At 37.3% G+C, this 72,089-nt stretch overlaps 1 protein-coding gene and 1 non-coding gene across 4 annotated transcripts; both read left to right on the forward strand.

Moving 5' to 3' along the window:
• The first annotated feature begins 200 nt into the window (after window positions 1–200).
• Window positions 201–311, forward strand: LOC140837527 (small nucleolar RNA R71). Its single transcript, XR_012119358.1, has one exon. It is a non-coding gene; the product is annotated as a small nucleolar RNA R71 (small nucleolar RNA).
• Window positions 312–20,669: 20,358 nt separating this feature from the next.
• On the forward strand, window positions 20,670–36,541 carry LOC140837253 (SEC12-like protein 2). 3 transcript variants are annotated; one of them, XM_073203345.1, is made up of 11 exons: window positions 20,670–20,956; window positions 21,596–21,690; window positions 22,328–22,478; window positions 23,180–23,271; window positions 23,382–23,478; window positions 35,130–35,205; window positions 35,287–35,407; window positions 35,662–35,778; window positions 35,876–35,943; window positions 36,193–36,315; window positions 36,399–36,541. In XM_073203345.1, the coding sequence occupies exons 1-10, from the start codon at window positions 20,723–20,725 to the stop codon at window positions 36,276–36,278; spliced, it is 1,137 nt and encodes a 378-aa protein (XP_073059446.1). In that variant the 5' UTR covers window positions 20,670–20,722; the 3' UTR covers window positions 36,279–36,315; window positions 36,399–36,541. The 3 variants fall into 3 exon arrangements, with proteins under 3 accessions (XP_073059446.1, XP_073059447.1, XP_073059445.1); XM_073203346.1 differs by having other exon boundaries at window positions 36,193–36,298; XM_073203344.1 differs by having other exon boundaries at window positions 36,193–36,541.
• Window positions 36,542–72,089: the final 35,548 nt, after the last annotated feature.

Here is a 72,089-nt window from a genome sequence, read left to right on the forward strand (position 1 = left end):
AATTATTGATTTTAGTTGTTGGTGGTTCTATTGTGCCTATATTATCCCAATTTTGAGCATTTTCTGCTAATGAATCCAAATATTCCATAGCTTCATTTGGGTTTTTATCTTCAAAAGTTCCATTACACATGAATTCTATCATTTTCCTATCTTCAGGTATTAGACCTTCATAAAAGTGAGAAACTATTCTCCATGTTTCAAAACCATGATGTGGGCATGTGTTAAGTAATTCTTTATATCTATCCCAACATTGATAAAATGTTTCTCCTTGTTTTTGAGAAAAAGTAGTAATTTGTCTTTTAAAAGAGTTTGTTCTATGGTAAGTGAAAAACCTTTTCAGAAATTGTTGTTGCATTTCTTCCCATGACCTTATTGAACTCGATCTCAAATTTTGTAGCCATGTTTTAGCTTTATATTTTAAAGAAAAGGAAAAAGCTTTAATCGAACTATATCCATGCTACAATTTTGATCCTTATAAGTGTTATAAACTTCCTCAAATTCTCTTAGATGTAAATATGGATTTTCATAACCTAAGCCATGAAAATTTGGTAAAAGTTGAATAATTTGAGGTTTAAAGTTGAAATTAGATGCATCAGGAGGAAAAACTAAACAAGACGGGGCACTAGTTCTAATATGGTTCATATGGTGCCTAAGTATTCTTAATTGATCATGTTCTTGATTATTATTATTATTATTATTATTATTATTATTATTATTATTATTATTATTATTATTATTATTATCTCGATTATTTGAATTATCATCAATGTTTAAATTATTTTCAGATACCCGAATAAGTATACCACTTTTTTTACAACTCCAAATAATCATACAAGTAAAAACAACACAATATTTATAAATAAAACATAAATAACAAATATAAACTTAATTTATACTTCCCTGGCAACGACGCCAAAAACTTGCTACTATTTAAATTATAATTCACCCAAGTATAGGTTGTCTGCAAGTAATATATTTCGTAAGTACGGAGATCGATCTACAGATAGGTTATTTTAAGTTTAAATTTATTAATTTATAAATTACCAAATGTAAGAATAAAGTTTACAAATTATTAATTTTTTCAAGGATCAAGGATTTATTCTTGGTTTATGTAATATTGTTTAACTAAAAGTAAAACAAAGGAAACCATGAAAAATAATGGTTCCAAGAAAATTATATATTTAAACACATACCTAATTTAATATAGTTCTCACCATAGAAAATACTGAATTCACCGATATTTTATATATGGTACCTATGATTATATATATAACTATATTAAATCATTATATTTCATTTATAACAACCGGCAGAGCCATGATATTGCCTAAATGAAATATATGATTTAATAAGTTATTTGCGGAAAATAAAAGCTAGTTTCAGTAAAGTAAAAGTTAGATGCGGAAAGTAAAAGTTAGTTACGATAAAGTAAATGTTAGATTATTAAATGTTATATTAAATCATAATATTTCATTTAGAACAACCGGCAGAGCCACACTATCGTCTAAATGAAATATATGATATAATTATATATATATATAATATAACAATAATAATTGATGAAATATTTATTGTATCAAAATTAAACAACAAATCAAGATAACCACTTCAATGGTATCAAGCATTTGATGTAAATTGATAACAACAAATAATTCATTTTTATACCAACAATAAAAAGAAGTTAGAAAATGAAAAGAAATAAAGAAAAAATATATAAAATATAAACAATCTTACTTCACCAAGAATTCATCCTCTTCACCTTGACATAATAGATTTAGCTTTCCACGAGCTTACTTTTGATCAACACTCATATTTGGGAAAATGAAAGATATATTGGAACTTGGAACTTTTATACAAACACACACTATATTTTACAATGAATAGAATGATTCTCAAGCTAGCACACAGCCTCTATTTAAAAGCCAAATGAGAGAAGAGTCAAAAATTTTATTAATGTCATATAGTTGTAATAGTAGTTTTTGTCTCCTCCAACTTCGATTTTATGGCCCTTCTTTCAATGCATTGTTCCACGACTTTAATCTCCGAATATGACTTTGCTCAAAACAGCAAACATGTAGGGAATTGTCTGTAGATAAATTTGGCCACTTGGTTCACCTCATTTGGTTAAATATTGAATTATTTATGATTTTTTTTATAAACTGGTCATAGTAAAAGTAAATCTGTCCTCCTTTTGATATTTGCACAATTTGATAATCTTAATGAACTTTTTTGGCAATCATGTCTTCTGCAAAGTTGTAGATAATTTCTCAAGGATTTCAAACATGTGTATTTATTAAATTGTTAAATCATTTATTTAATTTTAAAATGATTTTTTTAACGATGCATGATTTAAGATTTTTGCAATATTTCAAAATATTACATGTTTAATTGATGCACATTAAATCGTTTTCTTGAGTTTTATATTTCAGACGAATATTCGATACGAGATCCTTAAAGAGACCAGTGACGATTTAGATGATTTATGAAAATTGTGGTATTTTATTTCAAATCAAGAAATTGATATTTTAAATGATTTATGAATTTTTAAGCATTTTAAATCATAATTTAATTTATTAGGTGATTTTAAGATTTAAACTTTTCAATAAACTTACTAATATGAATAGTTGGGGATTTTAAATCTTGAAAATTTTGTCACTTGTGTATTTTATTTAAATTAGAGGTTCTAGTAAGTTAGTGGGGGATTAGTATTTTATTTATCATGTTAATTGGTTATTAGTATTTTTATTAATCTAATTAACCACCCTTAATTAACTCCCTAATCTCACACACACACACACACACACCCACTGCACGCTACACACACACACACACCCACTCAGCGGACACACTCACACGCACACCTTGCATTCTTTTTTTTTTTTTGAAGAACTAGGATTCTTAGAGTCTCCAGCAGCCACCCTTCCCCTTCGATTTTTATCAGCAGCCTCACGTTTATTTAGCAACAAGAATCGTGCCACAAGTCGTTCCGGATCGGTTCTAGCATCTCCTCGCTTCGTTATTCGTCGTTTTGTAAGTTTAAATCATCAAATCATGTATAATCTTTCATTTTTCTGCATCGATCTTGTCATAGTAAATATTTTGATGCATATTGTGTGTAAAAATCCATTTATGTTATGCAAAGTTTGAGCAATGATGTTTGAAATGATTTTTGAACAGTTTTAGATCTCAAAAACCGAATCTGATGTCATTTTGAATCCTGTGAATTCTTGGTCGGTTTTCTATAAAAACTTTCAGCATATAAAATGTAGTACTTTTTGACACCTTCGTTTAACAGTAAACTCATAATTTTCGGACAAGAGCCGAGTGGGATATGATCATTCTTGTGTGACTGCTCAAACTGTGTTGTTATCAAAATGTGTTCTTCACATTTTCTTGAGGTTTATTGGTTGCAGGCTTCGTTGGAAACCACCTGGTGATCACTGCTGCATTTAGGTTTGTCGCGTGTCGTGATCAGATGCTTTTTGGTGTTTCGTTCGGGTCATTAAGGGTTTGGTTACAATAGAAGTTGTAGGGAAGCGAATGGGTAGAAGATGACTTATTGGGGTTTGGTTCGCGCAGGATTAGCGCAACAACGCTGTATTTGGAGCACTGCAGCGCCGGGACTTCACGTCTGGTAGCGCCGCGGCGCGGCGTGTAGCGCCTATGCACTTAACCATCACTGCAGTGCTACACTTCGGGCACCTAGGCGCTGGTTCGGGGATTGAAGGGCTATAGGTTTAGGTGCTATTGCCTCGTTTGGGTATTAATACGTCGTTATGGTCAAGCTTGATGAGGGTTAGACTAGCTGTTACGAATCTCGAATGGGAATCATTGAATTATGGTTTAAAAGAGGTTTTTGTCTTCCATTTCTTAGGAAATTTTCATACTCCATATCAGGATTGTTTGGGGTTTGATGTCATGGTCTACTATGATTATTAAACATGGTCCAGTTCCGAGTGTTCTAGAAAGTCATAAGTTATTTAATTACTTCAATAGTGAGGACGATTGGTACAGTTAAGTTGTGAAATTTAAGTTGCATGATTATTATGTTAGTATGTGCAGCAGGGCCCAAGCGAGATCCAATGAAGCCCTCAACACTGTGTAAGTATGTTCAACGTGCAAAAAGAAAATGTTTTATATTTTGGAGGTATGCGAATTGTCTTGTGACCAATTATGTTACGGGTTTGGAAGCCGGAGAACGTGTCTGGGGATCTCTCCACCCCGGTAAAGTATGAACGAGTTTTGATCAGGATTGGGAAGCGGTAAAGCATGACCAGGGACCAATCCACCCGGTAAAGCATGACCGAAAATCTTATGTATGTGGGAGTGGACGTTCGGTCGAAAGGTTGTGATGATCATTGCCAGCCCAGTACTGTGATTTAGTTTGATCAGACGCATTATGTTATGTGTCACTTGTTTTGAAACATATTTCTACGCAAAATGATGATGACTATGCATGTTTAAGTATGTATGATACAGCACGTTTATGAAATGATGGCACGTCTATGTTTATGTAAGTATTACTTGATATTCTAAGTTTATACATTTGAGTCTTTATGAAACGTCCTGCTCTTTTTATTGCTTTAAAAGTACTAGAATTTTTTTTTTTTTAAACCTCACATAGCATCGGCCGAACCATATACATTGCATAAAAATATTTTAGAGCCCTTTTAAAATTAAAACCACCAACTACACATTTGAGAAATACAGCCCATACTATAATCTCTCAAAAATCTCTCAAAACATAAATAAAAAGTCGTACAATCTTTTAACATAAATCATAAACATATATGCGGAAACTAGCGTCGGTCCTCGGGTCATGTGCACCTTCAGTCCAGTCGGATCAACCATCAAGACCTCCATTAGCATTATCATGATAACCTGCATCCATCACACCTAGTGAGTCTAAAGACTCAACACACCATAATCTTTATAACGAGTAATACGTAATACAGTCAACATATAACGGTGAAAAATATTTGTACTTAAAATATCATTTTCATGAAGATGCATAAACGTAAACATTTTCGTAAATATTTCATGATGCATAAAACTTTAAACATAAACATTTTCATAAATATTTTTATGATGCATTTCATAAACCTTAACTTTTTTTTTCCTTTTTCCTCAACATGACATGACATAAAACATTTTTCATGATCATAAACATTTTTCCTTTTCCTTTTCCTTTGTTGAATTCAGATCGTTAATTGTGACTTTCCTCACATGACATGACATGACGATGGATCCATCTACGTGAAACCTCAGTACTGGGCGGCGGGGGACACCAGCAACACTCTCACCGGTCAACTGGGCCCTGGCCTAACATGATCGAATAGAAATACGATCATCGGGGCTCCCTCTGGGGCCTTCTCCCCTCACGACATTCTCATTCTTACCTCAAACCTCATAACCTCATATTCGCAACAATGGAAACACGATCGTCGGGCTCCCACTGGGACCATAACCCTCACGACGTCGCCATCATTAACGAATTAGTCACAATCACTTCACTTCCTTCAACGTTTTCATTCGCATCACTTTATAAAAATCATGCATAACATAACATTTTTCATTTTCGAAACCAAGCATGCAACATGTATTTTAAATGTCTACTTAAATCATGAAAATTCCTTAGACATTTAAAAATCATAATTAAATCATGAAAAATTCATAAACATATAAAAATGATCATTTTTTTCATAAAAACAGCATTTCGGGCACTGCCATGACCTTTACTAATTTCTCGGTGCAAAAAGACCGTTTTACCCCTGGACTCGACATTTTTTGTTTTCGACTTTTTTCTTGATTTCATGACTCTAACATGTCCCAAATAATTATTTAAGCCTACAAGAATTTTCTCGTATTTTTATTTAGCTTAATTCGATGACTTTTACATTTATCTTTAAATATAACGTTTTAATACGTTTTAATCCCGAATTAAACCAAACTTTCATATAAAATTCCCAAATTAAAAACTTAGACTTACAATAATTATTTAAGCTTAACCCTAATTTTTCATAATTTTATAAGGCTAAAAACTAGGATTTTCAATTAACTCGTTAATTAGCGTTTCGTGCGGCGATTAAATCCCGAAAAATACCAAAACTCATTATTTTGACCCCAAATTTTAAACATAACCTTTTATGATTTATTCTACCCTTCCAAGTCGTGAGCCACCCCCGTGGACCCTTGGATCATTTTTTTGTTCTTTAATTTCGAAATATGACACCCTACCGAACGCACCGAGCCATCTTCTAATTTACTCGAGCCACGCCCGAGCCACCTTGAACCAAAGCCTAGCCAACTCACCTAGGGACCCTACTGTGCAAGCCTAGCCCCAAAACATGACCCTAACCCGCTCAAAAAGCTCCTGGAACTCGACCCATATTTCTGCACATGTGTGTGTGTAGTGTCCTTGAACAAAAGAGACTCCTATCTAGTCTAGGACTCCTCCCAACCCTTAACCACCGACCACCCATGACCCTAACCTTCCCTGGACCACGCCCAAACCATACCCAGACCAGCCCATGCCCTCGAGCCCACCTGCAGCGAGCCACTTAAACAATACAGCCGCTGCGCACAGCCCTTGCTTCCATGCGTCTACCTCACGTTTCTCGCACCAGCAGCCAGCCCAGCCGTCCCAGACCCTGGCCGGACCCTTGTGCACCCTCCTAGGACGCTAAGGAACTATCCTAGCCCAGCCCAAAGCCCCTGACCGAGCCAACAAGCCATGCACAAGCTGCTGCAGCCTGCACCACTTCTTGATAACTCTCGTGGGTGGAGTCCTAGATTGCTAGGACTCCTCCCCAGCCTATTGTCTCGAGTCCTAGCGTGGCTAGGACTACCCCTTGACCCCTCACGGACCCTGGCCAAGCCTTGGTCCCAACCCTGAGCAAGCCAAGTCCCATAACCCATGAAATCGAGCCCTTGACACCCACACAAACCACTTTCTGTTCCAGCTTCACGTTTCTGTGTTTTGTGCAGCGTTTTGTTGCTTTTATGTGTGATTCTAGACCTTTAAAATTGTGGAAATACATGCCTATTCATATCCTAATTCATGGCAGCCCCTTGAACATCATATAAACATGATTTTGGATGAAAAATCAAGAGTTCAAACCATGGGGATGCATAGTTCCGAAAATATTCAAGTTGTGTGCCTTGTTTTCTTTCAAAACATGTTCAAATAAATATTATGGTGTGATGATGAGTAAAAGGAGAATATGGCGTGCCTTTGCGTTTTTAACGCACGAATATCCGTTGACGAAACGAAGAACGGCGACGAGAAACGACGGCTTGAAAAATCTATCAAACTTGATGCTTTTTCCTTCCACTTTTGATGTGTGTGCCGTGTGTATAGGTAAGAATTTCAGAAGTGGGGCGTGAGCTTTTTTGGAAGAATTGTAGGGTTAAAGGAGTTTATCACATAATATATACTACTTAATTACTAACAAGGCTTTTAGGCCTATTAAGCCATCAATTAAGCCCATTAGTCTTAATTAAGAAATTAAAAATAATTTTTTTTTAAATAAAATTTGTGAATTTACTAGCCGGGTTCTCAAAACGTTTATATTTTTGTTGAAAATCCAACACCGATAAAATTTACGTCTCGGCGTATAAAATCACCCCAAAACCCCATAATTTCAAAAATAAGGAAAAATCATCACCCTTATTTAAAATAATTAAAAACAATTATTTATTAAAAATATTTTCTATTTTTCAGCCCTCGGTCTCCGTTCCTCGATTGCAACTCGAATAACCCTTAAAAATACATTTTAGTGCAATCATGTAGAAAAATATATTTTAAACATGCAAATATGGACAACATAATTAAATAATGCAATTAAAACATTTAATTAAAATACAAAGGAATTTAATAATTACATGCATGTTGTTTGCGTGGACCTTTAAATTTTCGGGGCGTTACACTTTAGACTCACTAGCCATGATCGATGCAGGTGAGGACGAGTACGAGGAGGCGAGAGGCGGGGACCAGTGGGTTGGCTCGGACTGTACGGAGGCCTAACCCGAGGACCGCTAAAGTTTCAAGAATTTTATGCGTGTTAAATTCATTTACTCTGATTTTAATGAAATTACTTTATGTGGTTTTAAACAAATACTTGTTTCAAGCTCGTTTACATTTCAAATGTTTAGTCAAGCATTTTATTTACTACTGCTTTTGAGAGATTATTACTTATTTAAGAAAATTTTTATTTTTATGCAAATTTTAAGTAATTTTAAAGTACGGAATGTAACATAAGTGGTTCTATTTAATTCGGGAATTGTATGTGTCCGAATGCACTTTAGGAGCTATTTTGGGTATGAATTTTATTATGTTAGGGAGCATGTCCAAAGAAGATCCAACGAGGTTCACGATATCCGTAAGTATTTATGACGTGTAAAATAATAATTTTTGAGGTATGTGATTTGTCATGTGACCAAATTATGTTACGGGTTTAGAAGCCAAAGAACGTGTCCCGGAACTTCTCCAACCTCTTCGGAGGAATTATGTTATGTTAGGGAGTGGACATCTAGTACAAGGGCTGTGGTGATCCTTGTCAGCCCGATACTATTGTTTAGTTTCATCAAAAGATTTATGTTTTGGGCCACTTGCATTAAACAGAACTTTACACAAAATGATTTAAGATTACGATTATTATGAAAAGCATAAAAATAAGATTTTATGAATTTGTTTATGCAAGAAAGTCGTCTTACATATTTATTCTTATATTATGCTATGTATGAGTTATGTTAAAATTGCATGAATTTTATTACGTATTATTTGTTCACGGTTTATGCATGACGAGTCATCAGACTCACTAGACTTGATCGATGCAGATGATGTAATTGAGGAGGCTGGAGGTGGTGACCAGTGTGCATGCTTGGGCTAGTGACAGTACAAACCCGAGTACCTTGTAGTTCACTTGCCTTTTAATTATGCACGTTTAAAATTATTTTCTTAAATTTTACATCTTAGCATTGGTGACTACTAAGTTGAGATTTTTATATTATGTTGTATTTTCAAATTATGGTGGACGTTTTAACTTAAATTTTATGGTTGTGGTATTTAAAATGATGGAGTTTTAATATTAGTTTTTATTTTAGTATGCATAGTGATCGTTGAATTGTTTTACAAGTTGTATTTATAATAAATTATTTAATAAGAAAATTTAAATTTTTCAGCAAATATTAAAGTACTAATATTTTAAGTGAAACGACCTCGACTTTTTTTTTTACTAATCATAAATCATAAATTACTAAATAAAATAATTTAACAAAATCATGAATCATAATAATTTACCAATTTAAAACTCAAGTGCATAAATAAATCCTAACTCATCGACTAACCAAAACTCCTAAATCGACCTTTAAAAAGATCAACTAACTATAAAATAAAGCATAAAAATACCTTTAATAAAATCATTAACATAAATCTTTAAATCATAAATCAATCTAGCTAGTGCGGAAACATAAAGGCCCTTGGGTGTGTACTGTTATACTCAATCTACTCAATCGTCAGCGTCTCCATAAAATCATCAAATCCTGCATCATACAAACCTAGTGAGTCTAAAGACTAAGCGCATTCTATACATTGATAGCAAATAATATATATACATTCACATGCATTTAAAAAATCATATTTTTATTTAAAATAATCTTTTGAACATAAATAAACCATTTAAAATCATTTAAACATAATTAAACCGTAAAACTTAAAATCATTTTAAAAATAACTTTAAGCATATATAAATCCTTTAAAAATCATTTAAAATAAGTTTTAAGCATAAATAAATCATTTTAAAAATAAATTTATTCATCAACATGAATCGTATATCATAAAATCATTTTTATTATAAGCTTTCAATCATATATCATTTTGGGTGAAGTTTGATCCTTGAAAGTTACTAGATTTTATCATTATGTCGACTGATCAGTCTTCAGCTCCACATGGCCCATGGGGGTGGGCACTAAGCACCACCATGGAAATACGATCGTCGGGGCTCCCTTGGGGGCCTTCTCCCATAGACGGGCTTCCTCTGTGGCCTTTTACCAAACATGGGCTCTCTTTGGGGCCTTCTCCCGTAAATGAGCTCCCTCTAGAGTCTTTTCCCCTCACGACATCCCCAGAAAATCGTAAGTTCAGATTCCTCACATAAACGGATCCCCAGAAAAATCATATATCATATGTCACAATCAATTCACATCCCTCAAAATATTTTTCTTTTCTTTAAAAGTCAAAAAATAACACAGCTTTCCAAAAATAGCATTTTTAAACAGTAGAAATTACACAACTTTACCATAAATCATCAAATACATATTATCATCAAAATCATCATTTTAAATCACAAAATATCATTTTACAAGCATTATGATCCTTCGGGACACTACCAAGAGTTTACGTATTTTCTTAAGTGTAAAATTATCGTTTTACCCCTAGACGTAAAAATTTTCGAATCTATCTTTTTCTCACTTTTAATGATATGGGCTTACCTTCAATAATTATTTAAGCTTAAATATAATTTTTCATAATTTTATAAATCTTAAAACTAGGCTTTTCAATTAATTCTTTAATTAACGGTTCGTACGACGATTAACTCTTGGATAAATAAAAAACTCCATATTTTGATCCCAAATTTTAAACATTACATTTTTAATATTTATTCTACCCTTGTGAGCCATGAACCACACCCGTGGACCTATGGTTCTAATTTTAGTCTTTAAAATCTCGAAATTGACACAAAATCGAACACGCCAAGCCATCTCCCAAAAGACTCGAGCCTTGGTCGAGCCAAACCCGAGTCAACCCACCTAAGCACCCTCCTGACCAAGCCTAGCCCAAAGAAATAGACCCTAGCTCGCTCAAACTCTCCTGGAACCAAGCTACAAATTCTGCATGTGTGTGGCTTGAGTCTCCTTGAGTAATAGGACTCCTATCTAGTCTATGACTCTTCCAGCTCTTAACCACTTGACCCCTCATGACCCTTACTGACCCGAGAACAGTCCCAGACCCAAGCCAACCTCAGCCCGAGCCCCTGCGCCACGCACAAGCCGCCTGAAGAGTTCAACAGCCTGCGCGCATGGCTCCCTTCTTTGCCCAAGACTCCTAGCTAGCAAGGACTCTTCCAGCCGAGCCACCACTGAACCCACCTGACCATAACCATCCCTGGACCATGCCTAGAGCCAACCCAGACCCTGGAACCCACGCGCGAGCCACCTGGATCAGAAAACAGCATGCGCGTCACCTTGGAGCTTCCCTTGTGTTTCTCTCGTTTGGCTCGAGCCACAACACGCTCAGCCACTCCAGCCCTGGCCCAACCCCTTCCAATCACCCTTGGACCCTGATGGACCTACCCTGAGCCACCCAGCCCCAATAGCAAGCCCCACGTGCGAGGGCTAGGACCCTTCCTGACCTTGACCCACGTCCAGCACAATCCATCCTCGAGACCTTGTCAAACCCCTAAGCCCCATGCATAGTGATCGAGCCCCATGAATGCTCATGCACGAGAATTGCACATAGAATCCCTTTGCTTCTCTCATCCTCTTTTCCTACGGTTCCAGCCATATTCCCTTTAAAATTTATCATTTTTTTTTCATACATTCAATCATATTTTATCATGCTTTCGCAGCGTACTCGTTGGATTAAAAAATGTTAGAACTTTTCAAGTTCGCAATCTTGATTTTGATGGTAACAAAACTTGTTAATTGTGTTACTAATGATCTACCTTAGTTGTGCAGCATCTAGGATCATCTACGAGTTGTTTACATCGCAAAACTAAAGACCCAACTGATCGCTCAAAATGAATCAGTTCAACTGGCTACATCATTTGAGCAGTACAGCTGATTGACCAGTTGATAGGTAATTCAGCAGGAAAACCTCAGAAGCATGGCCAGCCGAAAGAGTGTTCAACTGATGAAGAAACCCAGCTGATCAGTCCAACTAAACGAGTGTGAAATCAGTCCCACTGACGAGTCAATTGATTTCACCAGCCCAGCTGAAAGATCAGTTCAAACTTACCAGTTCGAAGCATCAGTTAGAATCCTTCAGTTATGGATGATGGTAGATTCCTTCGGGTGGATTCCTGCTGTGCGAAAAGGTACAAAGCCATTGTCCATTCAAAGGACAATAATGGACGTTGCATCAGAGCATTAAAGACAAAAACGCTTCAGAAGGACAGTCAAAAGACGAGACACATAGTCCAAGAAGCCGATTCAAATGCACGGATACAATAAATGAGTCTCACTGTACGATCAGCTTCCTTTCGCCTATATAAAAGAGAAGATCAGTGAAGAATCAAAAAAAGGGAGAGAGAGCACATATACAATACTAGAGAGAAAAGGGCACACTCAGTTGCATATCAGCTTTCAGAAGCACTTAAGCCCAAAGGGAATTATTCATCGTGATATCTGCTTAGATTAGAAGCATGTTATCCCTCAGTGTGTGAGAACATTTCTGTCCAGTTCTCACACACATTCACTCTCAAAAACCACCCAAAACAGTCTTGCACAAAGACGTAAAACTTGTGTATGTAGTCTTTCTCACATAGACGTTAAATAAGTGTTGACTGAAAGTGTTGTTTTCAGTTGTAGCTAGGAGTTCAGTTTAGGCAGTAGATAAGTCCAAGCTGAGTGGGCTTATACACGTAGTTGTATAAATCAAAGTCTTCTAGTGTATCCTATCTGTGGAGATAGAAGGGGTGACATAGGAGCAGTTGAAGTCTCCGAACATCCATAAACTTATCTTGTGTATTTAACTGATTATCTATCGCTTTAAACTTGTTTTGATTAGTTAGAGTGTTCGTGTGTTCAGTTGTTACCATAACTGAAATACAAGAATGCAAAAACTAATATGTGTTCTTTCAGTTAGTCAGTTTACACAAGTTAAAATATTGTTCTTACATTTCAGTTTTCTTTTCGAAGGATTACTTTGAGTTTCCGCTTGGTTTAAAACCAAAATCGATTTAATTCATCGGTGTTAATATTCTTAGAACACGAGATATTGAAGCTCATTGAAGGTTGTTGTGTGCAAAATGCCTTCGAAGGCATTAACACACACGATCCATCAGTTGGTATCAGAGCAGGTTGTTCTAAGAAGAACATTTGAAGAAAACTGTGTTTTAAAAGGTATTACCCTAAAATAGTTTTAAAAGCTATTTGAAAATGTTTTATACGATTTTAAAAACTATTTGAAAATATTTATATGTCGCTCTTTGGTAAAGAGTTGAGAGGATTGGTCCTGCAATTTTCGTTATGGCCACTTCTCCAATTTCCTAACCTTGGAGATCTTAATCAGCTTGCAGGGACTGTGGAACATCTGCAAAGATGAACAGCTGAATTGCTCACTGAACAAGAAATCAGTTGCAAACCTACCAAGTCAGTTGTTCTTCAGACGAAACTCATCTATGTTGGGATGTTGGTCGATTCTATCACCAGCTGAACTCCACGTGAGCCTAGTCAGAGTCTGCTCGACCAGTTGGTTAAGCACAGAGGACAAGTTCAAAGCAGTTTTACTCGTTTCTCTAACAAATTGAACTCACAACTGACGCAGCAGTTCAAGCAGTCAAGACAACCAGCTGATGGTATATCCAGTTCTGTCACAGAAACCAACTGATATCTGATGATGTTTAAAATATGCTATTGTTGTAGCAATTTTTTTTCTTCTCTCAACTGATGTATGTACTCATATACTTGGAAGTTTATTCAAATAAAACATCATGATTATTCAGTTATGCCTCTTGTGATTGAATAGACATTCTCAGTTTTCTTGTCTATAATGCTTGAATGATTAAATGACTATTTAAATAATTCTCAAATACGGGCTTTCATTCAGTTCCTGAGGGAGAGCGTTCTTTTAACTGAAAACATGTATTAAAATCCAGTTAATCTCTCAGTCAACTAATAAATACTGTTTAAAATTTTTTTTTTCTTTCTACTCAGTTTTGAAAAGATTTTTTTGATTCAGTTGTTAAGGGGGAGCTTTCGACAAATTTGAACGTACTAACTCTTAAACTGAATATATTGCGCTTAACTGCTCAAGTCTTGTAACCATCAAAAAGGGGGAGATTGTTGGAACTTTTCAAGTTCGCAATCTTGATTTTGATGGTAACAAAACTTTTAAATTGTGTTACTAATGATCTATCTTAGTTGTGTAGCATCTAGGATCATCTACGAGTTGTTTACATCAAAAAACTAAAGACCCAACTGATCGCTCAAAATGAATCAGTTCAACTTGCTACATCATTTGAGAAGTACAGCTGATTGACCAGTTGATAGATAATTCAGCAAAAAAACCTCAGAAGCCTGGTCAGCCGAAAAAGTGTTCAACTGATGAAGAAACCCAGCTGATCAATCCAACTGAACGAGTGTGAAATTAGTTCAACTGACGACTCAACCGATTTCACCAACCCAACTGAAAGATGAGTTCAAACTGACCAGCTCAAAGCATCAGTTAGAATCCTTCAGTTATGGACGATGATAGATTCCTTCGAGTGGATTCCAGCTGTGCGAAAAGGTACAAAGCCATTGTCCAGTCAAAGGATAATAATGGACGTTGCATCAGAGCATTAAAGACAAAAACGCTTCAGAAGGACAGTCAAAAGACGAGACACATAGTCCAAGAAGCCGATTCAAATGCAACGGATACAATAAATGAGTCTCACTGTACGATCAGCTTCCTTCGCCTATATAAAAGAGAAGATCGGTGAAGAATCAAAAAAAGAGAGAGAAAGCACATATACAATACTAGAGAGAAAAAGGCACACTCAGTTGCATATCAGCTTTCAGAAGCACTTAAGCCCAAAGGGAATTATTCATCGTGATATCTGCTTAGATTAGAAGCCTGTTATCCCTCAGTGTGTGAGAACATTTCTGTTCAGTTCTCACACACATTCACTCTCAAAAACCACCCAAAACAGTCTTGCACAAAGACGTAAAACTTGTGTATGTAGTCTTTCTCACATAGACGTTAAATAAGTGTTGACTGAAAGTGTTGTTTTCAGTTGTAGCTAGGAGTTTAGTTTAGGCAGTAGATAAGTCCTAGCTGAGTGGGCTTGTACACGTAGTTGTATAAATCAAAGTCTTCTAGTGTATCCTATCCGTGGAGATATAAATGGTGACGTAGGAGCAGTTGAAGTTTCCGAACATCCATAAACATATCTTGTGTATTTAACTGATTATCTATCGCTTTAAACTTGTTTTGATTAGTTAGAATATTTATGTGTTCAGTTGTTACCATAACTGAAATACAAGAATGCAAAAACTAATATGTGTTCTTTCAGTTAGTCAGTTTACACAAGTTAAAATATTGTTCTTAACATTTCAGTTATCTTTTCGAAGGATTACTTTGAGTTTCTTCCGCTTGGTTTAAAACCAAACTCGATTTAATTCATCGGTGTTAATATTCTTAGAACACGAGGTATTGAAGCTCATTGAAGGTTGTTGTGTGCGAAATGCCTTCTAAAGCACTAACACACACGATCCATCAAAAAACATTTTTCAAAACAAGCGTAAACCGTAAAAATATTCAAACACCTATTTTTTCATACATAAATAATTAAATCATACATAATATGATTTGTATGATGTTTAAAAGAGTTTATGAACGTGTCCTTGCGTTTATAACGCTCGAATATACGATATTCGGCTAGGGTGCGACGTTGGACGACCGGAAGACGAAGAATTCCTAGCCTTCTTTCTTTCCCAATATTTCTAATTTTATGAAGTGTGTGTGTGGTGTGTTACAGCTGCTGATGGTTATGATATTGTGGTGATAAAAGACCTAGGTTTAATTATTTATTGATTTAATTGTATACTAATGAGCTTTGGTTTTGGGCTTGCAAGTTTAAGGGTAATTGAGCTTTCTTAAACTAATTAAATTGTGCTCAATAACACTTATTTAATTAAAACATAAAAGTTTGTAAAATTAGTTTCCCAAAAATAATATTTTTGAGCTTTAAATTTCCTTGTCTGCCCAAAACCAACTTCTCGGGAAAAATCGAGCTCGACTCGTAAAATAATTCGAACTCCAACATTTTTTGGTAAATTAAATCATTTTTAAATCATATTAGGAATGCTTACCATTATTTAATGAACATACATATTCTTGTTTTGGTCGTCCCCAGTCTCCTTTCCTCTGCCTATTATCGAATATTCGAGTAAAATTCTTAATCTCATGCAATCATGTCATATTATCATTTAATCATGCAATAATTCCTTTAATCATATAGTAAATGTCATGCTATCATTTAAATTCAATTAAATAAAATAAATAAACAATTAAAACAATTTGCATGCATGTGGTGTACGTAGGTTGGTTTTTCGGACGTTGCATTAAGACACGGTTCATCACACATAATTGTCGTTATTTTATGAGCTAGATCTCATAGTATATCTACCTACCACTGTTGATCGACAATTGAATATATTGTCGGCAATTAATGGGGAATGGGGTGGTTGATTGTTGGGGTTTTTTTGGTTGTCATAATAAATGACAAAGCATTGAGATGTTGAAGGAGATCTATCTATAGATCTCCTCTTCCTCATTCTTATCATCCCAAAATCATTCAACTCTTCTCTTGAGCATCTTTCTTCTTTGAGTATGTAAGTCTATAATTGTAACGTACCGTACTATTAACTACTTAAAAATTTGCGGAAAAATTAAAAATTTTCTTTAATAAAAGACGAACCTTCAATATTCGATAAAATAAACTGCTCATCCCCAAGTATTTTTGCAACAAAGATCCCAAAGTAAAATTTGTCAAAGATATTTGCTTAAAATCTCATAACCAATAACATAAATCAGAGTACTTTTAAACATTTCATAAAACTAAAACTTGGTGGTCCTCGGGTTTAGCCTCCCGCTCAGTCTAAGCCAGCTCCTTGGTCCCCACCTCTAGTCTCCTCAAATGCATCCTCACCTGCATCGATCAAGTCTAGTGAGTCTAAAGACTCAACACGTATAAACTGGAACTAACGAGTAATACGTAACAAAATCACATGCAGCTTTAAAATAGAACATACATACGGGAACTTGAACTTGCATATATAAACTTGAACATACGTACATACATATATGGACGTGCCATAACATGAAACTTTTCTAAAACGTGCTTGCATACTTGTACATACTTGAACATACATAAACTTCATCATTTTGCGTAGAGGCATGTTTCAAAGCAAGTGACCCATAACATAAATCGCATTATCAGACTAAAGCACAGTACTGGGCTGACAGGGACAAATCCACTGCCACATACATGAGATCCCGTTCATGCTTTAAAGGTGGATTGGACCCCTTTCATGCTTTAACGCTTTCCAATCCTGATCTAAACCCTTTCATGATTTAATGGGGTGGATTGGTCCCTGGTCATGCTTTACCGCTTTTCAATCCCATACATAAATTGGTCACAAGACATTTAGCAAACCTCAAAAAATTAAAATATTTTCTTTGCACGTCAAACATACTTACTTGATGTTGAGGGATTCGTCGGATCTCTCGTGAGGTCACTGCTGCACATATACTAACATGATTACGTGCACTTAAATTTCATAGCTTAGACGTAGGTACTCGTGCTCACCACCGAAGTAATTAAATATCTTATGACATTCTAGATTGCTTGGGACTTGACCTCGTTTAATCATACTAACCATGACATCAAACCCCGAAACAAACTCTAAGATGACGTGTGAACATTTCCCAACCATAAAAGACATGAACTGACTATTTGAATTTGAAAAGAAGGGGAAACCGAATTTTTGGACAGAAGGAGTGGTGCTCGGGCGGTAAAACATTACCGCTCGGGCGCCGAGCTTAAAAATAAAACTCTCGACAGAATGTGTGGCACTCGGGCGGTAAGAAATTACCGCTCGGGCGCCGAGGGTACTGAACTTCGCGACTCTGAAACTTATACTCTCCAATTTCGATTACACAGACAGTGACAACGCCTCGAGACTCATACTAAGAAACTATGGCACTGACTCGACTCCACAAAACATCCCAAACGACGACGTACGCCGAACAAGCAACATATTCGTAAACTCAAATTTTTGACACCAATTGATTGCTACGATTTCTAATGCAACCAACGGCTATCGACACGAAACGAAGCATCAAAACTCGTCCCAAACTCATACTCCATATACCTAAACACAGCACGATCACCCGACGTTTTCCAACGAAGCCTGCAACAAATAACTTCAAGAACACATCAATAACATATTTTCAGAAAATGCAGTTTGAGCAGTCCTACGAAAATCACCATAATTCGCTCAATTTCTATCCAAATACTTCAAATTTAATATCAAATCGAAGGTATCGAAAATTTCTACGATTTTCATGTTGAAATTTTTCCCAAAATCGCGACCGAAAAATCGCAGTTTTTAAAAGAACAGCAAAAACAAGTTTTGAATCTAAAAACTCCTTCAAAACACATCCAATAAATTTTCTGCTCAAACTACTATATAACATACTCATGTTTTCACACAAAACACCTTAAATTAATACTATGACAAGATCGACGCAGGAAAAACAGAATATACGTGCTTTTTTGAAGATTTGAAATACCGAAACGTCGATACCGAAGCGGAGACGGTGCGAGGATTGATCCGGGACGAAGGTGGCACTAAAATCTTGCAATAAAATTCACGAAAAATTGCTGGAATGATGAAGGGGATGGGGCGGCTGGTGTTTTTCTCTCAAGAACCCTAAGGTTTGCTCTCTCAAGAACCCTAAGATTTGCTCTCTCAAAATAAAAAATAAATCTGAATTGGAATAAGAGTGTGTGTGTGTTGAACGGTTTCAGTGTGTGTTAAACGTGTGATTAGTTAATTAAGGAGAGTAAAATTTGCTTAATCAATAATTAGCAAGGTAATTAAAATATTACTTACTCCCCCACTAACCTCTAATAAAATTCTCTAATTTAAATAAAATGCAAAAGTTCTAAATCTTTAAAAGTTTTCAATTCATAAAATCACTAAATAAATAATTTAGGTTTTAAAATACTAACACTTCATAAATTAATTGAAAATGCCCCATCCTTAACTTAAAATAAAATACCGCATTAAATTTTTCCAAAAATCGTCGACAGTCTTTTGCTTGATTCTACCTCGAATAATCGCCCGAAATACGAAACTCGCAAAACATGTAACGTGCATCACAAAAATTCAATAAATTTAAATAATGCATTTAAATAAATCATGAATCGCTAAAATCCATTTAACTTTAAATAAATTATATAACAATTCAAATAAATGCATGGGTTTTACGTGTACTGATTTTGGGCTCTACAATAATATTTCTGAGGTGTTTTTTTCTCCTGTATTTAGATAGTGCGCATATGCAAAAGATTCATACAAAAGATACCATAGTTGATGTTCTGACCAAGCCAGTGAATATTAACAAGTTTGATTCGTGTAGATCCTCAAGTGGTCCAGCAGAAACGTAAGCAGCAGGTAATGACAATATTAAAAGGATGTATGAAGATGAGTTTGATTATCAATCAAATCTCCAAGTGAGAGAAATGTCGGTAACTAATGATGAATGAGGTGGTTGATTGTTAGGGTTTTTCTGGTTGTCATAATGTATGACAACCAAGCGTTGAGGCGTTGAGGGTTATAGAGCTCCCTTCCCCCATTCTTATCATACCAAATTTTATTCAACTCTTCTCTTGAGGATCTCTTCTTCTTTGAGTCTGTAGTTCTATAATATTTGTGAGGTTTTTTGTTCTCTTGTATTAAGAGAGTGTGTGTTCTCTTTGGAAACATAGTGAATGATTGTACATCATAAATATTATAGTGACATTCTTTTCATATTGCCTCTAGTTTTTACCCAAATAATTTTTGGGTGTTTCCATGTAAATCTCGATGTCCAATTTTATTCATTATTTTCTTATTATTATCTCAAGTTGCCGCACTTGAGACCAACATATAAAACGAATGATACACCATACTGAATTTTGTTTACCGGAGAATCTCTCTTTATAATACAATACAAAATATCAATATTAATATACAAATAAAGCTGATTATAGAGAAACACGAAGAGCATTATCTAAATTCGATTTAATCCGATAGTGACACAATCTGCTTGTATTAGAGAAATCACGAAGAAAATAATAATACGATGATATATGTACTCAAATTTATATTACTCGTATTCTATGAACTATGAATACATGATTTTTATTTCAAGTTATGTTATATTCTAGACAATTCAAATTATTATTTTTCCATAAAACAACCTCCAATAACATTTGCCTTACATACTTTATAATTTTAATAAAGCAAAATTGCATCCGATCTTAGTTTGTATATTTATCTATTTTCAATTTTAGTAACTTATATTTAATTTTTTTTAGTTTTAGTTTATTATATTTGTTTAACTGATTAATTTTTTTAATTTTTTTCAATGCCACGATGTTATATTTTGATGTGACACAGACTAATATTTTTATAAAAAAAATTTAAAATTGTCAAAAAATAAATATACAACATTAAAACTGAAATTCAGAACAAAATTTTAAAATCAAATATATTGAACGAAAATCACAATTCTATCTAGGAATAGCAACGACTCGGGTCCAACTAAACCGATACTCGTTCGGGATCCGCTTGAACGGTCCCATGACTATCCCTCATCAGGTCGGTTAATAATATTGCAATTTTTGTTTTTCATTTAATTTTTTTCTATCGCGCCGAGTCGAAAGCCCTCTCCCTCCACGCTCGGACAATGGGAAACAGCAATTATAAGGACGACGAATCGAGTTGCAAGAAGTACGGCGTCCCACTTTACGGAGCCGCGTGGGCTCCACTCGCCGCCGGGGTTTCGGACTCGACCGCTTCTTCCTCCGTGAATGGTCATGTCGTCCTCGCCGGAGGCGGCGGGGAAGGACGCAGCGGCATTCCTAACGCGCTCCTTGTGGCCGCCTTGGACCTCGGTTCAAATTCTCTCTCTGATCAGCCCGTAAGCCTGTCTATTAATGAAGGCGCAAGATTAATTATGTTAATATTTTTTTTTAGATGCCTATTTCGTTAATTGAATTTGTGAGATGATTTAAAGTTCAACTTTATGATCGAATCTTAATTATAACTTTTAGCTTGTCAGAGAATTGGAGTTGGAGTGGTTGGATCAATTTCATTCTTTTGATCTGATCGAAGTAAATGAATCGACGGGACAATTTTTTTGTTGTTCTGGGGGGTGTTCGTAGGGATTTATTAGAATGTTGCTTGATTTTGGAATCCAGTTATTCTATTTTTTTTTTGGGTGATAATATAGACAAATTAGAAGGATGTTTATAGCTGCCGCTGATATTTTTTTTTTCTGTGGGAGGGGGGTGGGGGGTGGGTTGTTAAATAGGTGTGATTGTGATACAGAATAATGTGATGAAGCCTGTGCTCCTTTTATCTTCAAACCATCTTATTATATGGCACGATCGAAGACATTGGAAACTGTTATTACGGATTGTTTGAATGGTATCTGCTGTTGTCTTTCATTTACACTTTCTTTTAGGTTTAAATGTAAATATTTGCTTGGTATCTGTACTTTTCTTTTGTTTACTTTTTGGTTGGCTCAATTATAAATGTATGCCTTGTATACTACAAGGTGGCAAAGCTTGGAACTGGTAGTGATTTGCCATACAGAATTGCTGTTCATCCTGGAGGTGAAGGTGTTATTTGTTCATTGCCTAAAAGTTGCAGGTATATTGTGTCATATAATATTCGTGAAAAGACATTCATTTAGTGGCTTCTAGTTTTGTCTTTACTAGTTCTGGATTAATTGTGTTCAAAAAATCGAGTCAGGAATTTCTGATTTATATCCTACATGAGCGAGGGTGGAGAATATGATAGAATTTCTCCTATGATCGACCAAATCCATAGTCGTACTTGTCTGCATTGCTCTTCTATTGATATTTGTGTTCCTTAAACATGTAAGGAACAACGTTTCAGAGAATATTTCATGGAGAACTTTTCATTATCATATTTTACTATTGTTTCTTTAGAATGGCATATAAGCTCCTTGTCGAGGAACCAATTAGAAGTTAATGATACACTATAAGATCTGCCAGTTATTCTATCTTCTGAATAAGCACAGGAGTCTCCTGCTGTGCTTGCTTTTTCTGTATATAAGATTATGGAGTTAATAGTAGGAGTTGACTGTTGGGCTTAAACTCAAATTTAAAAATGTTATATAAATTTCCAGTATTGCTTAGCTGCCACACTGGTGAAATAAGTAAATGTAACGCTATTCTGACAAGCCCTTTGCATTCAGTTTTTGGCAGATGTTTGTTGCTGAAGTGTGTGTTATATTTGGATAATCATATGGTCTTTCTTGTAGGTGGTTTGAATGGGAAGCGAACACGAGTGAGGACAAGCATAGTTTGAGTCTAAAGTCATCTGAGAAAGTCCTTCAGCAATTAGAAGATGTTGGACAACAATTGGGAATTACCTTTAACCCTGAGGGAAATTTACTAGCTGTTGGTGGTGAGGTATAGTCGTATAGAACTTGGATATTTTTTGATCTTTCAAAAGCATAATGTTGAAGACCATATACACTGCATCTTTTGGCTTGAGACATAAAAAAACTTTGTTGATACATACCAGCAATCCATGGAGCATGAATGGGACCTTTCTTTTTTATGGGAAGAATTAATAAATCAATAACAAGATATAATGATTTTTGAAATAGTATTGATTAAAAATCTATTTTTAAAAATCTGAGCAAGTGTTCTACTTGGCTGAGGCAGTTTGGTCCTCCCTTCCCCAGCATCAAAATTATTAAGTTTTATAGTGCTACATCCATTGTATATTCATCTTTGTGTTGATTTATTATAATAATGTTATCATCATATTTTTTTGCTTTCGTGGTCTCAGAATGAGAGAGAATCGGCTTCTCGATACAGTTGGTGACTTTTTTTTTTTACCAGGACTTGGCTTTACTTATGCCTTGTTTTTCTTAATAGCCAGTGATAATGGACTTCATTAGGTGGATTCTCTTCTTATAACATGAGACATACTGGTTTCATTTTACATAATAGCCGGTTTTATTATATAAGTTATTTAGTTGCAAATCTTTTATGCTTATATTTCAAAAATAAAAACAGGGTCGTCACAGTTTCCTATTTTTACAAGAAAAGTGTTGTTTTGTCGCTATTGTGGTTAACATTTAACTTATATTGGTGCTGCACAGGATGGCAGGTTAAGGATTTGTAAATGGCCAAGCATGGAAACTACCCTGGATGAGCATAGTGGCCATTCTTCTGTGAAGGATTTAGATTTCAGGTTCTATATACTTGATTTTTTGCTTGAGTTGGACACTGCATTTGAATTATTGGAAGGAAATGGTATCATAACATGAGCTCTAATACAATGCTCTTGAATGACTCATGCAGCCCCGACGGGAAGTTTCTTGTCTCTGTGGGAAGTGGCCCTGGAAGGATCTGGAATGTCGCATCGTCAACATCAATAGCTTCTCTTCCAAAGGAAAATGTATTACTACTTTTATGCAGTTATGATAGTAGACAATATTCATTTTATTTATAATCCATTCTCAACATGCTAACTTTTTTGGGGGGTTGTGGGGTGTGAGAGCAAAATGTGTGAAGATATCATAGGACAGATCATTACACCTGCTTGCTCTCTTTGTTCCTTCAGTTTCTGCTATATATACTCAGGATGCTAAAGCATGTTGTGCTTCAGATGGACATCTGTTAGGATTGGTGAAAGTGTTTGGAGGGGGTGAATAAACACCTCAACAATTTTTCTTCTTCTTTGAGCTAAGGAGATCTCAACTGGTGTTAACAGTCAAAATCAGATATCGATCTTCTAAGTTCAGTGGACAACTAGAAAATCAATGCGTAAAGTACAACCAAACTTAGTGAACTAAATAATATTAGTAGACCACAATCAGTAAATAGCTAAGGAGTACTGCGAGTGAAAATAAATAACAAATAGATTGTTTATGGATGTTCGAAGAACAAATCTCTTCTACATCTCTCATTCTCCTGTTTCCAAAAGTATTTAACTAAAAGACTTTGATAGTTACAAAAATTGCTATTACTCATTTTAGGAGGACCTACCAGTGCCTAACTGAAACTCTTATTAACTTTTCACAACTAAAATCAATATGTTTAAAAAGAATCTTTCTGTCATTTACATAACTCACACAAGATACAATATAAATTTGATACACTAGTGAATAAAAAGTTAGGCACAGATGATCCTTAAAATAAATCGGATATGACTTTATGTGTGTGCTTGTTAATTTCAGCAGAGCTTCTCAGATAGTAGATGTAAGAGATCGTAGAGTGTGTAGAGAATTTGATAAATCTTGAGATGACCTTATAAAGAGAATTTGCAGCAATCGGATTTGAACTACTATAATCCAGTCGTACCAGGGCCATAACAGAAATGGTACTGGATGCCACATGTCATTCGTATTTTACTAAAAATAGTATGAAGCAACAAATGCCTGGAGTACTGACATCAAACGACCATAAAGTTTGTCTTTTATTCCAGGAACATTCTATGGTGATCGTGTTTATTGATTATCTGTTTTCACCATGTAAGGAAACATATATGATATTGGCCAATATAACGATTTAGTAGACAACAGAGATATTTGGATCAGTCAGCAGAGACTTCCTTTTCTTTAATTTGGTAGACAACAAAAGTTGAGAAAAAATCTTCTGAAATATGCGCGAGAGGTCTTCTTAAATATGGTCTGCTGGATTTTGTGTTTGATGGATTTATTACTTATATACTTTTATGATTTGTAGCACATCACCAAAACTTTTAAATACCCAACAATTTTTCTCTTTTGGTGACGTCAGAATTTAGCACATTATAATAGTCATATATGATTTATATAAATAATCATAGAATCAGATACGTACAAGTCAAGATTCAAGATAAAAAATAATTAAAGGGTTATGATGTGGGATGAATATCCCTTGTTACAGTAGGCACCCTATTTTCTTCTTTGGCATTTGTACTCTCCGGCCTTTCCTCTTTTTTGGTATCGGCCTCCTTTATATACTGCACATTATCTAGCTTCTCAGAGAGCTCTTGACGACTCTTTTGCCTACTGTCTGCAAGTTTATTTTGATTTACAACCACAGTAGCATGAGAATCCATCAAGTTGGCCTTGAATTGCAGAAAGGATCAGTGAGTCGTGAAATCATGTTGGAGAGTCTCCACATGTGCAAGAATTTTTGTTCTGAAATTTTCAAAGTTGTGAAGCCATCAGAGATACCATGCTTAGTTTCCTTAACCAATATTTGTTGTCTGACCCATATGTTCAAGATCGGCCAACTTTGCTTCAACTGGAGGAACAAACTCGGATTTAGGGGATGAGGGCTTTGACCTTGCCATCTGTTCTGAACAGTTTGATGCCTAGCAGCCATGGCTTTTGGAGTTGAACAGGGGAAGTTCTCTGGACATCTTCTTCCATCGTAGCAAATTCAGCGACAACCATATCTTGAGATACAATAGGAGGAGAGATTAGATGATCTAGCCTTGCATGCATCTCTCGTGGATGAGCCTCAAAGAATATTGAGAGCTTAGGAAGAGAAGAAGTTTTGAGTTGAGTTTCTGAAGGAGGTGGAATAGCAGAATTCTGATCTTCTGGAGCTGGAGCTTGCCGAGGACCAGCCATGGTGTTTTCAACAGAAAGTGCCATTTGGGCAATGGAATTAACAGTATTCCAATTGACAATGCTAAGTTCCTGGTAGATAAAAGAGGAAGATTGCTGAGGTTGTGCAGTTGTGAACTTGACCGTTGGATGAGGTGCAGGAGTACTGGATGCAGTCTAGATTTCGCAACTTTCTCTACTGACTTGTCATAAACGTGCAGAGAAGCATGTGCCTTAGAAGCCATTATGACAACAAATTCAACTTCCATCATAGCAAGAGTGGATAGAATTGCTGAGTTGTAGAATAACTGCAGCATCATGATAGGCGGTTGGTCTCTGGTGATCATAGTTTACCTTCAGAGCAGTCAAGGCTTCACTTGGCTTTGAGATCTTGAACTTTGCCAAAATGTCGTCTCTTCTGGACATTGCTGAGGCAACATTGTTTGTTCTTGCCTGAGCGAAGACCATCGTTTACAGCTTCACTGCTTTGGCCAACTTTTTCCTATTCTTCTCAAAAACAGCAAACCTAGTGACGGTTCGCATCTTGACCCATTCATCAAAATACTTAATTTCTTGATCAGTGAAGGCTTCAACCTCTTCCATATGGAGATCGATTTGAGTCTGCATAGGGGATTTAGGAGCCTCTTCGTCTTCTTCAGCGATGGGCTCTACAATCATCTTTCCTTTGCCCTTATCAGACATAACAGGGCGATGCAATCCAGATTGGGTGTCCTCAAGCTGAGGTTCACGATGACAACTCCTGATGGTCTAGGAGCAAAAAGAATATTGGAGGAGGAACTCAACTTGGATGTAGTGGCAGAAGGTGGTGACTTAGGGTTTGCTGATTGGGGTTTAGAGGGCGTGAACTGATGGGGATATTATTAGTGGGATTTGTTGGAGAGACGGTTTTGATGAAAGTTCGGCAATGGTGACAATTTTATTCGAGCTTTGATTTTGATGGTTCTTGGTTTCTTTTTGGCGGCAAGAGGTATGGGCATAGCAGCAGAGCCTTCAGAGGTAGTGATATTTTAATCACTTTGAAGAGCAAGTTTTCTCTTTTGACTTCTTCTTGGTCGCAATTGCTTGGGTTTCACTAGTATTTTCTTTATTGAGGCAAGAGAGATAGAAGAAACCTTGGGAAGAAGAGCCACGACATTTGCAGGATCCGACTTTTTTGTTTTACTCTTAAGTCTTGAGCATAGTTGTCAATAGCCCCCGTAGCCCTCGCTATAGCGAATAGCGTAGCGAAGCGACACCACATCGCTGCGTATCGCTACGCGCCATGAACTTTGCAATAGCGCTCGCTATCCTCGCTATTGGCACTATAGCGACAATCGCGATAGCTGAAATAGCGGCGCTATTGCAAAGCGAAGATACATGTTTATTTTCTGTCTTTTTTTTCTTTTCTAATTTTGGTTTTTTGGCGTGTACTTAGTTAGGTTTTTGCTGGAAATTATATTTTTTTGCATTTCTTGCTTTATTTTTGTGTCTTCTATGATACTTCAATGAAAAACTCGAAATAATTTCAGGTTTTAGTATTTTACAATTTAAATTGATGGAATATTATGCTGGAAATTAAGGTTTTTGAATTGATGTTACTATATGCTTTATATTATATATTTATATACTTGTGGCGCTTTACTTTCAAATAACCCTCGCTACGCTATGCGCGATAGCCATGGGAAACCTTTGCACTCCGGGGCGCTATGCGCGATTGACAACTATGGTCTTGAGCAACAAATGTAAAGAAACCCATAACTTCAAACAACTTATTGAGTTGAATAACAAACCCAGTGGATCTCTTTCCGTTCATATCCACCAGTATATTGAAAATAACGGAGGACCAGATCACTAGCACTCCTGCAGTGAGAGCAACACTCACAAAAACTTCTCTTTCGTGCTGACATCAAAAGATCCAGTTTTAATCGGAAGTGCTTTTGAAATGAGATCCATGAGCACTTGAAATGCCATCATCATCTCTTTCTTCTTACATGAGATCGTGATGGTGTTTCCGACGGCAGAGAATTTTAGTTTCATCTCAGAAACAGTAGACTGAGACAATGAGGAGATATTAGAAAGACCTTGGTTGGGGAGATTGAAGGTGGAGACAAACAAAGCTTCATCAATGAAAATAGTCTTGTGGCTTTGGGGAAACTTCCCACTTTTGACTCAGTGCAAAGAAGGTGGCCTGTCTATGTCTTATGCCCGCAATGGTGTAGCTTATGTCGGTAGCAAGAGGAGAACCAAGACCATCTATTGGTGCATTGTTCTTTTTCGAGCAGTATATGGATAAAAATGTTTCAAGAGTTGGGCTTTGAATGGACTTTTCCGAGTAAGGCACAAGACATGTTCATTATGGAGCCGGGCCTTCCCACTGGGGGAAGATTTACGAGATTCTGATATTTGGTAATCCTTTGCATTTTTTGGTCATTATAGCTAGAGAGGAACAACATAATATTCACAAATTTTTCGGAGTCCGTGGATGACGTCTGGGAGAAGATCAAATTCAGAGTTGTAAATTGGACGATTAAGTTGACGGAGTTTAATCACTTATCTATTTCATATTTATTTAGGGATTGAAAATTTATATGGACATGACGATAGTGTGGTAGTGTTTTTTTGACTCGTTTTGTGGTTTACTCATCCGCTACTATTGTAATACGTCTATTATAATAATAAAGTTTAGTTTCCTATCACACAAAATAGAAATAGTCTTGCCAACTAGACTACATGAGACTTGGCTCGCATCAGTAATGGTAGCTTTGTACTGGAATTCCAATAAGGTATCCTCATGTATGATAATAAGGAGGCTGAGAAATATGCGAAGTCTAGAAGACTCCAAAAATTTGAACATGGATGCTATAGCAGCATCCTCAATAGCGTAAACAAACTCAAAGTTAACTTGGCTGACATTCATCTTGTGGCGGCCATTTCTGCAAAAGTATGAATAAAGCTCAGTAAAGAATTTCAAGAATGCAAGAACGTTGCCAAGAGAGTTTTGAGAGCAAGAATGCAAGGAGTTTGCTGAGAAAATCAGTAAAAGATAAATGAGGCGGTGAAATAGTACAACAAGAGGAGCAAACACGGAGACAAATGTCAACATGTTTGTGGTTACTTTCAAAAAATCTAAAATAATTTACCCATTGAGTAACCAATAAGAAAAATGAAGGGATTTAAATTTTTAAAAGAAACAACTGTCAGCTGTCCTTAGAGATTAATGATTAGAAAACGATCAAGCTGATTACATTATATCATAACGACTACTGAATAAAGAGTTGGTCAAAGTCAACATATATATAAATCATTAAACCCTTCCGTTTTATCTGTGTAATAAGTAAAACAATGTTTAGCAAAGCTGTGCTAAACACGAAAATGTGATTCTCCCATAAAATTATACATAATCTTTAAGAAATAATTAAGATTAATCGATTAGTTCTAAAATATTTCGAAAATATGAAAACTTAGTCTCCGGTAGACACATATTCAGTCTGATATCTTTCTTCATAACATAATCTCTGATAAAGTGATGCATGATATCAATATGCTTGATATCCTCCTTCACCACCTTTGTCCAAGTTTTCAATGACCTACCATTCTTTCTACTCCATCTATTAACCTGCCAATCTAACATATGTCGGATTGGGGTGGTGTTTGGTCTCCTCTTCACATGACCAAACCATGTTAGACATATTTCTCTAGTCTTATCTTCTATGGGAAATTTATCCTCTTCACATGACCAAATCATGTTAGACATCTCTCCATAATCTTATATAATCTGGGAGCTACAACTAAATAGCTCATAAACCATGAAATCAGTCTATCACCTAGAAATTATAAGAACCACTTGCACTTTTCCTATCTAGCGTGCACCCTCTATTGAAATTTCCCCTTCATCTTTGTCAAGTTTAGTTTAGCTCAAGGGATTGGTTTGCAGCAGAGCATATTTGCATGCCAAACTTTTTTACCGTTTCTTTGGCATATTTCCATGCCAAACTTTTTTACCGTTTCTTTGGTATACTTCACCTGAATTATGAAAATTCTAGATTCGATCTAATTAATTTGCAGTCCTAGGAAGAATGTTAATTCTCAATTATTCTCATATGAAATTTGTCCTACATGAAAATTGACAAATTTCTCAGACAACCGAGAGTTAATAGATTCAAAAATAATATCATCGACATAGATTTGCACAAGTAATGTATGTCCATTTTTCACAAATTTGAATAGAGTCTTATCCACAAGGCCTATAGTAAATTCATGATCAATTAAGAACTGAGATAAAATATCATACTAGGTGCTTGTTTCAATCCATATAAGGCTTTATGTAACTTAAATACATGATTTGGCAAAGTATGATCAAGGAATCAAGATGTTGTTCAACATAAACTTCTTTTATCAGTATGATATGCTTTAAAGTTCTTAAAAGTTTTATGATTAACGAGTATTCTAATGACTTCAAGTCTCAAAGTCTATTAACACTGCTAATCTTGTCTTATTTCTTATCACTAGTTTATCTTCATTCAGTTTATTTTGTAGATCCTTCCGGTTTCTATAACTGATTAGTGATTAGGTCTAGGTACTAAATTCCATAATTTATTTCTATCAAACTAATTCAGTTTTTCCTGCATAGCTTTTATCCAACTAAGATTATAAAGAGCTTCATCTATCTTTTTAGTTTCAAGTTGAGATATAAAAGCAACATAGATAGATATATTCATTTATTATTTGCCTTCCTGTTTTAAAAGGATTTGAAGGATTATCTAATTAAGGATACCCACCAGAAACACTAACCCAATCCATAAGGATGTATCGGAAAATAAAGCACTTTTATACTTGACCAACCACTAGGAGAAGAAAATACGACGGGTACGTATATATCCTCTGCTTGTTGTAGGCTAACATCAGTACGTACAAGAACTTCAGTGAGTGATTCTTGATCAAGGACATTCTCTTCTGCATTGTTCCATTTTCTGTTGATCTGATGTTCTGGTTCTAACTCAAGTACTTCTGGTTCAGGACATTGAATAGATCATCTTGTCACAATAACTTCATCATCACTTTCCTGTAGATCTAAATGAACGCTTGCCATTCTATCTCTAAAATCATGTAGATTAGATTGTACTAGAGTATCCATTAGTTAATCAAAGACCACATGAATTGTTGTTTCCACATTTAATGTTATGTTATTAAACACTTTAAAAGCTTTTCTGATAGGAGAATATGCCAGAAATAGACCATTTGACTTAGTATCAAAAGCTGATAAATGAGTTTTACCATTATTATTATGAATAAAACATTTGCATCCAAATACATGAAAGTAAGAAATGTCAGGTTTCATATTATTCCAAATTTCATACGGAGTTTTACCAGCTGTCTTTGTTTACTATTTTTTCTGTTTTGAGTATAACATGCAGTGTTTACTGCTTCTATCCTAAAGCGTTGAGAGATGTTTGAATCAACTAGCATTGTTCGTGCAACTTCTTTCAGAGTCATGTTTCTTCTTTTAGCAACACTATTTTGTTGATGAGTTCTTGTTGCAGAGTACTCATGTCTGATTCCACACTAATCTATACAAGTCTTAAGAGTTTTGTTAATAAATTCAGTACCGCGATCACTCCTAATTTTGTTAATCATACAAGATTTTTCATTTTGAACACGTTTCATATACTTGATCAGTTGAGCACTTGTTTGATCTTTGCTGCTGAGGAAGATTACCAAGTAAATATAGAGAAATCATCTACAATCACAAGCGTATATTTCATTATCTCCAAACTTAATATAGAGATAGGACCATACAAATCCATGTGTAACAAATCCAAGCGTCTAGAAAAAGATCTACTTTCATTTTTTCTTCTGAAACTAGATCTTACTAGTTTTTTAATTGACATGCTACACAAGTTCTACTCTTTACATATTCCAGTTTTGGTAGACCAATAACCTAGTCTAATTTACTCAAATTGATAGTAGATTTAAATTTTAAATGATTTAATCTTGTTTGCCATAGCCATTGTTTATCTTCAGCAGCAATGAAACAAATAGCTTTTTTGGTTGACCATGTTTCCAATCGATTTTATATGTATTGCCATTTTTTGTTCCAATCAGTAGAGTTTCATTATCAACATTATTTACCGTGCATGTGTGAAATTTTCTAAATATCCACTATCACGTAACTAACTGATATCGATCAAATTATAGAACAAATTTCCAACTAATAAGAGATTAATAACAATGTTGCCATGAATAATTTAACCGTTACCCACACTCTTACCCTTTGAGTCGTCTCCAGATATGATTCTTGGTCCAATATATTAAGAGACTTCTGAAAGTAATTTGGCTTGTCCTGTCATGTGCCTAGAACATCTACTGTTAGATACCAAATAGAGCTATTTACATCAGCAAAATCCTTGTTTTCATGTATACACAAATATTATTAACTGGTACCCAATATATTCGGGTGAAAATCGGATTAGTCCCTTATGAGCTCACATTTGTACTTGCCTAACCGGCCGTGTAAATCGTGTCTGTTGGGGTGTGCGCAACAGAGGGTCTGAAATAATTTCTTTTAAAATGTACTCTATCATGTTGTTCCCACCTGTTTTTTTTACCTTCTGGTCTATATCTCTTTTAAATAGGTCTGTTATGGAATCGGTGATGTCTGACCTTCAGTGAGATATGCTTTCCTGAGACTCATCCTCTGCTGGATCCAGTCTATTGATGAACTCTTCTCTCAGGCTGGACATAACCAAGTCCCAAGTGCCTTCTTTTGTTCATCTGATTTAGAAACTTTTCAACTTGAATTTCAGTTTCCTTATGTTCATATATCGTGCGGGATCTTGCAAAGTGAATATATTTCCCTTCGCATATATCTAGATGCGATTGAATACTGGTTTCAGAAGATGTGCTTTCATTGTTACTAAAACCAAGATCAGTCCTGTCTCCATATTGCTTTTGCAACTTTTGCATCTTTTCCAGAGAAACAGAAGATTTATTCCATGCATTTACCAGTAGAGCCGACTTCTTGTTTTCATTCAGTAGCATATGTTACTCTGCATTCACTCTGTCATTCTCTTACTCACTCCAGCCTTAAGATCCTCTCAATTGTCTTTTTGTATACAATTGGACTTGTTGATTTGGTCAGTCAGACTTCAGTTTTCAATTTTGATTTTCTCGAATGATTGAGAAAGTTTTGAGTACTCTTCTACCATATCATGCAATGCTTTTAACAAGATCATTACATGTAAATTATTCAGAGTCAAAGTTAAACACCTCATCGTTTGTTGTTTCCAGATCAGCATCGGCCATCAGGCATTGAACTCTCTCATCGTCTCTGGCATTGAATTGATTTTCTGAATCTGAAGACTCAAAATCTGAATATGCCTATTTGCTCCCATTTTTCTTAGCAACCATAGTTTTTTATGTCTTTTTTGAACTTTTTTCATCCTTCTAGAATTCTTTATGCTTCTTTGAATCATTTTTCTTTGGCTTGGTACACTCAGCAATGTCATTTCTCCCCACAATTGAAATAGGTCATGTCATTATCAGATGAATCTTTCTTGTTGTTCTTGTTTTGATTCGATTTTTCTTAATGAATCTTCCGAATTTATTTACAAATAGTGACTTTGCATCATTGCTGGTTTGTTCAATAGTATTTTCAGTATATGGTTCAGCAGTGGCAGATAAATCTTTTGTTGGCAGACTGGATGAAGATTCTCCTTCAATTCTTGCTTTTAATTCAAACTCATATGTCTTCAAGTCTGCAAAAGATCATGCAGTTTCACCTTGTTCAAATCTTTTGATTCTTTCGTTGCAATGGTTTGACATCCCATTCTCTAAGCATTGCTCTCATGACTTTTAGAGCAATTTTCCGGTTGGTTTATTCCTTTCCAAGAGTAGCTATTTCAACATACGCTGCCGAATCTCTCAATCGAAGTCAATTAGAGATACTCCAAGCTTCATCTTCATGCTTTCAAGCTTTTGCATAGCCACAATGAGTTTATTTTCATTGCCTTCACAAAGTGTCAACTTCTCTCAATTTTCTTTTGCAGTTGAACATGTCTTGATTTTGCAGAAAATATTTTTGTTGAGGGTTTTATACATGGTGACTTTGGTCACGTTATCTAGATTAGCTTTCTACTTATCTTCAGATGTCCATTCGCATCGGGTCTTTTTGATCATTTGAACTTCTGCACCAGCGATAGCAACAATTATATTATTTTCATAATCTCCATTGCTCCATCAGTAATAACATACAACATATCATCTTGTGCAGCTAAATGAGTCAGCATTATGATCTTATATTAATCAAACTATTATTTGGAAAACATATAAATCTTGTTGAATGAAGCCCCATTGATTTTGAAGGTTTAGAGGTCGAGAAAACCCACGTTGATACCACTCGTTTGGACTGATGGAGGTGTTTAGAACGAGGTGAATAAATATCACACAATTTTTTCTTCTTCTTTGAGCAAAGGAGATCTCAACTAATGTTAGCAGTCAAAATCAGATCTCATTAAGTTCAGTGAACAAGTAGAAAAATCAATGCGGAAAAAGTCCAGCTAAACTTAGTGAACTAAATAAAATAGCAAACCATGGTCAATAAATAGCTAAATAGTAGTATTGCAACCGAAAATAAATGACAAATGGATTGTTTATGAAAGTTCGAAAGACAAATCTCTTTTTCTCCTCTTCTTCTATTTCCAGAAAGATTTTACTAAAACATTTCGATTGTTTCAAAAATTGCAACTACCCACTTCAGTAGGATTTATCACTGTCTAACTGAAACTCAGTGTATCAACTTTTCACAATTAAAATCAATCTGCACAGAAAGTTTTTTTTTTGTCAGTTACAAAAACTCACACAATATGCACTATAAATTTGATATGCTTGTGAATAAAAAGTTGAGCACAGATGATCTCTAAAATAGATCGGAAATGACTTTATGCATGTGCTTGTTAATTTCGGCAAAGTTTGAAAGTCTCACATGGTAGATGTAACAAATCATAGAGTGTGCAGAAAATTCGCAGAATCTTGAGATATCTTTTTATGGAGAATTTGCAACGTTCAGATTTGAACGGCTTTAATCCAGTCAGTCATACTAGGGCCATAACAGAAATAGTACTAGATGCCACGTGTCATTCGTTTTTACCAAAAATAGTATCAAACAACGGTAGAGTTTGTCTTTTTTTCAGCATTTAAGCAAACATAGTAGAGACTGGCCAACATAATGATTCAGTAGACATTAGAGATATTTGGATTAATTAGTAGAGACTTTGTTTCCCTTAATTTGTTATACCTACAAAAGCATAGAAAAGTTGGCTTCTGAAATATGGTCAACTTGATTTCTTATTTGCTGAATTTAATACTTGTGTACTTTTGTAATTTGTAGTACATCACTAAAACTTATAATTACCTAACATTTGTGCATTCACTCGTGATTGTTTAGCTTTTATGCTGTTTAATCTCCCATTCTCAATTCACCATTTTTTCAATAATCTCGCACCTTATCCAGGATGAGGTTTTTGGCTTTTGTCGGTTCTCACGTGGTACCGATGCGGATCAGGTTCTATATGTCACAGCAGTGCGAGGTGAGAATCTTCTACCAATGTATTTTCTTATTTAAAGGATTTGTCAGTAGCACGGAAGTCATTACTTTTCTCTATGCATAGATAATGGTGGCAGTATTGTGAAGTGGAACACTACTACATGGAAAAGGATGAATTCAAGACATGTTGTCCGGGATCCTGTTTCCGCTTTTAACGTGTCACCTGATGGAAAGCTCCTTGCATTGTAAGTGTTATTTGCTAATCTTTTTAAAAGCCCGTCCTTTGTTTTCTTCTGACTGTGTGCATTCATGTATTGCAAACTGCTGTTGGGCTCTGTAAATAGTTAAAACTTAGGTCTTGGACTACTAGAGTTGGTTGGACCATGTGGGTGGCTATGTTCTTTGTTGAATGATCGAAAATACATTCTGTTGTATGTAAATTAGTATAAATTGCATTTTCTGGGCTCTAAATTACACTTTATGAATTGCTAAACTGCAGAGGAACAATACAAGGGGATATTTTGATTTTAAGTTCTACCAATATGCAAGTGCGGACTATTGTCAAGAAAGCACATCTTGGCCTTGTAACTGCTTTGGCGTTCTCACAAGATTCAAGGTTGGGAGATCTTCTGCATGTCATTATACCATTTGAACAGTTTCAGCAAGCTTGAATGTGTTAAAACAGATACCCAAGCATATCTTGTTTTCAACAGGGCATTGATATCTGCATCTCTAGATTCGAGTGCTAGGGTGACATTAATCAAGGATACAAAGAAAAAAGGTATGATCCCATTATATCATCATAAGATCCATTCTAATGAAGTTTGGTATCCATTAAAAGCGAAGTTCTGAATTGTCTTCTCCTGTGCTCGATTATATGAAAACAATATGTTATGGCAGAAATATGGAAAGCTTGAAACAGAGGTGGAAGCATAGTTTTAGAATGATTTGAAATTATTCTCTTATGTTTCTTGAGGCTGGCAACAGTATGTTTTTCTTCTTGCTCATCACTTGATACAAATTTTTACAGGAGTGAACTTGTGGATAATTCTGTTCGTCCTTCTGATCGCTGTAGCTTTATATTATTATGCTAAAAACAAAGGACTTCTCCTTTGAGGCCACGATTTTTAGACCAGGTTGCTATAACTGCCTTGTGAGTATACTATACTATCTCTTGTTCCTCATCCTCAACACATTTAACTGAAGGCATTTGTCGGTGGTGTATGATATTAACAGGTCGCACATAACACAAATGATTAAAGCTCACTTCATGCAAAGTGTTGCATTGTAATTTGTATTTCCTGAATAGTTTCTTGGAGGTATTTGTGACAGGTAATGTTACTAATTTGTTTGTTACAATTTGATTTCTTTATCATCAATACACGGAGGTATACTTGTTCAAAACCTGCGTACGTTGCACCACCATTTATTACAAACACAAAGGAAATTGATAGTTACCAAAAGATTTTAAAACTGAACTCGCATGTTCTTTGCTAATGCCCTTATTGGTACTCCGATTGTCATTTGTGCACCTACCATATTTCCGAATACAATCAATTAAATTGTCTGATGACTGCTCTTACGCATTTAAAGAGAAGTTCGTGCTCCAATTCTTCTATCTCCTAAGATAATTCAAGTAATAATATCATCTCGAGTCAAAGGAATCGACTCTATCCATCTCCAATTCCAAATCCTTAATTTATTCTGAAGGGACTCCAGTGTCGAGAAGTGTTTTGAATTTATTTATGAAGTTGGTCTTAGTTTTGTTTGAATTTTGAACATTTGTGTCTTTGAAACTTGATAGAATTTAGAATAATGTTTCATCTCGACTTGAGTTCTAGAATTGTGTACGACATAAATGCTATTACAGGTGTGTATATTTCCGATAGGTTCTCAAATCATAGAGGTCGGAAATTCGGTGCTATGTACAAGAATTAAGGTTTTTTTTAATTAATAATTGTTTTTTTTTTTAAATGTAATTTTAAAACTACTGTGGATGGAGATGTTTTGCAATACTACTGCAAATCGTCACTGGTAATAGTGCAGTGTCTGCATGATGCAGCAGCGGACGCTGCCAGCATAGGCAGTGTGAGCAGCGTCTGAAATCATTTTTTTATTTTGTTTCGTTATACTCAAAACCTTAACAATTTCTAAAATTATTTGACTAGTATTTTTTTTCTTATAATTCTTCAATCCAAAATTATTCTGTCAGTTTATTTAAATTTTCCTGTTTCCGAAATTTCTTTTTCCAAATGACTGCTATCGATATGTTTTTATATTTTGGTGGTCACGTTATCGTCGTGAATGGAGTACTTGAGTGTAGTATTCCTTATATTAGATTGATACGAGTATTACGATATATTATTTTGTCGGAGTTTGTTCAAGTTGTGCATAAAATATTAAGAGTTGATCCAATGAAGTTTACCATGAACTTGTCTACAAAATATTCATTTATGGAGATTATCTTGGCATGAGGTTCAAGTGAATCTTGTTGATGATGACACTTTAGAGTTTACAATGCAACCCCCCAATTTGCATATGTTGCATTCATCCATGGAAACAAATCCAACTGATCATCATGTTGGTTTTGGTGAACTTGAATCATATGTTCCATGCATATCCGATTCAGGGTTTAATAACCAACCCGATACTTCTTTATATGGGTCTTTTCATGAGCTAGAATCATATGTTGCACATGTCACGGAAGGATTGAACAATATATATTGGGATCATAGAAGTGGATCGTGGGATCAATATATCACCGACCGTCTTAACCAAATCCCGCTGCATGTTGGCCGAATATGAGTTATATGACACTACCACTTGGTTGGGACCCAAATGTTGATAGATCAAGTTGGAATTCAGGAAGACATAATTGTGTAGCAAACAATGTTGGCTTAGATACGAGGGCTCGTTGTCTGGGTATGGCCACTAATGATGATGTTTCTAGCAGTGATACTGAACCGGAGATGTCACACAACTATTTTGAAGAAGAAGTGAATGCAGACGAAAATGTGAATGCACATGCTAATGTTGATGAGGGGACATCATCTCGGCAACCACCTCGTGAAACGTTGCAGAGGCAAGTCGTACCATTTCTTTCCGGCAATTCTGAAATGCTATCATTTTTCAATAAATTTTACGGAGGAAGAGCCTCCTAATTATTTCGGTGTACCTTCTGGAATGCCAACAATCTACTATAATCCGGAGAGAGGACATTTATGCGTAAATATTCTTTTTAAGAATTAGAAAGATCTGATTGCATATGTGAACGATTATTTTGTTAGAATTGCATGGCGTAAGTATCGTGTCGTGGATAACGCACATTTTGTGGAAATTAAGGTGAAGTATTAGTCGTGGATAACACATTTTATTGAAATTAAGGTTCAAAAACGATTGTTCTACGATCATATGTCGAGGGGTTTTCAAGCTTCGTTCAAGTCGAAAACAGGTTATTGGAAAATAATAAAATATGGTGGGCCTCACACATGTATATCTACCAATGTTGGTATAGATCATCACAAATTGAACAATGATATGATGGCACAGACGCTATTGAGAGTTGTACGGCGTGATCCTTCGTATGAGATTAATTATATCATGAAAAATGTGAAAGATAAATATGAATATCAAATCTCGTATACGAAAGCCTGACGAAGTTTGAAACGCGCAGTGAAAATTGCTTATGGTACATGAGAGAACTCGGTGCGATTACTTGCAAAATATATGCGAGGCCATGTCTAAATATAATTAGGTAACAATTGTGGAGTGGAAGCATCTCAGATCAAACACCGAAGCGATGAAGACATTGAACTATATTTTCTGGGCATTCAAGCCATGTATAGATGGGTTTCGGCACTGTCGAAAAATTATTAGTGTCGATGATACACATTTATACATAAATACAAGAAATAAGATGTTGATTGCTGTCACTTTGGATGCGAACAATCAGGTTCTACTGCTAGCATTCGTCATTGTGGATGTAGAAACATCTAATTCCTGGAAATGGTGTTTGGAGAATCTTGGTTGACATATTGTTTGTGGTGCAGGTGGTGTGTGCCTAATTTCTGGAACGCATAAGGGAATTATGCGAGCAGTTGATGATCTACCTTATTTTCGACCTCTTTATGGTGTGCATCGTTTTTGTTTGAGACACGACTGCTCAAATTTTAATTGTAAATTCAAAGTTGTGCATTTGAAAGTTTTATGCTGTGAGGCAAACACACAACATCAAATTTGTAAGTTTGAAGCAACAATGGAGGCAATCAAGAACAAGAACAATTTGGTGCATAGATATTTGGCTGGAATTGCGCCAGAGAAAATGAGTATGGCCCATGAAGACAGTTGGCGTCGTGGGGCCAATATGTCGGAGTGTTTAAACAATATGTTAAAGGAGCTCGTAGACTTCTTATATATGCAATAGTACACTTAACCATTTTGAGGTGCGTACAATGCTTCATTGAACATGTGACAAGAGGTGGTCGTTTGAATTCAGAAAAATATGCTATGGTTAGATTATGCATCTCAGAAGTATGAGGAATGAGTGAGAAAATCTAGTGAACATCGTGTTGCGAAATATGATGTACGAGAGCAAACTGCTTCGGTTGCGACTGAAGGGAAGCCAAGTCGTGGTCAACATATGCAGGTAGTGAAATTATCAACAGCGATTGTTAATGTGGTAAATAGACAATTTTTGACATCCCATGTTCTCATGTTATTTTCACCGCTAAATGGTACTTGTTAGATCCCACAATACTTGTGCAACCATGGTACAACATATCTGAGTACCTAGCAACGTATGAGGGAAGATTTCAACCTCTTGCAGATGAACGATACTTGGATCTACCCAGCTTGGAGTTGTACCACAACCTAGTTAGACGTGAAAGAAGAAGAGTTGGTAGAGGCAGAACAACTCGATTACGAAATGAGATGGATTGACTGGTAGTTAGCGAGAGACAACACGAACTATGCATATGTAGAAGTGCTTTTAAAAGTTAACTTCTTATCAATAAATATGTATTTTGTATTGATGTTTGTTAAAAAGTTGTTTATAACGAATATAAAATTTTAGTTGTTGATATACAAAAATATTGTATTTGACTTTTTAAAAATTAAATCAATATTTTATATAATTTGAATCTTCTAAGAACTCGTCTTTGATAATCCAAGTGAAAAACAATCGACAGACGCCACAAAGTATTAAACTTTGATAAGTTTGATTTGATAAAATGCACAAAAGTGTGAAACAAAAGCCAAAGTATTTAGAGAGAAAATTCTCAATTTCATTCAATAATGATAAGTAACCTTTACAACTTGTTTTTAAATAAAAATAAGGTAACAACACACTAAATTTTGTAAGTTTAGGTTTCCATGTGGAATTCTGCACTGCGGCGTTCTAGGGCGGGTGTTTTTGGGCGCTGGGGCACAATGTTCTCCAAGAAAGATGTGCTGGGGCGCGCCTGTCTCGATCTGGAACGCTGGGGTAGACGGAAATGGCTGCAGGGCATGACAATTATGTTTGGGGCTATTATAATATCATTCAAGTGTTGAAGGATAAAAAAAATCCGCCAGGCCGAAACCATGGAGTCTCATATTCGAAAAAAGTTCATAAAATATTAAACTTAGCTGATGAACCATTGGCCTAACCACGTTACTTCCTCACCCTAATGATGACTGATGCAAATAAAGAGAATGTGTATTGAAATTTTATTGGACATTATGTTGTTTGGCAAACATATGGTATGGATATGATCAAAAGCCAACCCCATGCACTGTAGGAGATAAAAAGCGGACAATTGTATTGCTCATACCATTGAAAATAATCGCCATTAGTTTGCCTCGATCTACCGTGTCGTTCTCCTTAGAAAACAGATCTCAACTTTTTAGTCCATGTAAGAATTGCATTTTGATGATATTCTTTCCAATCTGTGTTACGATAACCAATGCTCATGATATTATAAAGTTCATCATTGTCGAGAGTAAACACTGGAATAGATTGTCGTATTTTGAACTGTCTCATCATCTGATTGAGATGATGTATCTCCACGATTTCAAAGTAAATGAGAGGGCAAACACATCGTCATATTTTTTTGTCGTATGAATCAATAATTTTTTTTACATCTATGTCATTTTTCTCGTAAATGGTCCAGTTAAACTTCACAAAGAAAGTTAATTTTATAATTCACATAATTATTAAATAATTCAAATGATCCAAAAATACTTCATTATTGTTAATACGATCAAGACAGTCCCTTATAATTTTTACAACATGAGTTCGTGAATGTGTGTAACTAAAAACATTTTTCCACCTATAATGTAACAAATATGATTACATATTGAATCATTTAAAAATAATTATAGATTATATTTGGACAACAAATTTAAAAATTTTCATACACCATATGGAGCAACTGGAAAAATGTGATCAGGTTGACTTGGAGGCGCAACAGCTTGTTAATCTATCTCGGTCAAGGTTAACCAATTTAATCATATTCCATGTCAATATCTACTAATAATAATAAAAACAATTAAAAAGACATGTTGAATTAAATAATGAAAATATAATATTTATGCATGCAGGATATATCAAAGTCCAGCAACTGTAAATTTTCCTAAACGTGTTGCATGCACAGTTCGCGGTATAGGAATGCTAAACTTGCACTTCCTCAACTATAAGATTTCACATGCTCAATATCATGCAGTAGTTGAAAAAACAAGAGTCTAGTCAACCCTCCTTGATAATCCGAGAACAATATTCCTCCAATAATCATCACTCCAATAATCATCAATGCTATACAACTGGTATATTTCCCGATATATATTTTCGAACTATTATTATCAACAAGGGTAGAAATGCAATGATTGAGTAGTGCAGTCATAGACAAATAATCACCTTTAAAATGCAATAATGATGATGCAAATCCCAACGAATCAAGACATATATGTTGTCATCGACCAACTGTATGTAAAACATCTATTCCAGTCACCAGGTCACCATTTGTTGTTAGACTCCAAATTATCGAAATATCTTGTAACGTCACAGTCGCTTCGTCACATCTAAAATGAAATGTGTGTGTTTCGTGTCGCCATCGTTCAACAAGAGCAGCGATAAAATGATTGTCAAATGCTCGAAAATCACATTGTAAAACCACATAACACGATTGTTTAAATAATTTTCAACATATAACATCCAAACCAGATTGTCTTATCGTTTAGTTCTTACAATATTATCAACAGTTTCGGAAGAAATTGTTGATAACATATGTGTTGTTTGTAATTAGAGAATACTAAGATCTTTTTTATCTCGATTTTATGTTATGAAATAAAATTTGTCAACACAATAAGTTAATTCAAAATATTATAATAAAAAATAAAATAACACATATAAAATTTAATTGAAAATGTTAATAAGCATAAATTATAAAAATAATATGATATTTAATGTATATATAAAATAAAAATTCAATCTTCATTTTTCATATGGACAAATACTTGTTCTTGTATGGGCAAATACTTATTCTTTTTTCGTTTGATTATTTGTCCGCTGTAGCGGACAGTACACCCTGCAAATGCAAGGTCCGTTACATTTGGCGGTGTGCAGTATTAGTGCAAACCGCTAACATACACGTTATTTTTTAAATAATTTTTTTAATTTAATAATAAGAATTAAGGATATGTTGCACATGTGATGGAGGTATTGCCATTGTATCGAAAATTATATATTATATATCATACCAAAAATTACAGTATAAAAAAATTCATACCGATACCGTTATAATCGATCTGCTAGTTATATGTATATGTATATACCGTTTTACTGAAAAACCTTATTTTTTTAAAATTTTATAAATTTATTATTTTAAAATATTATATATTTTTTCGGTATCTCGATATATACCGAAATTTTTAAATTGCATACCGTTATCGTACCAAAATTTTTGGTATATCGAAAGTTTGATAAATTCGATATTTTTTGATATTTGATATTGTTTTCTCACCAACAGCCTTCGCTGCTCTAAATCCGATTATTCACAATAGGTTACGTATGTGTCCCCACATGTGAAACCACAAAAAGAAAAAAAAAAAAAAAAATTATACGTGGCTCATTGTGAACCGTTACTTTAAATCTCCCTCCCCACCATGGTGTCGAACTAATCAAGAATTAAGCTCTGAATAACGATGACTGGCATTATTAACTCCCCAGAAGAATTGTTGTGAACACTTCAAAATCATATTTTGAGCATGATTTTAAAAAAACGTGTGTAAAATTTTTGATCACGAATTGAATCTATCAAAGTTGCCGAAGTTTCCAGACTACTCAAAACTACGGGATTTCAATAGGAAAAGGAAAAAAAATAACCACAAACATGATACAAATTAAACAAATCAAAAAATTGATCGCCATAAATTTTTTTTTCCCCGAAAATTCAGTGTATTTGATTTCGAGGAAAAAAATTAACTATACTAATGAATCTTTATTAAAAATAACATACGAAAAAATAAAGTATTTTAATATTTCTTAAAAATAACGAGATTATGCGATAACCTCATAGATACGCCATCCCTCAAGTTAATATGCATAGTTGTGAAGAGATGGTGAATCTGGGTTCCTTGTCATAAAATCATATGTTTATATTATAATACGTGATTATCCTTCATACTCATAACTTTTGTCATTTTGATTGATAACTCGAAACTTATGTTTTGCCTTAGATTAATTAAATAGAAATTTGGTTTTAAAATTTTGATCAATAATGATACTCCTTTAAGAGTCCAGGTCATCACTGACCCGAGATATTAATTGGATAAGCTCAGATCAAAAGCCAATATGCCGGGTACTCTCCTCAAATATCTGGGCATTACGTTTCTTCCCGTGCAATCGTCATCATAGCCCGAGTTCTCACGCAACCACCCGGGTACTCTACTACCCGAGCCACCTTGAAACTTGCACCATACTCGAGTGTGATTGATACATGTCGTCTAATATGTCAGAACCACTTGGGCTTGGAGTGTCTTAGAAGCCATCAGAAGCTATAGTACGGGCAACCAACTTGCCATGCTTAGTAGATGTCATGGGAATCGAGGTACCTAACTCATTTTCTACTATAAATAGCAGGTATACTTCTCATTTAATGATTCTGAAATCTTTGAACTCTCAAGCAATTATACATATTTTCTCTCAAATATCGTTTGTGTTCATCTGAAAACCTGCTGACTTTAGCATCGGAGTGGCTACACCAGACACCCCTCTGGCGCCCATTCAGGAGTTCTTTTCATTGATTGCAGGTGCTAGCATAACCGTTATTTTCAATCAAATTCCCAAACACTATAAATTATTTATTTGATCCGTTGAAGCTCCTTACCTCGACTCATCCATTTCAGCGAAATAACATCATTGGCGCTGTCTGTGGGAAACTTGAGATTAAGACGTTGATATGGCTCATACGCGAAGAACTAACCAGGATAATTCCCGGGTCCCTGGAGATGGTGAACAGACTTCAGGACAAGGTGGTGTTCATAACACTGGGCCAAATCTTATTACTATTTCCCCAGATGAGCTGGACAGAGTTATATCCGAGGCAGTGAAGCAATCCATGGCCCGGAAAGAGGCTTCTCATCATGTTACACCACCTAGGGACAGACAGGAGAATGAGCAACAGCAGGAGCAGGAGTTGAGGGAGGAGGAGGAGAAGACGAGGAATCAAGTGTTGGGTCCAAATCTCCAACTGTGGCGGAAGAGTTGTTGGAGTTGAGGCAGAAGTTGAAGGTACTGGAAAGACAGTTGGAGAGCCGGAGTACTTCTCGGGAAATCACCAAAGGATGCCCGTTTCCTGAGATAATTGTCCGGGAACCTCTTCCCGGGAATTTCAAATCTGCCAAAGTAAATGATTACGATGGCAATGCAGACCCTGAGGAACACCTGGCCAGATTTGAAAATATGGTCATGCTGCACTGTTACACTGATCGAATAAAGTGTAAGGTGTTTCTGACAATATTGGTAGATTCGGCCCAGAGATGGTTCGAAGGATTAGCCCCTCAAAGCATACATTCCTTCAAAGACTTTCATAATGTGTTCTCCCACCATTTCAGCACTAGCAAAAAATACAAGAAGACTGATTTTATTCTTTTTGAGGTCAAGCAGAGCCCATAGGAGAGTTTAAGGGCTTATATCAGAAGATTTAATAGAGTGGCTCTTGATGTCCCTACTTGTGCCACTGAAACAAAGACTACCGCATTCACCCAAGGCTTGTGGGATGGTTAAAATTTCAAATCATTAACCAAGAAGGTGCCCGGGGATTTTGAGGACTTATTGTCCCGGGCAGAGAAATATATCAATATGAAAGAAGCTCAGAAGTAGAAGAGGGAGGCTGTAAAGAAGGAGAGAGGGGACCGGGTGTCTAAGCCCGATGAGAGAGGATAGAGGAGGGGTAATCCAAGGCACTTTTCTCACCACGTGCCTCTAAAGATTGCCCGGGAAAGGGAAGTCCAAAAATGCAGTATAGAATTGGCCCGGATTATCAACTTGTTAGAGTAGGTGCCCGTCGAGCCAAGTGTTGGCCGAGTGTTCACAATGAAACTCTATGTATAAGCAATCTTTATTTTAGTAATATTTGATATTATTATTTTGGCGCATCTTTATCTGTATACCCATGCTAGTTGCATAGATAAAGCCCTTGAATATACAAATAGTAGAAAGAATATGAGATGCTCATATGATGAGTATCATGAAACTCATATTTGTAATACTGTATATTCTAAACGGTTCCTAGTCGATTCAGCCGCCACTAAGAAGGATATAGGCCGCTCGAGTTAGAGACTAGTATCTGCGATGTGAGTACCATGTTTCATTGGTAGGGGACATTGTGATGTCCGAGCATGCAGATAGGTGCTCCTGGTAGATTGCACTGAACAACCCTCCATTAAAGGACTTTCCAAGTGGTTCTCACTTATCGAGTGGAAACGTCCTAGTTTATGGTTGTACACCATTAGTCCTTATGACCCGGGACAACATTGAGACTCTATGTGCTAGCATTCCACTTTGACTTGTTTACCGACTCTTATGGGGTCATCAGGTGGCAAGGTTGGGTGTCATGTCGAAACATATAGGAGTCGATGCATTGTAGTCGGGGATTCACCGCTTACCTTCGGGTATGGATATCCTATGTGTTATCATGTGTATGTAGGTTGAAATCTCTGGCCAGAGTATGGTGGTAATTATGAAAGGGGTTTCATAGATTACACCATCGATGCAACTACGACATGACACATAGTATCGGTTCATTGACAACTCTCGATAAACCAATGGTTGTCGAATCGATCGGGATATATGAGTTGAAGGGACCGTATTGTACACTAACCATAATTGAATGGTTCTTGCAGGCACTATCATTTGATACCTAGGGAATCATGTAAGCGATGCTGCTAGGCGTTTAACATGATTGGTTGGGTACTATCAGACTTGAGTTCTGACGTTCTTGTTATCAAGGAGTTGATAAGTAAGAATGGAGCAATTGGGGTATGCTCATATAAGGACATGTTTAGTCCGAATCACATGGAGATGTGAACCCACGGCTAGTTGTATCAATGAACCATTGAGGGCCACACAAGTACTAGCTTTCTAGATCCCGTTGAGAAGTAAAATAGTTCAATGTGTTGAACGGCTTATAAAGGAGTTTATAAGCGTAAGGAAAATTAGAAGTATGACTTCTATAAAGGAGAAAATAGTTCAATGTGTTGAACGACTTATAAATGAGTTTATAAGTGTAAAGAAAAAATAGAAGTATGACTTCTATGAGAGAAATGTAAATTTTAATTTATGGAAGTGTTCCTAAATTAAAATTTGGCCAAGTGAATAATGTATTTGAAAATTGTGATTTTCAAAAACATTATTATGGACTAAATTAAATTAATTCAAGTGTTGAATTAATTAAACACTAGTGGACCTAGTAGAGTCCAAATAATTAAAATTAATTCAAGTGTTGAATTAATTAAATTATATTGAGTCTTGTAGAGCTCAATTTAAATTAATTATTTAACTAGTGGGACTTGGGTAAATTCAAGTAATGTTTAATTAGTCTCAAATATATTTGAGATAATTAAATTTAGTCCATGGTTTTTATTTTGATAAAAACCTTATAATATGCATGCATGGGAGGTGAAAGGTTGGGAGACTACTTTTTGAGTTTTCAAGGCATGGCATGCAACTTTTTGAAACAACTTTTCCCACAACCAAATCTAGTCTTCCTTCTCTCCTACCACTCACATAATGGCCGAAATCCTCTTGCAAATTCTCTCCATTTTTCTTCATTTTTGTGTTCTTCAATTTGTTGGAGAAAACACTATCTTCTCTTTGAAAAATCCTCATATTTTTCTAGTGCAAAATATGAGGGGATCTACCTAGTTGGTGGTGGACTTAATTTGAAGGAAAGATTCAAGAACTTGGAAAGCTTGAAGATAGTTTCTTCTATTCAAGAGCCAAGTTGTTTACAACTTGGTTGGTGCCATCATCAACCTCAAGAGGTTGATAGGTAACGATTTTCTTACACCCTATGTATGACAATGGTGTTTATTGTATTTGTTGCACAAAACTTATGGTGGCCGAAAATTTTATGTAAAAATCGAAAATTTTTGAGCTTCCGTTGCGCTTCCGGTCACCGTAACCGATCCCCTTTCACAACTATCCCGGCCAGAGAAGAGAGAATTTTGCACTCTCCACAATGTGTGTTATCACAATACCGAAGACTGCAAAACATTGAAGGGAGACTATGTCTTACCTTCCACCCCGGGACCCAGTCACGCCAAGAAGAGATCGAGATTGCCACCTTGGACATCTCGGCATCCAGGATCCAGTTCTCGAGGAGGAGGTATAAGGAGTAGTCCGAGGAGTGAGCCCGGAAGAAGAAAAGAGCCCGAGCCCGAGAGAAAAAAGAATTCGCCCCTTGCTATGGGGTTGATTAAAATGATATCAGGAGGCTCCACTGATGGAGACTCCAATCGGACGAGGAAATCAAGAAGTAAGAGGGATTGTATGGAGGTAGAGGGGACGAGGAGGAACGAGGCGGTCATCAGTTTTGGCCCGGAGGATTTGAAGGGGGTGAATCTACCCCACAATGATGCCCGGTCATCAGTTCTCGACCTCGATCATGTCCCACCTGTTGTCATGCACACATACAAATACGACAACAGCCGGATAATTCCGGTGAGAATATAATCCCAGTATAAATCAACGAACATGCAATCATATAATCAGTATAAAGCATGAAGCAGATATCATATATATATCAAAGTCTGAAACATAATGAATATAAAACTATCAATCATACTCGTGACTCCACGACTCAGACTAGACTCAATCCTAGTCTAGGGATCCCGGTTTCAGACGTTGGCATTCCATATCGATCACCACTAATAGAAGAAACTCCAATTCTATCCACATCGATATGGTATCGATCACCAGTAATAGAAAAAACTCCAATTCTATCCACATCGACAGCCAATCGTCCGGTGCCCTATACGTGATAGACTTTGGCACTTTCGCCAATTCACTATCTTGTGACATCGTACAATGTGCCCGTGGCGATCCCACCACTATCAGGCACTTCTGTCACAAGATCACTTGTCTAATACTCGTCTAATACATGCTTCCTATAAATCAATAGAACAAGCATATCAAATCAAACCAATGTATATAATAATAGTAAGTATGTGATTTAGGAAAACTCAAGTATATCCTACTTGAGTCGATCTCTCAATACCACATTGACTTATACCTTTCGTTTGTAGTCTCGGTATGAATAAATAACCGTTCTGAACTCAAGAATGTCTCTGTAAATCTGAAACGACATATCGAGAATCATAATATCAATGTTTCATTCTCAATTCAACACTGAATCTGATTAATCTGAATTTAATTCAAATCACGGCATAACGGCACAATCTCAGTATCCCCGTCAATATCATATCAACAGATATCAATTACAAATCATAACTCATATCCGATACAATCTGTAATACATTCATAATCCAATTCTGTCTGATTTCAAATCAATATAATCAAAAAATCATAACAATTCCATAATCAATTTGTTTCTCGATCTGACTTCGATTCTACGATGTCTAACATGTCAAGAACATCATATATGAAGTGTATTCGGTTCCAGCAATATCATAATTTCGAAACATATCAAAACGTAACAAAACTTACGTCCAGTAGTTGCCTGCGTCGATAGGAACAGAGTACTGAAGTCGGATTCAAAATCAGACGGGCGGATCTTTCACAATCACACATCTAAATAGAAAAAGGTGTAAGGATTATTTCATAACTTTCCTCGACTTTTCTCGTTTCTGTTGCTGAAGGATAAATGAATTGAACGTTTTATATATATACAATGCATGTTTAAGCCATGTGGCTCATCCTTCATAAAACACGTCTCGGCATATGCGCGACCATCCTCGGCGCATATGCGCGAGACAATATGCCTCGGCGCGTTGACTGCACAGCACCTCGCGCATATGCGCGCCGTTACTCGGCGCATATGCGCGAGGCCCTTGTTCATTTTGCCCAACTCTCGGGAACCCTCGCACACATGCATGTATTCATGTCGCGGATATGCGCGAGGTTCTCTGGACATCCCGCACATATGCGCCCGGCTGGGTCACGCATATGCGCGAGAGCTCATCCTCGCACATAAATCTTTTCATGCTGAATTCAAACCGTGTCCCCATTAATCCTTTAATCATATCAAATTATAACTCAATAATTACAGATTACTAGGATAAAATTCTCGGGCATTACATTTAGCCTCCCGCTTAGTCCAAGCATGCTCCTCGATCCCCACCATCAGTCTCCTCATAAACATCCTCACCTGAATCGATCAAGTTTAGTGAGTCTAAAGATTCAACACGTATAAACTGGAAGTAACTAGTACTACATAATAAAATCCCATACAACTCTACAATAGAACATACATACTTAAAACCTGAATTTTCGTTCATACATACTTAGACGTGACATCAACATAAACTTTTCTTATACATGCTTGCATACTTAAACATACTTGAACATACATAACTTCATCATTCTGCGTAGAGGCATGTTTCAAAGCAAGTGACCCATAACATAACTCGCTTGATCAGAATAAACCACAATACTGGGCTGCCAGGGAAAAATCCACTGCCACATACATGAGATCCCCGTTCATAATTTAATACGCAGATTGGTCCCTGTTCATAATTTAACGCTTTCCAATCTCGATCTAAACCCGTTCTTAATTTAACGGACAGATTGGTCTCCGTTCATAAATTAACGCTTTCCAATCCTCAACATAATTTGGTCACAAGACATTTAGCATACCTCAAAAACTTAAAATATTTTCTTGCATGTCAAACATACTTACTCAGCGTTGAGGGATTCATTGGACTTCGATTGGGGGCCGTTGCTGCACATACTAACATGAATTCAAATGCTTAACTTGCATAACTTAGACGTAAATATCATGCTTACTTACGAGCTCATTCGATTCCTTAGGACGTTCTAAAATTCTCATGACTCGACCTTGTAAATCATTGTACTAAACCATGACATCAGACCTCAAGAATACTATAAAATTTTCCCAAAATAACAAACACCCGGACCCCGTGCCCAGGTCCGGCTCCGGGTCCGTGTCCGTGCGGTTAAATGTGTCCTGGAGAAACGGGAAGGCACGGACCCCATGCCCTGGTTCATGTGGAGGTCCGTGTGGGTATGCAAACTTGACACCGAGGAGAAAACAAAGGCACGGACCCCGTGCTCTAGTCCGTGTGGGGGTCCGTGTCAGCTCGCAAAAAGGACACTCAAGAAGAAACGAAGACACAGACCCCGTACCAGGGTCCGTATCCGGGTCCGTGTACTCTCGTTGGACGCGAACTCACGAAAAATCTGTACGTGCCTAACTTATCATCCTAGACTCGATTGTACGGACCATGAAATGACACCTCGAGACCCATCCTAGCATTCCATAACATTGAACTGAACTCGTACAAACGCCTCGAAGCTACGACGTTCACCCTACGACACATACGACACAAACAATACGGCAATTGACAACAAATTGTTTCCTACGACTTCTAATTAACTCAAGTGCCTATCGACATGAAGCGAAACCTCAATAATACTCCCAACATCCTTACCAATACCTATACGCAGCAATGATCACCCGTCGATCCCCAACGAAGCCTGCAACATTAAAACTTCAAGAACGCATCAATATCGTAATTTTCTGAAAACGCAGTTTGAGCAGTCCCATGAAAAACACCATAACTCACTCAATTTTTAAAACCCCATCTACAACTTAAAATAAATTACCGCATTTAAAATTTCCAAACTCGTCACCGATCTCTATTCCTCGATCTCGCCTCGAATAAACGCCTGAAACATGAAACTCGAAAAACATTTTACCGTTCATCACATAAACGTAAATGATTTAATATAATGCATTTAAATAAATCGTGCACAACTAAGACTCATTTTAAAATTAAATAGATGCGTTAATAATTAAATAAATGCATGGGTTATACATGTACTGAATTTTGGGCACTACACCAAGGCTCAGTTGACGGGTGAGAGTGTCGCTGATGTCCCAGCCGCCCAGTACTGTGCTGGATCCATCGACTTTTGAGGTTTGAGGAAAGTCACAATTAACGATCTGAATTCAACAAAGGAAAAGGAAAATGAAAATGTTTATGATCTTGATAAAAAGTTTTATGTTATGTCACGTCGAGGAAAAGGGAAAAAAGTTAAGGTTTATTTATGCATGTCATGAAAATGTTATTTTTACGTAAAATTATTTTCACCGTTGCATGTGATTTTATACGTATTATTTGTTATAAAGATCATGGTGTGTTGAGTCTTTAGACTCACTATGTGTGATGGATGCAGGTGAGATTGAGAGAGGTTTTGATGCATGATTTGACTGGACTGAAGGTGCACACAACCAGAGGACCAGCGCTTCTACTCTTCCGCATTTACGATTTATGATTCATGATTTACGTTAAAGATTTTAAGACTATTTATTTATGTTTTGAGAGATTTTTCAGAGGTTTAGTATGAGCTATACTTTTCAAATTTATTGCGTTTTAGGTTTGGTAAAACATGCGACGATTTCATTTTTATGATTATTTCCCTTGAATTTTAAAATACTAGTTGGTTGATGTTTTATTTTGAAGGGTAAAATATTTTGTAAAATATTTTATGTGCACATGGCCGAAAATGAGTGGAAAAAAAAAATTTATAATACTTTTAAAGCAATAAAAAGAGCAGACGTTTCATATTATCTATATAATAAAGCCTCATTAATCTTAAACCTAAACTTTGGCACCCCACACCAGCCGACACCCTCTTTCAGCACTCTTTGTCCTCGGTTTCTGAAATCAGCAGCTGAAAGGCTTCGGTTCTCACTTGGCTAGATAAAGAAAACCTCATCCGGGTCTCCATTTTCATCGTTCTTGTCTTCAAATCATCAAGGCAGGCATGTATCTTTTATTCTGCATCATACATGTTAAATATTTGTTGATTTTTGTGTTTGGTTGCATAGAGTTCTCGATCCGATCGTTATCATGAAGGACTTGCGGGTTTTGTTCATATCATGCACTTCTTTTATTGTCACTCACGTTCTTTTCTGTTTGAGGTGCAAGGGGCTGCAGCTTAGAGCTGTTCAGGGTCTGATGGTGGTGTCACGATGGAGTCTTGGAATGAAAATCGTTCGGTGTTGCCGTAGGAGGAGAGATCGAGAGGTGGTGTCTTGGTTTTTGCTCAGTATGGTAAGATCGAAAGAGCTGGGGTGCTGCGATGCATGGGCTCAAACCAAGCTGGATTTCAGACCTTCTAGAGTTTATTAGGATATTAGGAATGAGCCGTGGGTGTTTGGTCGAAGGAGAAGCACGATCCTTGGGTGTATAGCGTGAATGGAAATGGAAGTGATAACTTTCGGTAGGATACTGCACATGGCTGGTGAAGCGGGTTTGGTGTCGGCTTGGCTTAGTTTAGAAGGGTCATTAGGGTCCTAATGGTGATCCTTAATGGCTGGACAGGAGGTGGTGGAAGGGAGGACCGAATGGTTAAGATTTGGGGCCATGTGAGTGTTGATTGCAAAAAATAATGGGTCGGCCGAGAAAGTTCTAAGGAGATTAGGTGCTGGCCGAAGCTTCATGGATTTAAAGGACTTAATGTAAGTAATAAATGGTTTAGAAGGAGTTGTTTAAATAATAGTTCAAGTTGGGAAAAATTTCGGTTAAATTTCTGTTGGATTCGGGTTAAAACCGGGACCCTGGTCCAAATTTTAAAATGAATCGGTTAAGTTCTGGCTTGGCTCAGGTTTACGTTTAGGAATACTTTTAAAATTGTTTTGGGACATTTAAGGAGTTTGGTAATCTTTCAAAAGAAAAAAAAAACAAATAAGAAACAAGCTCCAAACACTTCAAAAGGGACCATAACACTCGATAATCTAGAATATGTTTGCTTCGACTGCAAGAAGCTTGGACAATGCTCTACATTGGAAGCACAATTTCTGGAAAGATCTAGCATAGCATATAAGAGTTCTGAAGAAGGTACGTTTTTTATTGAATTAAATCTCTCAATTAATTCAACTTCTTGGATATTAGATACTTGATGTGAATCTCAACTATGCAATGATTTGTAGGCGATGACAAGAAGTAGAAAACTAGGGGATGGTGAGACGTTCATGAGGATGGGAAATGGAGCAAGAGTTGCTGCAAAGACCATAGGATAAAGTTTACTTAATATTAAAAAATAATTTTAAATTATTTTTTATAGATATTTTATACGTTCACATCTGGTTAAAAACATTATTTTCGTATTTATATTTGATAAAGATGTATTTTTTTGTTTATTTGGTAAAGGTGTTTGCAATATTTACAAAAAATAATTTGTTTAATTGGAAGACGAATTACAATACGATCTCTATAACTTAAAATAATTATATTCCAATTAACGATGTCCAAATAAACACGATATCAACAACAAACAAAATAAAATAAGATAGTTTAAATCAAGCACATTTTTGGCTCGCTGGGCTAGGACATATTTCTCAAATAAGGATGCACAAACTAAGGGGATAGAGCATGTTTGACATGTTAGAGATTAACCTTCTTGAAACATGTGACCCTTGTCTGAAAGGAAGATGACTAAAGCCCATTTCCTAGAGAATGTAGAATGTGCACTTTATCTATTATATTTTATCTGTATAGATGTATGTGACCCGCTGAGTGTTAACACGGAATATGGTCAATGGTACTTTACTATCTTTACTGGTAACTTCTCGAGGTATGAGTATGTGTATTTAATAAAATACAAGTCTGAAACCTTTGAAAGATTCAAAGAATTCAGAGTTGGAGTAGATAAACAACTAGGAAAGATTATTAAATTACTTTGATATGATCAATGTGCAGAATACATAAGTACTTAGTTTCAAGACTACCTTAAGGATAATGAGATTATCTCAGTGTACTCCCCTTGCCACACCCTAGTTGAATGGTGTGTCAGAACACCATAATCAAACATTAATAGACATGGTTTGATGTATGATGAGTAGAAATTTTTAAATTTTTATAATGTGAACAAGAATTGCATCCTCGGTACATGGACGTCGTCTGATCGTCGATCGGGTTGTAATGATTTCACAATTATTTATTTATTAAATTTATAATCTACTAATTAAATAATAATATTAATAGTGGTAACTATTATATGTGCATGAGACCCATGGAATGTTCCACAGGGTCAAGAATTGAATAACAATTAATATACTGTATCATATAGATGTATTAATATGAATATACGTTGCATGATATATGCAACATGATAATTTTAATTAATTATTGAAAATAGGAATTATAATGGGATTAGGATTATGGATTATAATATGAGCGGAATTCCTGATGTGATGAAAAATCAAAATTTATAAATATTTCATCGAGCATAATATGAAATAACAGATAAATGCAATTTATTGTACTTTTATTACTTGTTTTTAATTTGGAATTTTGTGATTCTTGAGCAGGTTTTATGTAATTTGTTGTTGTTTTTGTTGTTGTAGTTTGGAAGCTTAGAATGAGAGTTTGGAGTAGTAAAGTGTTGAACTGGAAAGTGCAAAAGATCAAAATTACAGAAGCTGCAGCGCACCAGCGCTTATACATACACCGCACCTGCGGTAAAGCACTGCACCTGCATTAAAATATGCATTGTACCTGTGCGCACTCACCAGAACCAACACCGCACCCGCGGCGTCCTATTGACCGCACCCACGCTCCTTGAAAGACAGAATCCGGAAAATCTATATTTTGGTGTGTTGCGCATGGAAGTCCAAGATTTTGGTGTGCTGCGGAATGAGGCTTGTCTGGGACTATAAATTACATCATTTACTTACCATCTATGGTATTGGGGAGCCAAGGGAAGAGTGGAGGCTGCTGCTAGAAGATTGAAGATTCAAGTTCATCAAGTTCTTTTGGGAAATCTGCTGCACAACTCCGGGGACGGAATCAGCACTTCAAATTCTTGTTCTAAGTTCTTCTTTCTTTTATTTTTCATTTGATATGTCTTGTTTTAAAACTATGTTTTGTTGTTTTACTTGTGTTATTATGAACTAATTTTTATTTCTAGAGCAAAGATGGAACAAAACTAGAAACCATGTGTTAGAATTTATGAGCTAATCTATTTAAGTTTTTCATATTGTTCATTTGTATTGTTCTAATCTTAATGCTTTCAATTTATTGGCCATAATTTTAATGATTTATATGTTTAAAATTTATCACTCGGAAGAGGAAATTATAAACAAGAAAGGAGAAAAATACATCAATGGTATTTATAGAGTTCGGGAGTTCCTATAATGCTATCGAAGCCCATAGAGAATCTAGTGCTTGATGTGTTATTTAATTGTAGACTGTTGATGGGAACGTTGCAATCTATTTTTAGATGAACATCATAAAATCTTGACTTGCTTATCTTTGATCCTGAGATCGAAAGAACCGTAAGAAGATTAAGAAAGGCGAGAAGAGAAGATATTCAAGCAATGACAGACAACAGAGATAATAAAAATCCACCCCCTGCAATACCCATAAGAGATCATTTTAGGCCGGTATTAAATGCTCATTATTCGGACATAGCACGAGGGACTATTAATGTAAACAACTTTGATATCAAGCCCGCATTGATAAACATGGTTCAACAGAACCAGTTTGGAGGAGCCGCTACTGCAGATCCTCATCTGCATCTCATAAAATTCCTTGAAATCACTGACACGGTAAAGATAAATGGTGTTCCTGATGATATAATTCGATTGCGCTTGTTTCCTTTTTCTCTTAGGGACGAAGAAAGAGGATGGCTCCAATCGCTTCCTTTGGGGAGTATCACTACTTGGCAGGAGTTAGCAACCAAGTTCCTTGCTAAATATTTTCCAGCTGCAAAGTCTGCACAGTTGAAAATTGAGATAAGTACTTTTAGACAGGCTGACTTTGAGCAATTATATGAGGCATGGGAACGGTATAAGGAGTTGTTGAGGAGGTGTCCAAACCATGGTTTTGAAGATTGGGTACAGATTGAATTGTTTTACAATGGTTTGAATGGACAAACAAGAGGCACTGTGGATGCAGCAGCTGGTAGCACGATATTTTCCAAATCACCTTGATGACTAGTAACAGTTATCAGTGGCTGTATGAGAGGTCAGGAGTAAAGAAACCAGGTAGAATTTATGCCGTAGATCCTATTACATCACTGACCGCACAAGTTTCAGCTTTAACAACTAAAATTGCACCTATGAATAAAGCTAGTACACCAGAGGTTGAAAATGCATCGGTTGTTATTGACGAACCACATATTCCTGATGAGACTCATTATATCAATAATAGGAATTTTTGTGGATACGGAGGATATCGAGGTAACCCTCCCCCTAACACTTATCATCTTGGTTTGAGAAATCATGAGAATTTTTCATATGATAATAGTAAGAATGTGTTGAATCCTCCACCGGGGTTCAATACATCGAAAGGGGAAGGAAAAACTTCACTTGAGGATCTAGTTGGGACATTTGTTGCTGAATCTAGTAAAAGGATGGCTAGGACTGAATATCGTCTTAATGGCATGGAAACTCACATGGGAAATATGGGTGTCACAATGAAATCATTGGAGACACAGATTGACAGTTGGCTAATGCATTGAGAGATCAAAATAGAGGTCAATTTCCAAATAATACTGAAGTGAATCCAAAGGAGCAATGCAAAGCTGTAACTTTGAGAAGTAGAAGAGAACTTGAGGTTAAAAAATCCAATGAGAATGAGGAAAATGAGAAGAGAGTTGAAGAAGATGAATGTGAAAATGGAAAGGAGAACAAGGTTGAGGAGTCTCGGATTGAACCTGAAGTTGAACGAATTCCTATACTGAAACTGTAGTAGCCCGAATTCCAAATTGGGTAATTAACGGATTAATGGTGATTAAGAAGGTTTAATGTGTAATTTTGACCGTGGTCATGATCGGACGGACCGAAGATGGTTCGGTAGCACCGAAGAGTTCGGACGATCCGAAGTGGGTTCGGTGGATCCGATCATGAGGTGTCAAGAGTTGATCGACACGTCAGTTTGCATGCAAGTTCGGATGATCCGAAGTGTAGGTTCGGTGGATCCGATCATGAGGTGTCAAGAGCCGATGGACACGTAGGAGTTCGGACGTTCCGAAGTGTGTTCGGTGGATCCGAACATAGCCTATAAATAGTGCTCGGAATTCCTCATTTTGGATTGCAAATTCTTGAAGTTGTGTCTCCTAGTTGAGAGGTTTGGAAGGTTTCTAGGGTTAGTTGTTGGTCGAGCGATAGCCAAGAGCTGCCAGGATTGGTAGCGTAGCGACGCCTGAGTTACGAGGCAATTGACATCAAAGGGCTGTCGACGGACGAAGGTAAACCCTAAACCTTTGGTATTACTGGTTTTGCTAGTCGAGCATGGTAGTATTGTTCATTGGGTATGCTTTTGATGCGTAGGCTTGTTCTAGACCTGATTAGCGGTGTTGCGTAAGGCTAGGCTTGCTGTGATAGAGGTACGAAAGTACTATCCGAGATATCCTGGTCGAGTATACATTCTTATATGTGTTGCATGATTATGTGGTGCATTGATATATGTCATATAATGCATGCTATTATGTCACGCTGTATGATGCATGTTGCATTTCATGTTGAGCCGTATCTCCTTCGAGATAGCCTTTACTGTTGAGCTGTATCTCTTTCGAGATAAGCTATATCTTGTGGGGCCGCTCAGCCCTGTCTTGTCTTGTGGACGCATGGACACCGAGAGTACACAGTGGCCGACGGGTCGGGAGGGCTTCGGTGATCCGGGACATTTTAGGTCCACGTCTGTTCTTGCAGTGGATGCAGTGACCCAGAGGTAGGACCGCGCGGCACTATCCACTTGGCGCCTCTAGACTGAGCATTTTGAGATCCTTTGTTACTCCTGTTTCTTGACTACCCTGGTATCATATCATAGCATGTGCATTTCATATAGGCTTGTATACTCATGCTTTTGTACTGGGCGTTCTTATCGCTCACGTCCTCGGTTTTGTTTATCTTGGACACCCCATTCCCACGGGGCAGGCCTCAGGTTGGACAGCTCAGGAGGAGGAGGAGGAGGACGTTGAGTAGCTGGTTGATTTAGTTCTTCGGTATTTTTTTGATTCGATATGGTTGTACCGTATATTTCCTTTTAGTTTAGTGTCCTGGATTTTCGATTGGGTTGTATAACTATCTTTTGGTGACAGTTTTCCGCCTTTATTTCTGATTGTTTTTAATTAAGTTAATCGCATGCTTAGTTCTTGATTAGTAGGTGATTCTGGAACGGGTCACTACATTTATGGTATCAGAGCATGCTTACGATTTTGGGATATAGATTCTGTTTTGGGATTTTCGTTGACCATTTTACCATTTTCCCCATTCTATCTTGTAGCGATGGCTGACCACTTTGGTGATGAGAGTAGTCAGGGAAGTGTAGGTCGTTGGGGTGACCAGGACGATCGTAGGCGTCATCGTGAACATCGTCATCGTCGGGATGGTCCTAGGCGTTTTGATTTGCACCGTTTCATTCAGATGGGGCCTAAGCCTTTAGTTGGCGGGGAGACTCCCGATGATGCTGAGGATTGGTTAGAGCGCATGGAGAGTTGTTTCCGAGCATTTCAGTGCACCGAGGAGCAGAAGATGGAGACCCTTAGTTTTCTTCTCGAGGGCCGTGCGCGCAAGTGGTGGCGATCGACTTCTGCGCCGATAGTCCAGTCCCAGGGTAGGGTGACTTGGGTCGATTTCCGTGCAGCTTTCATGCAGCTGTATTTTCCTCCAGCCCTTCGCCAGGCAAAGACGATTGAGCTCCTGAATCTTAAGCAGGGGAGTATGTCTGTTGATGAATATCAGCAGAAGTTCTTCGAGTTGTTATCCTTTGCCCCTCATATCAGTGGCAGTTCTGAGGCCAAGTATGACCATTTCCTCCAGGGTCTTAACCAGGAGATTTTTGATCGAGTCACTGTCTGTGATAATCCTACTTCTTATGATGGGTTAGTGAACCGGTGTCGCCAGGCAGAGATCAGTCTCCAGCGTGGTAGGGCTATTCTTTCTTCTAGACCTCCGAGTACTTTGAGCCCTCGATCTCAGTCGTTCAAGAAATCTGGTTCGTCTTCTTCTGGATCTGGATCTCGATCTAGCGGTGTTTTCCGTTTTGGTAAGAAGAAGGAATCTTGTGCGCATTGTGGGAAGAACCATCCATCGGAGCAATGCCGAGCAGCCGCAGGAGCTTGTTATCAGTGCGGAGAGATGGGACATATTAAGAAGAATTGTCCTCAGTTGCGAGGTGGAGCAGGATCCAGTTCTGGATCTCAGACGACTGTTCAGCAGAGGAGGCAGGGTCAGGCAGTGGGTAGTTCGAATCTTCGACCTCGTGCCCAAGGTCAGGTGTTTGCGCTGAACCAGGATCAGGCTGCAGATGAGACCGGGAGAGTCATAGCAGGTACTTTTTGTTTATGCGGTATTCCTGCTTTTGTTCTTATTGATACCGGAGCATCACATTCATTCATTTCTGCACGATTTGTTAAGCGTCATAAGTTACCATATGTTTCTCTAGACGTCATTCTTTCCGTTTCTACCCCGATGGGTCATTCGGTGTTAGCAAAGCGTCTAGTGATGGGTTGTCCCTTAGATTTTGAGGGTAACGAATTGATTGCGAATCTTATGATCTTGGAGATGGAAGATTTTGATTGTATTCTAGGTATAGACCTATTGACTACCTACCGAGCTACCGTGGATTGTTACCAGAAGCTTGTTCAGTTTCGTACGACTGAGAGCTCTAGTTGGTTTTTCTATGGTGAGGGAGCGCGACCTCCGATGCCAGTGGTATCTGCTCTGAAAGCCTGTCGTGCTTTAGAGTCGGGCGGGGAAGGCTACTTCATCTATGCGATTGATTCGTCCACAGGTAGTGTTGGTATAGAGGATATTCCAGTGGTTTGTGAATTTCCTGATGTCTTCCCAGATGAGATTCCTGGTTTTCCTCCGGTTAGAGAGGTGGAATTTGGCATTGAGTTAATGCCAGGAACTGCACCGATTTCTCGTGCCCCCTATCGTCTTGCTCCGTCAGAGATGAGAGAATTGAAGCAGCAATTGCAGGATCTTCTTGATAAAGGTTATATTCGCCCAAGTGTTTCACCTTGGGGAGCTCCAGTCTTGTTTGTCAAGAAGAAAGATGGATCTATGCGATTGTGCATTGATTATCGCCAGCTGAATCGTGTGACGATCAAAAACAAGTATCCATTACCTCGTATCGATGATTTGTTCGATCAGCTTCAGGGTACCTCTGTTTACTCCAAGATTGACTTGCGATCGGGTTATCATCAGATGAGAGTTAGAGATGATGATATTTCCAAGACTGCATTTTGTACTCGATATGGGCATTACGAGTTTCTAGTTATGCCATTTGGATTGACAAATGCGCCAGCAGTGTTCATGGATCTGATGAATCGAGTCTTTCGGGATTTTCTAGATCAGTTTGTTGTGGTTTTTATCGACGATATCTTGATTTATTCTCACAGTGTGGAAGAGCATATTCAGCACTTGAAGATTGTGTTGCAGATTCTTCGCGAGAAGCAATTGTATGCTAAGCTGAGTAAGTGCGAGTTCTGGATTGATCGTGTAGTATTCCTTTGTCATGTGATTTCCAAGGAAGGAATTTCTGTGGATCCTAGCAAGATTGAAGCAGTGCTGAATTGGTCACGTCCTACGACGGTGGCTGAGATCCGTAGCTTTCTAGGTCTGGCAGGGTATTATCGTCGCTTCATCGTGAATTTCTCTCAGGTAGCTAGACCATTGACGCAACTTACTCGGAAGGATGTTCCATTTGAGTGGTCATCTGAGTGTGAAGATAGTTTCAGAGAACTTCGTCGACTTCTGACTTCTGCACCTGTTTTGGCGTTACCGTCAGGATCTGATGGTTTCAGTGTTTACACCGATGCCTCTTTTCAAGGCTTAGGGTGTGTGTTGACGCAGAATGATCATGTGATCGCTTACGCATCCAGGCAGTTGAAATCTCACGAGGAAAAGTACCCTATTCATGATTTAGAGTTGGCAGCTATAGTGTTCGCACTGAAAATCTGGCGTCATTACTTGTACGGGGTTAAGTTTGAAATTTTTACTGATCATAAGAGTCTGAAGTATCTGTTCACTCAGGCTGAGTTGAACATGAGACAACGTCGTTGGATGGATCTACTTAAAGATTATGACTGCGAGATCAAATACCATCCAGGTTCTGCGAATCTCACAGCCGATGCTCTTAGTCGCAAGGTGAGAATCTCTGCACTTCAGACCAGTGCTATGATTAGTACTATCCAGGATTGTTGTTCATTGGGATTTAATTTCAAACATCGGAAAGGTATGGAGAGCATTCGTGTTGCTACCATTTTATCTGAACCAGCTTTGTTCGCTCGGATTCGAGATGCACAGATATCTGATCTCAAGACTCAGAGATTAGCCCGTTTGGTTGGTGGAGATAGCAATTTCCATTATCAGTCTAATGGTCTTCTGTGTTTGTCTAATCGGGTTGTGGTACCAGAGGATGATACTTTGAGGGAAGAAATCTTGGCTCAGGCTCATCGAAGCAAGTTGAGTGTCCATCCGGGAAGCAACAAGATGTATAAAGATTTGAGGACACGATTTTGGTGGAAAGGGATGAAGCGCAGTGTTTATCAGTTTGTTTCCAAGTGTCTTGTTTGTCAGCAGGTTAAGGCAGAGCACCGTCGACCTGGAGGATTATTGTTGAACTTACCTATTCCCGAATGGAAGTGGGAGCATATCGCGATGGACTTCATTACTCACTTACCATTGTCTTCGAGGAATAGTGATGCTATTTGGGTAGTGGTGGATCGACTCACCAAATCTGCTCATTTTCTGCCATATAACCGTGATTTCACTTTCGATCGTATGGCTCGATTGTACATTCAAGAGATTGTACGTTTGCATGGGGTGCCAGTTAGTATTGTCAGTGACAGAGATCCTCGTTTTACCTCACGATTTTGGGGTAGTTTCCAGGCAGTATTGGGTACGTCCCTAAGTTTAAGTACAGCTTATCATCCAGAGACCGACGGTCAGACGGAGAGGACTATCCGTACACTTGAGGATATGATGCGAGCTTGTGTGATGGATTTCGGACCCGCTTGGCAGGATCATTTGCCTTTGATTGAGTTCGCGTACAACAACAGCTATCATCGTAGTATTGGTATGGCACCATTTGAGGCGTTGTATGGGCGACGTTGTCGTACTCCATTATTCTGGGACGAAGTTGGGGAACGACATGTTGAGGGACCAGAGTTAGTCCAGCAGGCTATTGATAAGGTTGCAGTAATCAAGAAGCGGATTAAGACTGCTCAGGATCGACAGGCTAGTTATGCGAACATCAAGCGTCGACCTCTTCAATTTCAGCCAGGTGAGAAAGTGTTTCTCCGAGTTTCGCCTTTTCGCAGGATTTTGAGATTTGGTCTCAAGGGTAAGCTGTCTCCGAGATTTATTGGTCCATTTGAAATATTGGAAAGCGTGGGAGATTTGGCTTACAGACTTGCATTGCCGCCGTACCTATCAAGTATTCATGATGTGTTCCACGTATCTTTGTTGAGACGATACGTAGCAGATGAGTCTCACATCTTGCATCCTTCTGAAGTTCAACTAAATTCGGATTTGTCTTACGTGGAACGACCAGTGCGGATCCTCGATCGCAAAGACAAGGTGTTGCGGAATAAGATCATTCCTCTTGTCTTAGTTCAGTGGCAGCGCAGAGGCACTGAAGAAGCCACTTGGGAGCTAGAGAGTCGTATGCGTTCGGAGCATCCAGAGCTCTTTTGAGTTATACTTTGTTTATGTTTGTGTTTTCAGTTGTAATCGAAATATCAGTTGTATTCAACAACAATTGAGATGTAATAACGATGTTGTTATTTCGTTTTGTTCATCCTCTAAGCCTGATTTCGAGGACGAAATCTTTTAAGGGGGGGAGAATGTAGTAGCCCGAATTCCAAATTGGGTAATTAACGGATTAATGGTGATTAAGAAGGTTTAATGTGTAATTTTGACCGTGGTCATGATCGGACGGACCGAAGATGGTTCGGTAGCACCGAAGAGTTCGGACGATCCGAAGTGGGTTCGGTGGATCCGATCATGAGGTGTCAAGAGTTGATCGACACGTCAGTTTGCATGCAAGTTCGGATGATCCGAAGTGTAGGTTCGGTGGATCCGATCATGAGGTGTCAAGAGCCGATGGACACGTAGGAGTTCGGACGTTCCGAAGTGTGTTCGGTGGATCCGAACATAGCCTATAAATAGTGCTCGGAATTCCTCATTTTGGATTGCAAATTCTTGAAGTTGTGTCTCCTAGTTGAGAGGTTTGGAAGGTTTCTAGGGTTAGTTGTTGGTCGAGCGATAGCCAAGAGCTGCCAGGATTGGTAGCGTAGCGACGCCTGAGTTACGAGGCAATTGACATCAAAGGGCTGTCGACGGACGAAGGTAAACCCTAAACCTTTGGTATTACTGGTTTTGCTAGTCGAGCATGGTAGTATTGTTCATTGGGTATGCTTTTGATGCGTAGGCTTGTTCTAGACCTGATTAGCGGTGTTGCGTAAGGCTAGGCTTGCTGTGATAGAGGTACGAAAGTACTATCCGAGATATCCTGGTCGAGTATACATTCTTATATGTGTTGCATGATTATGTGGTGCATTGATATATGTCATATAATGCATGCTATTATGTCACGCTGTATGATGCATGTTGCATTTCATGTTGAGCCGTATCTCCTTCGAGATAGCCTTTACTGTTGAGCTGTATCTCTTTCGAGATAAGCTATATCTTGTGGGGCCGCTCAGCCCTGTCTTGTCTTGTGGACGCATGGACACCGAGAGTACACAGTGGCCGACGGGTCGGGAGGGCTTCGGTGATCCGGGACATTTTAGGTCCACGTCTGTTCTTGCAGTGGATGCAGTGACCCAGAGGTAGGACCGCGCGGCACTATCCACTTGGCGCCTCTAGACTGAGCATTTTGAGATCCTTTGTTACTCCTGTTTCTTGACTACCCTGGTATCATATCATAGCATGTGCATTTCATATAGGCTTGTATACTCATGCTTTTGTACTGGGCGTTCTTATCGCTCACGTCCTCGGTTTTGTTTATCTTGGACACCCCATTCCCACGGGGCAGGCCTCAGGTTGGACAGCTCAGGAGGAGGAGGAGGAGGACGTTGAGTAGCTGGTTGATTTAGTTCTTCGGTATTTTTTTGATTCGATATGGTTGTACCGTATATTTCCTTTTAGTTTAGTGTCCTGGATTTTCGATTGGGTTGTATAACTATCTTTTGGTGACAGTTTTCCGCCTTTATTTCTGATTGTTTTTAATTAAGTTAATCGCATGCTTAGTTCTTGATTAGTAGGTGATTCTGGAACGGGTCACTACAGAAACCGACTCTTCCATACCCACAGAGATTTAGGAAGAAGATTATTGATGATCAATTTGCAAAAGTTTTGGAGATTTTCAAGAATATTCACATCAACATTCCATTTGCTGATGCTTTAGAGCAAATGCCAAACTATGCAAAGTTCATCAAAGATGTGATGTCAAAGAAGAGGAAGTTCAATAGTTCGAGATAGTGAAGTTGACCGAAGAGTGCAGCGCCATTCTCCAAAAGAAGTTACCACAAAAACTAAAAGATCCAGGGAGTTTTACTATTCCTTGTAATATTGGTAGTACTCATGTTAATAAAGCTTTATGTAATCTTGTAGAGAGTATTAATCTTAGGCCATTTTCTATTTATAGGGACTTGGAGCTTGGGGAGGTAAACCAACCACTATAACTTTGCAACTTGCAGATAGGTCACTCACCTATCCTCGTGGAATTGTTGAAGATGTTTTGGTAAAAGTTGACAAGATTATCTTCCCTGCTGATTTTGTAATACTTGATATGGAGGAAGATCAAGATTCTCCATTGACTTTTGGGCGACCCTTCTTAGCCACTAGAAAATCATTGATAGATGTACACAAAGAGAACTCACCTTCATAGTTCGTGGGAGAAGCTGTGATATTCAACATCTATAAGGCCATTAAAGGTAATGACGAGGTAAGTACTTGTAAAAGTATTGATGTAATTGACTCTTGTGTTGCTGAGATTGGTATAGGTCATACAGTAGCAAATCCATTAGAAAGATGCCTTTCTAGTACTGTCAGTAAAGTTGATGATTATGATTGGGATTTGAGAGAGCAACTTTTAGCTCTTGAAGAGTTGCCAAAGGTGAAGGAAGCCGCACAGGAGAAGTTGGAAGAAGAAAAGTGTTCAGAGATAATACCTTCATCCCCTGTTTTGAAGGAATTGCCAATCCATCTTTGCTATGCTTTCTTGGGTGAGAAGTCCACATATCCTGTAATTATCTCTTCCTCTCTTACTCTAGATGAAAAAAAGAAATTGTTGAGAGTGTTGAGAAAATTTAAAACTGCATTTTGGTGGTTGATTTATGATATCAAGGGGATTAGTCCCACCACATGCATGCATAGGATTTTAATGGAAGAGTCATACGCTCCTTATGTAGATCATCAGAGAAGGTTAAATCCATCCATGAAAGAGGTAGTGAAAAATGAAGTGTTGAAATTGTTGAATGCTGGAGTTATATATGCTATTTCTGACAGCAGTTGGGTTTCTCCTGTGCAAGTAATGCCTAAAAGGGTGGAATGACTGTGGTAAAGAATGAAAATGATGAACTAATATCTACTCGTACTGTGACTGGATGGCGAGTATGTATTGATTATAGGAAGTTGAACAATGCCACACGTAAAGATCATTTTCCATTAACTTTTATTGATCAAATGCTTGATAGACTTGTTGGTTATTGTCACTACTGTTTTTTAGATGGTTATTCAGGTTATAACCAGATTGCTATAGCACCAGAGGATCAAGAGAAGACAACATTCACTTGCCCCTATGGAACATTTGCTTTTAGGAGGATGCCTTTTGGGCTATGCAATGCACCTTCTACTTTTCAGAGGTGTATGAAGGCCATATTTGCAGACATGGTGGAAGACATCATGGAAGTCTTCATGGATGATTTATTGGTATTTGGCTCTTCATTTGATCACTGTTTACATAACATTTCCCTCATTTTGCAGAGATGTCAAGAAAAGAACTTGGTTCTAAATTGGGAGAAGTGTCATTTTATGGTCCAAGAGGGTATTGTTCTTGGACATAAAGTGTCTTCAAAGGGATCATAGGTAGACACAGCCAAAGTAGTGGCAATTGAAAAGCTTCCACCACCAAAGAACATCAAAGGGATAAGGAGTTTCTTAGGACATGCCGGGTTTTATCGTAGATTTATCAAAGATTTTTCTAAGATTACTAAACCTTTGTGTAATTTGCTTGAAATAGAATCCACTTTTATTTTTGATGATGATTGTCTGCAGGCATTTGAGAGGATCAAGAAGGCATTGGTGACAGCACCAATCATGATAGTACCAGATTGGAAGGAGCCCTTCGAGTTGACGTGCGATGCTAGTGATTATGCAGTAGGTGTGGTGTTGGGCCAAGGGCGTGATAATTTTTTTAGATCAATCTACTATGCAATTCGAACCATGGATACTGCACAACAAAATTACACAAATACTGAAAAGGATATGCTTGCAGTAGTATTTGCATTTGACAAGTTTAGACCCTACTTGGTCGGCACAAAGGTAATTGTTTTCACTAACCATGTAGCTATTCGATACCTATTTGCCAAGAAGGATGCAAAATCACGCTTGACAAGGTGGATTTTATTGCTCCAAGAATTTGATTTTGAAGTGAAGGATAGGAAGGGGTGTGAAAATCAAGTGGCTGACCACTTGTCACGGCTTGAACTTGAAGATAAAATAGATGAAGGAACCATAAAAGAAGCATTCCCAGATGAACAGATGTCTGAGGTAAATGCTATACTCCATTGGTTTGCTGATATAGCTAATTTTTTGTCTTGTGGTACTCTCCCTCCAGATTTGAGTTATCATCAAAAGAAGAAATTCTTTCACGATGCAAAGTTTTACCTATGGGATGATCCATACGTCTTCAAGAGATGTGCTGATCAGATGATTAGAAGATGCGTAGCGGAGGAAGAAGCGAAAGTAATTCTTGAACAATGCCACTATTCACCATATGGCGGCCACTTTGGAGCATCGAGAACAGCAGCAAACGTATTACAGTCTGGTTTTTATTGGCCCACTTTGTTCAAAGATAGTTATACCTTAGCCAAGTCATGTGACAAATGCCAAAGGGTTGGCAATAATTCTAGACGCCATGAGTTCCCATTGACCAATATTTTGGAAGTTGAACTTTTTGATGTCTGGGGTATTGACTTCATGGGACCATTCCCATCTTCTTTTGGTCAATCGTATATTTTGCTTGCTTTGGATTATGTGTCAAAATGGGTGGAAGCAATTGCCACCAATACTAATGATGCTCGAGTGGTTGCTAAGTTTGTTCATAGGAACATCTTCACAAGATTTGGGACACCAAGAGCCATAATAAGTGATGAAGGTAGACATTTTTGTAATAAAATCTTTAACTCACTTTTGGCTAAATATGATGTGAAGCATAAGGTGACCCTGGCATACCACCCACAAGCAAATGGACAAGCCGAAGTATCCAATCGGGAGATTAAGCAGATATTGGAAAAAACGGTAAAGAAAAACCGGAAGGATTGGGCACTGAAGTTGGATGATGTCTTATGGGCGTACAGAACGGCATACGAGACACCTATTGGGATGTCACCCTATAGGTTGGTCTTTGGTAACGCCTGTCACTTACCACTGGAATTGGAACACAGAGCCTTTTGGGCCGTGAAAAAGCTCAACTTTCACATGGAAGCATCTGGTGAGCAGCGGCTATTGCAATTGAATGAGATGGAGGAGTTCAGAAATGAGACTTATGAGAACGCAAAAATATACAAGGAGAAGACTAAGAAGTGACACAAAAACCATATCATGCACAGAAATTTCGAGCCCGGACAACAAGTACTGTTGTTCAATTCAAGCCTCAAACTGTTTCCTGGTAAGCTAAAATCAAGATGGTCGGGGCCATTTAAAATAGAATCATTCCAAACATATGGAGCCATTGAGCTAAAGTGCAATGGTGGAAGAATGTTTAAAGTAAATAGACAATGGATCAAGCAATATTATGAGACTGTAGTAAGGCATCTTGACAACATTCCTTTGGGCGAATCGAATTGATGTAGACTGATGTTAGTCGGGCTGAAGACGTTAAACAAAGCGCTTTTTGGGAGGCAACCCAAATTTTTTGTTTCTTTATTGCATTTCGTTTTCGATTTTGCTTTTACTCTTGTATTATTATTTTAGGTTGTGTATTTTTGATATAATGTGTTCTTAGATCTTCCCAAATCTTATGAATCCCAGTTGTGTTTTTCAGGACTAAAAATTGGAGTAGAAAACAATTTCAGAGAGTGCACCCGCGCTGAAAATGTATCAGCACCTGCAGTAGCTTAAGACAGAAAATTAAAAATTTCCAGTAGCCATACCGCAGCCGCGGTAATTTACAGAGCGCACCTACGTTGGGTTGACAGAGAGATTACCGTACTCGCGGTATTATTTGGACCGCACCCACGGTTGCTGTTGAATCAAAAAACTGAAAATTTCCAGTAAGCAAAGCGCACCTGTGGTCATTTTGTTAGTGCACCCGCGATATATTTCCAGAACCATTACCGCAGCCGCGGTAAGCTTAGCATCGCACCCGCGGTCGTTGAAGGTCGAAAATTCAAAAATTTCAGTAGCAACACCGCACCCGCGGTATGTTATTCCCCGTACCCGCGGTCGCTGAAGATTGAAGAATAAAAAATTCCAGTAGCAACACCGCACCCGCGGTAAGCTTAGCATCACACCCGCGGTCGTTGAAGGTCGAAAATTTAAAAATTCTATTAGCTTCACCGCACCCGCGGTATGTTCTAGACCGCACCCGCGGTCGATGGTTTTAAAGTCTGAAACTGGCACACATGGGACATAACGAAGAACAATTCTCCTCCACCTCTCCTTCACTTCGAAATACTCACTCAAGAACACATTCCACACTCGATTTTTTTTCTCCCAAATACACATTTCCCACTCCACACATTCATACCTTCAATCATTTCATCCAATATCCATCTTCATCCACAAAATCAACACCAAACCTAGGGTTTGAAAGGGGGCTCGAAAATTTCACCAAGAATTTATTGGGACTTCGATTTTGTTCTTCAAATAAACATTTCAATACTCAAGGTGAGCAAATCCATACTACATTTGCTTTGAAATTCGAAATTATTGGTGCTATTGGCTATGAAAGAACAAAATTAAATTTTAGTGGAGTGCATTCTTGACGTTGTTGAATGGAGTTGATTGGATTAGTGTGTATATTGTTGAGTTGTAGTTATTGTGATTAATAAGTTTGGGGGATTGAAAAATCATCAAGTTTAGTGAATTGGATTGAAGGGGAAGTTGGTGATTTGAAGGTGTTTGACAAAATGTCTCCAACAAAGAAACAATCAAAGGGTGCGTCTTCATCTGCAAATTATGATGCACACAAGTTCTGGGACGAAAAGGCGGAGGAAAATTATGTTAAAATTTTGAACAAGAGCATTGTGAAAGAGATGGGATTTGACCTGTGCTTCCCACGAACCGAGATAGGATTCATGCTTACCGCTAGGCATTGGGAGGAGTTTGGCAAGCCACCACAGGATGCGGTTATTTCGTTGGTAAGAGAATTTTATGCTAACCTTAAGGTTAAGCATGATCACTTGAAAGTTTTGGTGCGAAGAAAGATGGTAGCTTTTGATGCTCATACCATCAACACAATGTATGGTATCCCTCCAGTCATGCATGATGAATATGAAGAATATCGGACTGAGTAAGTTGATTATAAAAATATTCTTCAGACTATTTGCATCGGGGGAGCGGAATGGCGAATGAAAGACGATGTGCATTTAAGCCTGGCCAAATCTGATCTAACAAATGTTGCCAAAGATTGTTATTCCTTCATTTCGGCTAGGATTAAGCCTACTGACCATACTACTACCGTCATCAAGGAGAGGACAATCCTGACTTTTTGCATCTTAACGGGAAAGATGATTGATTTAGGTCAATTGCTTCAAAACTCAATGTTAGATTATGCAAAAAGTAACTCTCCTAGTGGACTCCTCCACCCTTCTCTAATCACAGACCTATGCCATTATGTGGGAGTGACTTGGGCAGCAAATGAAAAACTGTTGAAAACAAAAAATGCCATTGTGGTAATTCAACCACATAGGTCACTGACATCTGATCAACAAGATACACGTCAAGCTCAGAGAGAATTCAATAGAAGAGCTGCTGAAAGACGTGCCCATGCTCAGGCCCAACAACAACAAACACAACCGCAGCAAAGAAATATGCGAGATCGATTAACTCATTTGGAAGCAGAGATGCGCCAACAACGACAAGACATGGACGAGTGTCGGTTTAGGACCGATACATTCATGGGTTATATGATAGATTTCACGTCAATCTTGGCTCAACAATTTCCATCAGCTTCCACATCTGGTAATCCATTTCCACAACCTCCGCAATGGCCGCCCGCATATAATCCGCCGGAGTACCACCCACCACAAGAAGGAGAAGATGATGAGGATGGAAACGACCACTGATGGTCATTGCCTGAGGTATGTGTATTCCACTAACTTTCATGATCAATTACATCAAGGGCGATGCACATATTCAAGTTTGGGGGAGATGTTATTATTTTATTTTGTGTGCTCATTTATTTATTTAGTTTCATTTGAGTGTTTTATTTACTTTTGAGTTATTTTCTTGTATGTTTGTAGTGTCATAGTCATGAAAATTTTTGAAATGGCCAATGATGAACAAGATTTGTGTATTGAGAAGAAAAGTCATGCATTTCATTCATGTTCATCCATCAATTTGAAAAATTTAGAGAACAATCATGAGATTTGGTAAGTTTGAAACTTATAATTTCTAAACAACTCTGTGATTTTCATTTGACATTGAAATAAATTTTTGCAAACACATAAATGATTGAGGCAATCTTTGATTTTATTTGGGCCTATTTATATTGTTCATAAATATTCATTTGAAGCCTTATTGAGCCTATATGAGAAAAGAATTTTGTTCTTGAAATTTCTCGGAAGCCAAGCACTTTTCTTTTGAATATATATGTATTTGGTTGATGCATTGAGACACTATTTTTCACGATGATTAGATTCTACTCTGTGTTAGTGAATTGAGATTTTGTCTAGAACTATCCAAACAACACTCGAGGCGAAATATGGACAATTTATGATTTAGGAATGATTTAGGTGATTTTTTTTATCGATTGAGCCTTTCAAGCTACCAAATAAAA

The sequence above is a fragment of the Primulina eburnea genome, chromosome 7, assembly GCF_022965805.1.
Source record: "Primulina eburnea isolate SZY01 chromosome 7, ASM2296580v1, whole genome shotgun sequence".
Lineage (NCBI taxonomy): Eukaryota > Viridiplantae > Streptophyta > Magnoliopsida > Lamiales > Gesneriaceae > Primulina > Primulina eburnea.

What these genes read in the sequence shown, in the direction of transcription:
- LOC140837253 (XM_073203344.1), top strand. Translation starts at nt 20,723, where the DNA reads ATGGGAAACAGCAATTATAAGGACGACGAATCGAGTTGCAAGAAGTAC. An exon ending in ATATGTCACAGCAGTGCGAG is followed by an intron (nt 35,206 to 35,286) that starts GTGAGAATCTTC and finishes CTCTATGCATAG; the next exon opens with ATAATGGTGGCAGTATTGTG. An exon ending in GATGGAAAGCTCCTTGCATT is followed by an intron (nt 35,408 to 35,661) that starts GTAAGTGTTATT and finishes GCTAAACTGCAG; the next exon opens with AGGAACAATACAAGGGGATA.